Raw genomic sequence first — 66,056 nt, 5'->3', positions numbered from 1 at the left:
TCAGCTTTTGTTTGTTTTGTTCCTTCTTCTTAAAGGATCCTTGTTTTTCCCTATTGCATTTATGAGTTTCATGAAATAATCATTTACGATGTATTCTGTAATAATTGCTACATAGATTTACCATCTTCTGATAATATATACAATTTTGCTAGAGAATTAAGAGGGGTTCAGTCAACTCCTGTCAACTTTTCAATGGGTTAAACTTTAAAATGTATATTAATAAAAATAAGTTAATATACATGGATGTTTCTTCTGCTAAATATCAAAATATTTTTTTCATACTAAATAGATGTTTTTTTATATATTTTTTGAATTTTTTTTATTATAAATATGAATGTCTTTATTTCTTTAAGAATTTCATAATTTTTTTTAATTTTATATATATCTAATTATTTTTGCCAAAATATAATTGGATATTTCTTTTGTTAAGCATTAGGATGTTTTCTTTTCATATTAAATGAATGTTTTTTTATATTTCTGTAATTATTCAAAGATAATTCGTGCTCTACTACTCCTTCCTTAAACAATTTCTGGAGCTGAACCAAGTGCAAGGCAGAGACCGATTTTAAGGGTATTCATAAAACAATCAACACGATCTAGAGATAGCATGCTTCTGACGTTTATCGATGCGGTGAAGATCAGGAAATTAGATATCAGCGGCCGCGGCCTTGGCCTTTTCACAACCAAGAACATTGATGCAGGGTCGTTGATCTTGGTCACCAGGGCAATTGTAATGGAGAGGAGTATATTGGCAGGTAAAGATTTAAGCGAAGATGCGCAGTTAACAATGTGGAAGAATTCTATTCAAAAAGTTTCTGAATTTGCAAGAAAATGTTACAAAACTCGGGATTTAATTGGTATGTTGTCAATTGGGGAAGACGAAGAAGAACTTGAGATTCTTGATATAGATTTGTTTAGGCTTAAGAATGTTGGAAACATGGATTCATGTGAAATAATTGATATGGAGAAGTTGCTGGCCATTTTGGATGTGAATTCACTCACAGAGGATGTTGTTTCGGCCAATGTGTTGAGGAAGAAAAATGATTTCTATGGTGTTTTGACCTCTTCTAACATGTTATAGCATGCTTCTGCCCAGCTCACAGGGAGTAGAACCGCGCCGGAGCAATGGTGAAAACTGGAACTCCAATTTTTTGCGGTGAGGATGCGATCTGTGTGTGTGGTTATTAGAGGTGGGTAGTTTAATGTGAGAGAGAAGAGAAAGATTTTTATAAATTTTAATTAAGTTTACTTAATCTATTTTGAATTTTTTAAATTTTAAATTTAAAAAATTTAAAATTAATTATTAATATAATTATAATTAATTAAGTTATTCCATTTTTTGTTAATTAAGAGTTGGTTCATATACTTTTTCTAATATATATATATAGCATGCCTTTTTCACTTGAATTCAATCCTTTATTTTGCCACATGCATGATTTAATTAGTATTTCTTTTCTTCCTATAATTTTCTTTTGAATTCTTTCAATATGTAGCCCTTTTATCTCCTTTGATAATTGTAATTTCATTATGTCCAGTGCCTTTTGAGTTTCAACTTATTGGGGTGGCATCTACTTTAAGATATCGGATCTCCACTTTTCACTTTAATGTCATGAGATGTCTTTATTACAACATAGTTTGCTATTCTTACTACAGTTGAATAAATATGTATACATTATTCCTTAAAATTATCATCTTTTCTTCCTATTTGTTAATTTTCGTCTTTCCATATCTGTCAAGGATGTATGAGAACTACTTCAAGGCTCCTTCTTTCTTTTTAGAAATTAATCCTGATATGGATAGATATATTCTATCCTTTAGTTGATCTTAGATACTATTTTTAATTTTTAAAATAGTTGTATTTATTTTTCAGTTTTATTTTTGTATCACCATAATTCTCATTTATATATCATTTCTTTCTTTATGTCATGCTACAAGTTCAGGATATCGGAAAAATTCCTGCATTATTCTGTAGGAGCTTTAAGGACGTTATCTCTAACTCTTTATTGTTCATCGATGCTAATGGTGATGGAATCGACATAGCATTTCAAAAAGGAGATCGTACTACTATTATAATTCAAAATTATAACTTATAAGCAATTATTGGAGAGATATCATTTTGACCATAGTGATTAGCTGAAAGAGAAATACATTAGTCGTGACAAATTTTTTATTGATCAAACAATGACCACAACATGCATGTAGTTTCTAATTATATAGTCCCAATCAAGTCTTTATTGGATAAGAAGAGATTTTTTGTCGATGACATCAATGTGGACTCAACTACTCATGCATCAGGATTAATTGAGGTGCTTATCCTTCAATTAGTGTAGCACGTGTATTTTGAAAGCACTTTTCACATGATATGATTGTATTCTTAGATCAATTTTCATCTGAAAATTATCTATTGATGTCTTTGACACTGTGCAACCAAGTTCCGATCCTTTCATTGATCAGAATTATTTTTGTATCAGGCAGACTCTAGAATTTTCTAATCATCTTATAAACTTTTTTTTTGGAGATTTAGTCAATGAAGATGTACCCAAAACTTCTTCTAATGTATGTAGAAGTAGTAGATGAGAATAATATGGTATCTTTAGAAGGCATTTATGTTGCATTCGATTATTTGAAAATAACGGTTGTCAACCAGTGATGGATCCAAAAATTTTAAGTTGTAAGGACAAAATATAACACATAAAATAACAAAAAAAGTCGTATAAACATAGCAAAGCATATGAAAATAAATAACATGAAAATATTGAACATTAAATAATTTTATTTATTCATTATCAATATTGATATATTAATAAGTAATAATGTATGTAGTTATTAATTCATTTTTTTATAAATTAAATACATATAATAATAATAATAATAATAATAATAATAATAATAATAATAATAATAATAATAAAGTTGAGTAAAAAAAATCAAAGATATAAACTTCAGCTAAATAAATTCATTAATTTATAATGCTACAATAATGTTTTGTTTTATTTTTCTATTAATTTGATTTAATATATATTTTTATCTTTTACTTTTAGATATAAATTAGAGTTTAATTTTGATGTACTAACGGTGTAAAATATTTTATAAAATTGTTCAATTATATCTATTTTTTTGGATGATCATTTACATAATCAATGTAAATGGTAATTATTTTTTATGACATGATATTACATAATTAGATGCATGTAAAAATTTATTTTATACTGACAATGTATCAAAATTTAATTCTAAATATTAAAAAATATATATAAAATAAAGGAATTCACTAACTTGTACTCTGCGGGAACATGTTAAGAGTCTAATAACAAAAAGCTTTTAAATTTTTAATATATTTAATACATTGAAAATGTAAAAATAAAAATAATCTTTTAATATTTTTGTCAACCTTTTTTATGGTATTTTTAAAATATACCCATATGGTATAGATTAATGAAATTCTTGAAATATTTTGATACAAAATTTGAAATACAATTTTTTAATGGGATCAGATATATATTTGTATATATATTTTTATATATATATTTTTAAAATATTAGTGGAAATATTTGTCCCTACAAATTAATAAGTAGATTTGTCCTGTTGCCAATAATAATAATTCAAGTAACCTCTTTTTATTCATTCCATTAGATGCAATTCTTTTGGTTTATTCTATCGTTAAGGTTGTTATACCCTACTAGTCTGACTATTATGCAATGGTATGTAATTTGATGAATTTTTTATTTCAATTTTGGTCTAAAACTTTAATTTTCATGTCATCCAAGACACTTTGTTTCTTACATATTTATTTATCTTTAATTTATCAGTTATTGCTGGCTAAATTTGCAAGGAAAATTTTTTCATCTAAATTTTGATAAGATCAAGGTTAAACAAAGTAACAAATCTTTTTGCATGACGAAACTTAGATGGAATTTTGAGAGGTCTAACGAAATATTCATCATAAAAGGTTGGTCTAAATATTACAAAAGGTATAAATTGAAGTGTCAGTGTTGTTAGGTTTAGTGTATCTTCTAATGATGAGGTAATAATAGGTATTGCTATTTTGTGCTGTTAGTTAATTATGATTAAAAGTTGTCTATTACAATTTTGTAATTGAAATTATGAGATATAAAGCTTGGCTATTACAAGTTAGGATTTGGATCTTCTAAAATTTAAATTAATGATGAGAGATTATATTTTACTCTTTAAAGCGAAATTCAAACTTTAGAAGATCTAAATCCTACAAGTTAATGTCAATATATATCGTTAGTTGTGTAATGTTCCTTTTATGGGTTATTTATGTTGCTGTTATGTGTAACCTACCTTCAATGTAATTATTCAGTTTAATGTTAGATGTATGTGTTTTTGATCGGTGTTTCTCTATTTATCTCTCTCTCTCTTTTTTTAAGATTAAGATTTTACATCACTTAATTTGTTCCCTATATAATTAACATATACAGAGCCTAAATTAAATACACATGCAAAAGGAAAAATTAAGGTAAGTTATTAAAGGTATTACCTAATAAGAATTTATAATATTTAGTTACTTGAAATAATCACATTTTTTGTTATTAAAGATAATTTTAAATGCATCAAAGTTATGTTTCATATAATAAAAGTAATACGCTTAGAAAAACATTTTATATAATTTATTAATAAGTATATGAGATATTTACCATAATTTTTATTTAAAGAAAATATTATCATATTAAAGTGACATGTAAGAGTATTATTAATGTGATTTTTATTTAGAAAAAAATTATTATATAATAAATTTTATTTTGTGTTCAATGTTTATATTTTATTTTAATTTTATTCTTAATATTTAGTTTTAATTTTATTTTTAATGTTTTAATATATTTTAATTAGAGTAGTGCTAGGGAGTCAATGACCTAAGTGTACAATGGGCTAAACCTTTGGTCTATGAATAAAATGAACATCATCCACACTATCCAGAATAACCATAGGTTAATTTTGGTGTTCACCAAGGATCGAACCCTTGACCTTTCGGATCTAGAACTTTAATACCATGTCATGAACCCACTCATCCCAAAAGCGTAACCTGACAGGACAATGTAACACTAATACTCATATCTCTAATACTTCCTAAACCTCTATTGTACACATTGTACGCTTAGACCATTGGCTCCCTATACTTTTCCTTTTAATTATACTTTTAAGTTGAACAATATTAATTATAATTAAAATAATTATTAAAGTATTTAATAAATAAAAAGACAACATAATAAATGATTCATCTAATATAAAATCTTTAAAGGGAGGATGTCAGTTAGTAGAATGCTGACTTGTCTTCAAGTACAGCTCATGTGGGTTGGATTCTTTATGGTGTTCTCTATTCAACAGACCTCATTTGTACTCCCTCATTCAGACTATTCATTCCTTTCATGTTTAATTCTATTTGTCTTCTGATAAGTTTTTATTTGTGCTGTTCCTTCTGCTTAAAGGATCCTTATTGTTTCTTATTGTATTTATGACCTTCGTGTAAAGATCATTTACGATGTAATTTGTAATTATTGCTATATGGATCTACTACTTTTTGATATATAACCTGCCTTTTTCACTCGAGTCCAATCCTCTATTTTGTCACATGCATGATTTCAATTAATATTTCCTTTTTTTTCTATAATTGTTTTTGAATTCCTTCAACATGTACCCCTTTTATCTCCTTCGATAATCCTGACTCCATTATGCCTCGTGCCTTCTGAGTTTTAGCTTATTAGGTGGCATCTGCTTCAAGAAATCGGGTCTCTACTTTTCACTTTAATGTCATAAGATGTCATTATTATGGCATGGTTTGCTTATCCCTACTACAGTTAAATAAATATGCATACATTATTCCTTAAAACTGTCATCTTCTCCTCCCGTCTGTTGATTTTCGTCTTTCCATATTGTCAAGGATGTATGAGAACTATTTTCAGGCTCCTTTTTTTATGAAAATTAATCCTAATATAGTTACATACTATTTTTTAGTTGATCTCACATACTGCTTTTAATTTTTAAAATAATTGCATTTATTTTTCAATTTTTTTGTGTCATTGTGATTTTCATTTAAATATTATTTTTTTTATGTCATGTTACAAGTTCAGGACATTGGAGTGATCCCTGCATTGTTCTGTAGGAACTTTAAAGACGTTATCTCTAACTCTTTTTGAATAGGTCAGAGCCTGAAATATTGTATATATATATATATATATATTATCTAGCTATTTTTAGGATGTTCTAACTGAGATCTATACTTCGATAAAGGTTGGATAACTGGATATTGTTAATTGCTTGAGATGCACATTAGTATGGTTACTTATAATTGTTTTACCTGTTATTATTTGTGATTTGATTATGAATGTTTCTGCTTATCACCCCAAACATTTTCAAAAAAAATTACCCCGCAAAATAACTACGTTATAACAACGAATCATGCTCATATATTAAATAATAGTTAAAGTTAAGGAAAGCAAGTTAGTAACATTTAACTTCTAGTATGACCATGGCGTGCTAGAAGTTGGATTGTTACAATTTAGTAACAGAGCAGTTCGTTCTCAGTAGAGCCTGGAGAATGGACTAAACAATGCTTCATTGTATGCTCTGCTTGTGTGTCTCATGCTAATAGAATATCCCTGTGATATGTGTAGTTTAATCGTCTTTGTGTATTCATTCTGGAAATGTTCACAGTTGACTTGAAGTATTAAGACTGATCACCTTAATAATGATTGTTTGGTGTATATAGGACCACAATGAGTTCACAAAGACAAAACGCTCGGGGAGCAACTCCTAACAATAACCAGGCGAGAAATGAGGATGCCTTTATTGCCACGATGAACACCGTGGCTGAGGCTGTGCGAGAGGCAGCAGCTACTACTAGGGCCGTTGAGCATTTGGGAGTGAGAACGGGAACGAAAACAGAAAGAATAACGGTGAGATTAATAATAAAATAATATTAAATAATATTGCTCTAAATATTAAAATATTAAATAATATTATTTTATTAATAATCTTATAACATTAATAATAATATAATAATAGAAGAGCAAATGTTCTAAAAACTTTAGAAAGATAATTTTAAGTCCAAAATTTTATAATTTCCTTTATAAAATATCTAAGAAGAGGTATGAGGAGAGTATCATGATTGATTAAGATTCGAAAAGAATCAAAGAAAGAATAAATGTCCAGTGAAAACAAAGAAAGGATATGGTAAAAGTAATTGCCGAGAAAACTTTCGGGCTGAGATAATTCTTAAGTAAGCCCTTGGACTGGACCAACTTAAGCCGTTGTACAGTGCAAACGCCCACATACTAAAAACTGTTTTTTAGATATAAGGCATAATCAATATAATTAAAAGTCAACTACAACGGCTATAACGTAGGGCTTAATACAATTAAAAGTCAACTGCAACAGCTATGGCGTAGGGGTAAATACAATCTAAAGTCAACTGTAATGGTTTTGGCCATAAGGCTTATATGTAACTGTATGCATTTGGAAAGCCATATCTAGGACTCGTGCCCGAGTAATGTCGGACTGCAGGGTGTAAACCGTCACGTGAGCTCATGGCTTGCATAGGACAGACATGAATCATACTTGGTTACATATCTTCCTCTGTTATGTTTTCTTACATGAAGGTATATTTTCTCTGTTTATATTCTATTTACTGTATTCTCTATGTGCTATTGTCTTGTACTCTCTGCTATGCTCTGTTGTCTGGTAATAACAAAGGATTAATGAATTTAACTAACAACTCCGACCTTATTAAGAACTTTCAGTTCTTATCCCTTATCCTTCCTTTCAAATGGAGACAGGAAGACTCTTCCATGATCTGCTAGTGACCATTCCGCAGATCAGCCTCTATATAAACCCTGCTTATTTACGGGGTTTAATCTAGATCCTTTGTGCGAGGCCTCTATTACTTAGCTACTTGATGAAATACCAATGAGTTACCCAACAACGACGTATGATCGTGCAAATGAGTATTAGAGGACATTCCATTTTTTTAACAACATCCAGCTTGACCCGAGTTTTGAAGACCTAGAATGTACTTCTTTCGCTTTTGTAGTCCAAAGGGACTAAGTGAGTACGAGTATAGAGTCTAGACTAGTTTGGACGCCAACTTAGGGACTTCTTGAATAGGTCAGGACATGAGATGTTGTATGTATACATGTGTATATAGTTATTATCTAGCTATTTCTAGTCTCACTAAGATAAGATCTATACTATGATAAAGGGTGGATAACTGGATATTGTTAACTTCTTGAGATGCACATTAGTGTAGTTATTTATAATTGTTTTACCTATTATTATTTGTGATTTGATTATGAATGTCTTTGCTTATCCCCCTAAACGTTTTTAAAAAAAAAAAATTACCCCACAAAATAACTACGTTATAACAACGAATCAGGCTCATATATTAAATAATAGCTAAAGTTAAGGGAAGCAAGTTAGTAACACTTAATTTTTAGTATGACTATGGCGTGCTAGAAGTTGGGTCATTACAAGTTACAATTGAGTGTGTGGATTACCTTATGCGTATGAAGAAACATATTAGATTATATGTGGGTATCCCTGCTTTAGATGTCAAATCATTTGTTTCCGTTTTGATCAAGGATCCATATTTTATGAATGGTAATCTCTCTCCTTCAATTATTATAAGTAATATTTATTCTTTGTTAATTCTTATTTTTATTTTTTCTCTTTCTTTTGTGCTCTGTGTGTTTGACTGTTGTATCTTCTTTGTTGGTGTTTTGTAAACTTGAAAGCTAAGTGTTACAAACATCTACCTTCTTCAAAAAAAAAACCTAACGATTCTATTGCTATTGCTGATGTGGTCAAATATGGTAAAGTACATGATTCAAATGTCAATGTTGTAAAAAGGTCTTCTAAAAAACCACCTAAACCTTTCGTTGATATTACTCCTTTACCAGTTTCTACCGGTTCAGGGAATCCAAAGCTAAAGGTTCTTTGCTTTGTTAACTGAATAAATAAGTCAGTTTACAAATGCGCTACAAAATTAGTCCAAATTGAACAGTTGACTTGTCTTCTTTTACTTTCCTCAATAACATCCCATACAATTAAGATACGGAGCTAGTTAGGCAACGCAAAGTGCAAACTGCAAACAATCTTCAATTTAGGTCGCTCAAATTCAAAGAGAAGTTCCACCGTTTTGTCGATAAGGACCACCCATTTGTCCACTCTGAAAAGAGTGGAAGCCTAAAACGCCATGCACAAAAATCATAATCAAGGGGTCATATTGTCATAATATACTCTTTTAGTTTAGGAATGATAATTCACTGTTGGTGCTTAGACATTAAAGGGGCATTTGCAAGCTGAAATCTTTTGTGAAAACAAAGAGAAGAAAGCATAATTATCAAACCCGGCTCGATTTGGCCAATTCGACAAAAAATTTCGATCACCTGGCGGGGCTGAGCCACTCGTTGAATCAGCTGTACATCAGACTCGGTGAGACCCGATGGGTTTTCATTAAATCCGGTAACCCAGCCGGTTAATTTAACTCGGTTTGGATTGGCTGGTTGGTTGGTTGTTGTTTTTTTTTTTTCCAAATACCTGAGACCCCCACCCCAAACCCCAAATGCCCTAATCCAATCCCCTGCCCTCAAGCCTCGACGTCTCTCCTCTGGGGTTTTTCTTGCCACTCTCACCCTCAAACTCTCACCTCTCTCATGCCACTCGTCTCTGGTGTGTCACTTCTCTCGGTCTAGCACTCACCGTTTTGGAATCATGCTTGTCACACTCTATGTCCTCACCATCTCAAGCTCAATCACCGCCTTCCTGGCTCCCTTCGCGGGAGGCAGAACCAGACGGAACCATACGAAACCCAATCGTGCGCCTTCCCCTACGCTTGTCGTCGCTCAAGAAAGTGGTTTCAAGAGTAAATTGGAGTGAGAGCCCACTGCACTGTGAGCATTTTAATTTCCCCGCATTCCCTCTAAAATCTCAAGACCCTAAGGCTCAGTTTGAGAAAACAACTTAATTAAACTACTTTGGAAAAGAGAACTTAAACAATAAATGACTATATTAAAAATAACTTATAAATAAGTTATTTTGTGTTTGAATTTTTAGTTTTCAAAATGCTTATTTTATAAAAATGTGATAAAAATAGTAGTATTATGAGGAAAGTAATTTTTTTAATTTCTCTATAAGTTTTTAAATAGCTTTTTAAAAAGCTATAATTTTATTTGGAAAATTGCACCAAACATTAATACTACTACTTTTCATAAGTCAAAAACTCAAAAAAATTACTTTTGAAGCTTTACAAATGGACTCTAAATTGTTCTTAGAATCATTATCATAAAGAGCTAAGTCAATTGTTACTTGTTAGCACAAGAGCAGATATGACACATGGCCGAACAGTCCTCCTTTTGCATTCAGCTGTAAGATATGGCATTCAAGCCTGTCTGTACAATAATATTACGTGTTATGTGAACAGATGATAAACACAAAAATAATTGCTCATAGCTACAATTTTAGCGCACAAGAGACCTAGTAATCCTATTTCAGAATTGACGAATATATATATAATGTACATTTATGAACAAAACCTCATGTCTTCACCTCTCAACAACTCAAGGCACGAGAAAACTGATTCAGGGAATCTAATTACTGTCCCATCATGGTGTTTCTGAGAGTAGATAATCAACTCAGTTCTTCAACTCCATGCAAGAATTTAAAATATGCTTTAGCTATATTCCACCATGCGGTCTCACTTTTATCTCACATTATACAGAGGCTAAGTACTTGAAGGGGATGACATCAAAAACCCCGAAGGGAAGAAAATGACAAGGTCAGCAAGGAAGCAACATGGCATAACCTCAAACTTGCGATCACTGGCCAGTGCGAGCACCTGTGAAACAACAGTGGGATATTCACCAATGCTTAGGAAATTCGTACTTGCATGTCAGCAATTATATTACTCAAATACCGTGGATTATTCAAACCATATGGAATAACATTAATACACAGGCAGATACATAAAGGATGTTTCTAACGAGTGCACTACAAACCATTTTTAGGAAGCAAAAGGGGCAAATTCATTAAAACCACAAATTTTCGAAGTTTCCGAAACTGAATACATTAAAAATTTCAAGACATCAAGTGTGCTTAGTGCATTTGTTAGCTACTTAGTTGCTACTACACTTAGCAGTAGAGTATGGTCACAAAACAGCTCCTAATCTGAATTGCATCAAATTACAAGACAATAAAATGAACCTAGAGAACCAAGTACAGGATACATCTCAGGAGGATCTTTCAATTACAGCAAAATGGGCTTACAACTAGTTTCGTGGCAAATGTCTCGCAAACAATTACCAGGAAAATTCTATGATAACTTGCATTTCAAGTGTTAAGTGTGTCACCTCTGATTTTGCAAAGTTCAATTAACAAAATTTGAGTGCATATTAACAACTTATGATGGGTGACCAAAGCAGAAAGATGGTTAAGTGGACCCATAAATGGATAACTCAAATTGAACAGGTTATTTAATTGATAAAAGGTTAAATTTTAGATAGTTGCTGGAACAGATACCTGATTAATTAAGCTCATTTCTCTTTTCAGCAAAGAAAATATTTGCCAGCAGAATTACAATTTTACAATAGAAAAGACATAAAAGAAATACCATTGCAAGACAAATTTGAGCAAATATCGACAGGAATTCCTGAGAAATGCCTTCACTCAATATTTTAAATTCTAAATTCAATACTATGTTCGGCAAATGGTTTTCTTACAGTAGTTCAATTGCAAATATGCAGACAAATTGACAAGCATTGCTACAAAAGTAATGCAACAGGCATAATTTTTCCTATCCTTTCTTCCAGTGAGAATACCTTACCTACTCTGTGTTTACCCTTCTCTTTCTCATTCAAATTTGTTTTCTATCAAGAAATTAATTACCAATCCTACAGAGAAATTAGGGCTAAGTGTGCATGTTTGAAAATAGCATCCCAAGATGTCAACAATACTACTAAAATGGAACTGTTACCATTAAAAAAAATTCACCCCACCAATTTGCTTCACGGAAAACTTATACCGACCATTAGGTAACATTTGAAAGGCATGAGTAATGACTAATTTGTATCTATTTCTCCTTATACAACATGGCCAAGACAAAATTGACGGGAAGTTGTTCACCTGGGAATCTTGTATATATATGATAATAAGTGATATAAGGGGACAAATAGTTTTGTATATATATGATATAAATGACAGTGTTGTACCTGGAACAGTCATCACAGGTCAGCTCTAACTGTTAAAATTCCATACATCTTCTGCATGCTGTAGTTATCTTTCCTGTTAAGTAAGCTTTGATCTCACATTTCTGTTTTGGTTAGTTTTCCGAAGTTGAGGATTTTCTATTGAATACACAAGGAGGCTTCCATCTTTTGTGCCGGCCAAGAAGCATTCTTCTGGCGTTACTGCTAGAGATGTTATAGCCCTTCCAATTCCCTGATATTTCTTAACAATTTCGAGGGTGTCCATAGAGCGAACAACAATCTGTCCTTGATCACCTGCACCTACCAAAAACTCACCACATCTGCTCAATTGAATAGCATTCAGGCGTCCATTAGATTCCGTGGCAGCAAGATGTTTCCCATTAATTGAATACAGATGCAGACTAAGATCATCATCAGCATAAATCACAATATGACCGCGCTGAGAAACAACTAGCTTTGATATTGGACTGCCCGATGGATGCCGTAAGGATCTTACATATCTACCTTCTCGCAGAGTATGGAATATGCAAGTTCCATCTTTTGACCCACTAATTACAATATCAAGCTCATGACTAACATGTAAGCAAGTTATAATATCATCATGTCCACAAAGAATATGACATGGAGTTTCAACTATTACATAGTTTTTACGAGGCAATTCAGGCTGATTGTTACGAATCCTCTTTTCTGTGGCTTTACCACGAAAAACTTCCCAAACCATCACTGTTGTATCATAGCTTCCAGTTGCAAGGATACTTCCATCAGATGTCACTGCAGCATACCATTATCTTGTGAGGCACAAGCATACAAGAGGAGATTTAACACCATAAACAGCAAATATAAATAAATAGATAAACACCAAAAGGCTCAATAGAAATTGGGGAAGTGCCAGTTATTGAACCTACGAAAACATATTAGAATAAAGTTATCACAATGGATGGAAACTTATGGCTTGTGAGGCCGAAGTAACAACAAAAACCTTCATCGATCATGCAGTCACAAATCAGGTTTAAGTGATATATTAAAGTCACCAGGTTGTGAAGGCATTAAGCACTATGGGACACACCTGCAACACAGCTCACCACATCTTTATGCTGTCGAATGCTCTGTACCATTCTGCCATCACTTAATGATATGACCTGAAAACTATTTTCCCAATTGCCACATGATACTAAAAAGTTCTCGGAGGATGTCTGCATTGTTACAAAGCATTGTGCTCCAAGTTCAACATTTTCAGGCACGGGAATCCCGATTTTTCGTGGAGAAAGTATGTCGTATCCAACTCCAAAGAATGGATCCTGCAGTGGTTTGAGGTTGTTCCACTAGTCATGAAACCAGACATAATTTTACTAAAATGTAAAACAAATTTAAGTTACAAAACCTTGTAATTCAGTCTATAGTAAAAAACCAAAGCAAACCTGGGAACCGGAGAATGTAAAATTTCCACCAGATTGCAGCTGTGTTGTCAACCACATCTTAACAGACAAGATGAGGCCGTCATTTACAAGAACGATATTGGATTCCATAAGACCAACATACAATACAGCAGATGCCGGGTGACTAGTATTAGAAACGATGGAAGTCAAACTGATAGAATCAGGTGCAAAGCGTAAAGGGTGTGCAATCGGAATAGGTGGCCCTCTTCTTGGGTGTTTCTTCCGAAATATCTGGATGGGAGTCTGACCAAAGTTGGCTATCTGGTCTTCTATGGCTGCTCTTTGCAGATCATCTTCCATTGTTTCCAAATCAACAGCACCTTCATAAGTTAAGTAGTAGAAGATGTTTGCTGCCTATAACCCGCATGATAAAATGTTAGCTTCACTAACCTGATTCCTGAAGACTGCTAAAGTTTTAGCCAACTCTAATTTACATGAATTTTGATTGAGACATACCTCCACAGCAGGTTTTCCTCGTTGCTTGTAACCAAATACTAAATCTATCCATTGATGGAGATTTGAACTAACATATTCACTTTCAAGTGCCTCCCGGTTTCTCCTAATGAATTCTTCAGGTGAACCCTATGCAAATAATATAAAACTAAGGCCTTTTGCTCATAACTTATAATTAAATGGTGAAAGGAGATCTGGGTCGGAACAATTTCAAAATTGGAAAGATCCCATCACAAGGAAGCATGCATGAAACTAAGCATCTTGTGGTGGGAAAAGAGAATAGGATATAATCATTGGAAACTAAAGAGTAAATAATTATAGACTTCTAGCCATGACATGAATTCAAAGTCATACTTGCATGGGGGGCACAAAGGAAAAATGTCATTAAGACTGGGAATATGCTACACTTTTGATTCCCCATATTAAATCACTTCATCCTTAATTGATGTGCAAAAATTGTAGTTATCATCTGAAGTAAAACCACGCACAAGAATGCTATATCTTTAGAACATACCAACTTCCTCTATGTAACAGCCTCAAAAAACTTGTCCTCCATATTCTCATATGTTCTATATTGGTTGTAAGGTCCATAAGAATCTATTCTAGCACAATTCTATGGCTTGGATTACGTAATGCACATTGCTTTACCTTATAAATATTCAGTTAGAGAGGTCTGGTGTTTAGGATAAAGCTTAACAATAACTCTTTTCTTGGGGCACATAAGATGTGCATTCTATTAATTTGACCTCTTAGGGTAATAGGGTTTCCAGAATCATTAAATGCCTAAGTTCAAAACACCTATCTTGATTATCACAAATTTTATTGTCACGGGAATGGGATAGAACAAGGATTATTTACCTTTTATGCTTCTTCAATGAAAACTAGATTACAGTTTATGATGAAGGGTCTAGTGGTATGCTATTGTAGATCTTTAAAAAAAAGAGGAAGCTTTTGTATTTTGTGAAACTGAAACAAATCATTTTCAGATAGCTGTTCATTTTTTTGCACTGCAACAAAGACACAATCCAATAAATGTTTGATGCCAAGAAAGATGGAGATAGAAAATGGCAAGTCAGCTAGGACAGATTTGTCAGATCTCATCATATATAAACATGTCTCAGTATTGAAGAAAACTGAATGGCTACCTTTGCCCAGGGAGGGAGGCAAATATCCGCTATAGGTTCACCATCCTGTTTAACTCCTAGATGATACGAGTTTGAATTGACAAGAAACTCAGGCATGTAGAAGAACTCAGGTATTAACTCCTTCACGTCACTAGTATTTGTAAGGCAATTTCTGTATGTGCCCTCAATGCTTTGAAAAAGACGGTCAGCATGATCAAATTTACCACCCTGTGCAAAAGAACAGTAGCAATATGAATCATGATACAATGTAAGTAACGGGGAAGAACATAGCCAAAACAGAGGGGATGAGAAAATCAGTGTAAGTATTAAGAACTATAAGGAACTTAAGTATGCCAGAGAAATCTTTCAAGTATCAGAATGCATGTTTGCTCTCAATATAATTATGAAAAATAAGTGGAACGGATCGAACACATGACTACATTGGAAACAAAGGCCTCAATACCGTGTCAAAATACGAATTCCCAGTTTCCCACATAAGCTTAAGTGAATAATAGATCATGTACTGACCAAATTCGAGAATAAAACCTAAGTAAAGTCTGTATAGAATGAAGAGGGCCAGGAGGGTCACGCTTAAGCCAGTTAAGAAAATCCAAGTTGGCTAGATGGAATTGTCCTTGCTGGCACTGTCTTAACAGATCAGTAACCACTTCTGGCTTTGACACTCTTCTAGACGCTTCCCTAACTCACTCTATTAGTGACAATGTGAAAGAATATTTTTCTTTTGATCTTTCTTTTTATGTAACATTGCAATTTTTTGCATCAGTCAATTTGTCCACATACTTCCTAGCAGACTGGGATAGCAAAGAGAAAGAATGGACACCTTGTTGAGATTGCTGAAACCTTAATGTTTCATGCAAATTTCCCAGCTAAGCATTGGGTTGATAGTTAATGAAAGTCCATTTTTTGTATAGTTAATGAAAGTTCCCAGAAGTCAACAACCCACATTAAGCATCAAGACATGCAATGAAGTAGAGTAGGATACCTGTAGATTACGGTGAAGAGATGTGAAGGGTTCTAATCTAAGAAGGTAATAAAGCACTATGCCCATACTTGAGTAATGAGATCCATAGTAGAAACTGCATCCATAGACATGCACCAAAACATGTGAGCAAAATTCATGTGTGTTTATGTTAGGTTTCAGCCTACAAAAGACCATTGTAAATTCTACAGTCATGCTGGATAATTACCTGGGTATATCAGGATCACAGAAGTTACGGTATCTGTCTTCAAACACCTGAATGCAAGAAGAAGCACATGCTAAGAATGATGCTTAAAAAAGTTTTAAGAGCATTCCATCAATGCTTTAGTAAATAACCTCAAATCGTTTATTATCGAGTGCTCCAACAGGCTTTGAGAGATCCCGAAATGTAGATGACTTGTTATAATCAAGAAGCTCAGACGAGTAATCGGCCAAGACCCAAGGGAAAACAGGATACTGGGTTAAATCATTATAAGATCTTCCAGCTAGTGTGTTGAGAATCATTAATTTCCATTTCCTTTGGGAAATAAATAGTCATTTCTTGAATTAACTATCAAGTTCCCAATATCTTTTGCGTCCTTCAAAGATGCAAAATTTAGAAAAACTGGGGCAGCTGAATTGCTGAAGAAGATCTCTATGGCAGTATATCTTAGCAAATACCGAGTCCAATGAACAGCTTTTATCTAAAAAAGATTTCAGACCAAAAATTACACAAAAAAGAAAGACTATACAAACTTACAAAAAAAAAAACACTAAAGAAAATAATGTAAACCAATAAAATCAACCTTGGCCATGCTCCATCTTCGATGGCGTTTAACACATCTCATAAGTTTAGAAGAACCATTCCCATTTATAACCTCTACATTGCCAACTGTAATTCCCTTCTGGAGTTCCATATCAGAAGCAGGCCACTTCTTTTGATCAGACTTGGTCCCATCAGAACTAGTTGATGCATCAAAGTTTCTGAAAACAGATGACCCACCGGTACCTTCAACCAAGAATTGAGAAGAAAAATGCAAAACATTTTTCATGATAGCCAAATGACCAGCTAATTTCCTCTTTGGGGTCACAAGAACACATGGAACTGACACCAGCACCTGAAAATGGAAATTAGACATCACATCAGCAATGCATCTTGAGACTCCCTCAAAGTATAATAGCATCATATTCCCCTGTACCCCCACATACCTCACTAGCTTCTGTATCAGACGAAGAGGAAATGTCTTTACGATCTTGGCCAGTATCCTTTCTGTCACTGCTCTCCTTAAGTATGTCAGAGGATTGACAATCTGGATTATCAGAGAGAATCGGTGTCTTCTGTCCACCTACTTCAGTATTGGTTTCATTACCATCCAAGGACCCCTCGTCAGTTATTTTCCTTATGCCTTTCAGCAATAGTTCCTTCATTTGCTCCGATATGTTTGCCATAACACCAGGATTACTATCATTGACTGGACTAGCAACCTCGGCAGAAGTGATTGAAAGAGGATTACACAGATTTTCATCAAAATGGTAATTTTGTCGAAGTTTGGGCCTACGACGCCATGTATCTTCTGTCTTGTCCAGTTTCCAGCGTTTGACAGCATGGTTTGGAAAGGGGTTGGTAGACCAAGGGCCTCTCTCATCAATCAATGAACGAAACATGTGTATCCATTTTTCCTGTAAAAACAATCCAAGTTTTATCACAAATTTACTTAGCATTTACCAAAAAGAATTGGAGGAGGAGAAAAGCAGTGCTATTATGAATAAGTAAAAGAACAAAGAAGGATGTTATGTATACAGCTACATTCTGCTGCTCCTCCTCATAAGTAAGCTGGAATTCCGTTCTTCTGCTTTCATCCGAAGCTAGAACAGTGTTCAAGCTATTTTGTATCTCATCTTCAATAACTTTCTTGTTACTAGATTCAGCCAATGAGTTTTCATCTAATCTAGAATGGAGTTCCTGTATCTGCTGGTCGCGGTCAGTCTTTGATGTCTTCATGTATTTAGCTTCATCACTGACCTGAAACCGAAGAAATCAGTAAAATGTGAAAAATAACGATAGTTAACGTAGAGAAAAAGGAATACAGCAAAGACAATGTGTCATATAATAAAAAAAATACATTATAATAACAGTTATGTAATTATAATTACTGAAGAATCTCAGTGTAGCAGAGACTGAAATAACCAATTTGACCCATCAACTAGTGACTAGTATCTCCTATTTGTAGTCATCTTTGCTAGCTGAAATCATCTAAATATTTTGACATTATGAATTCTCTAGTACTAGCAAAAATCATTTTGACCACAAGAACAAGTGCAACATCTTTGATACTTGAAATCACCTATATCAGTTTTACCTATCTCAAAATTTCCTAAGTTTCACTGGAACCCATACCTACCACCACTATTGCAACACACACACACACACAAAACAAAAGAAATAGGGAACAAAAAAAACCAGAAGACACTATTTTGATCAATATAGCATTTTGGCCATACTGCTGCAAGAACACGATCCTTTTGAATCAAATTTTGTATGGATCCTGCATCTTTTGAGTTATGGCTTGAATCCATGGTGTCATCCCTGCTCACAATGCTAGTAGCAAGCATCGATTTTCCAATATTGACAGTCTCTCGTATCAGATGAGATAGGAGATGAATACGAGCACCATCATCCAACATTCCATACTGTGCCCTAACTGCAAGCAGTGACCTAGCAACATCCAAACCAAAGCTTAGTTTCTACAATAACTAGAAAATACAATCCATTGTGATTAAAATTAAACATTCAAGATCAGGCTGTGTATATAGAAGAAAAATCTTACCAAATAACAAGTTGAAGCCTACTCTTGCTTTGTTCATCATCAGCAGTTAAAAGGGAAGGTAAAAGTGATGTGAACTGTTGGACACACCGGGATGCCCTTTCTAAGGAAGCTCTACAAAGGTACAGGATAACAAGGCGATAAATAATTCTAGGGCACCTTTCTGCCCGTAAAACCATAGCTTTATCAACATTTTTGTTAGGTTTTACACTCAAAGCACTGCCAATTCCTCCTGATACAACAACAGCAGCCACTTCAGCAGCCGGAATGTTTAATGACTCAACTAATCCACGTGCCCTTTGACTAAGGGATGGTCCTGCAAACGATGAAGCTTTGGGTAACATGTTGCTAGGTCCTTTATTATTCATCTTGCTAATAACAACCCACAATTTGTCATATAGATTCCACCATTTCTCTGCAATCGAATCATCATTTGTCATTGGCGGCTTGAAATTCTTTGATTTTCTGAAAGATTACAAAAGACCAAACTGTAAATAATGTGATCTAAACCATAAAAAAAAACACTTTCTTTTCTCTTCACAAGTGTTGATAGTGCAAACAAGAAGGACAGCAAGATTCATCATTTCAATACCTTGATGTTTGTTCGTCAGCCTCTCCTATTAGCACTTCTTTTAAAGCGGAGTTGTACTCTTTGTGAGATTCCATTTCCAAGTTAAGGTGAAATTCAGAGTCACTTCCAAAGAACTGCAAGAAATTTTCTTTTTAAGGGGGGGAAAAAAGCAAATCTTGAACAGAAGTTCTAAAGCCATTCTCATTTATAGAATCGGAGCATGATGCAACATTTCGATATCTCTGCCAAAAAATAGACAAACACAATCTAATAAAGACTCAAAAGCCTTATAAAGTAGTATCTCTTTGAGCCATCATAAACACCATAAGTCAGTCTGGAGACATCTAGTTTCTAAAATTATTCTCAGCTTGAACATTTCAGGTAGGGTGCTTTGTTACTGTTCATCTTTGCAATTGCCCATTGTTGGAATAAAGTTGACTATTGTCAAATCATAAAGGGAAGGAAGACAAGAATTTATGTCGCAATAGAATGCTGCACTTTTGGCTTTGCATATGGCTCAGAAGAATTAAAATGGCTTGAACTCATGCTGATGACCCAAGTCTACCTAGCATCTAAGCAATCTAGTTGATGTATGGATTTTGCACACCTAAAAAACAGTTGTTTCAATGATATTGGAGTTGCAATAATGCCCAACTTAGTGGGAAACTCAGGCTACGTACAAACAAGAGTAAATTTGAGTGCATGAATTCTATGATAAAACATGTTGTTTGAAAGTTAACCAAACTAGAAAATCAGGGAATTGAATTTCGGTTACAATTGATGATTTTCAGATTTTTCGTGTAACCATTCTCCCAGTGCAACATTCCTCTCTAATTTGGATGGTTTATTCTTTATCAAACATGTTTTAACAACTTTTAAGGAAGGAGCAATTATGATCCCTAAGTAATTAATTAATGAAATTTTTTCTATAGAAATTTAACTATATACCAAACATAGCCTCATACATAAAGGATGCAGATAAACCCAATACCGGGAGTTCTTTGTCAATCTCAGATATCAGCATGTCATCAATTAGTCTCAGCAAATACAACGTATTATCTCGACAGGGTTGTGAAATGAAAATATTATCCACAGCTGACAGCTCCACCATATTCTGAATAATATCATCATACATATCTCGAAGAAAATTTGGACACGAATTGCCATCCTACAAAGAGAATATTTAAACAAGGCCATGACTTGAATAAGTATATGGCGCTGACCATAATAACCAGACTAGAATAACATACATTACTAAAATCTACAATGTCAAGGTGTAGTCAGATTCAGGCTTACTTCAGAGTGCATGATAAGGAAATTGACTGTCTCTTCCAATTGTTGCCAACCACCTTTTACAGAATGCAAATAGTGACAGAGAACTAGAGAAAACAAGTTCCTCACCAATAGCAGCTGATCCATGCTATTTTCACTTTGATCAAGTGACTGGACATTGTGATCTTTTAAAATATCAAGCTTTAGAGAACATGAAAGCCATGCATTCCACCCATATTCCTATTAACAATATTATCAATGAAACAGGTTGTCAACTGTATCAACAAATATATAAATAAACACGAACTAACAACGGTCATACCATAAAAGCTTCAATATTGGAAGGATTTGAATCAAGAAGATCAAGTAGATCTCTGATAATTTTAATTTTTGCAAGTCCATCTTCACAGCCAGACAGATATCTGAAAATCAGTGGCAACATTTGAGGAAGTAAAAAATGGGTAGTAATGCCCTTGCTTCTGACCCTCTCAAATTGGTTGTTCCTTTGTAAAACCTGTAAGCCATTAGTTCCTTCCATGATTAACAGAACATGACAACAAATAATAAATAGCCAAATTCCGTAGTTTGCAATATTACTGTACTTGAATTCATTTTTAAGTACACGACCCAAGGCTTGCAAAAGGAAGCAGTGCCATTCCACATATGATTATTGTCAGAATATACCAAATTAGAGAAAAGAAACATGAGGGGGTCTATATTCCACATTACCTGCTTGGGGCTAGCACCACCAAGAAGAACATCAAATAACGTGGCACAGAGATTATCAGTCTGTGGAAAGTAGAACAGTCTATCAGATATAGCTAGGAAAATTGGTTGCATTCTGTTTTTCCTTTGGCCTTCATTAAGAGATCTAGGTCGTCCCATTGGGAGGTTGAAAAATCTTGTTCCCTTCTTCTCAGATGGTAGCCCAACTAAAAGCCTTCCTATGAACTGTAAGCTCAGTAACCTGATGGATTCAGATTCTCTATGATAACCAAGAAAAAAATGAGAAAATATAAGAACCTGATATTTATAATGCCTACTTTTTTACAACTATATATGTAAACTCAAATCCATAAACTAGTTGACCCTTTTTTTATTATCAAAAAAGAAGATATATCAATGAGCCCAGTAATATTACCCAAAACTACCAAATGGCTGCAAATTGATAATAATACTGTTGGAAAGTGTAAAATGGTTGTTGCCTAAGAATTAGAAATTCAGACACTATCCTCCCTTTTCGTTGTTATTTTCCATACTGTTGTTACTTAAGGAGGATTACTTATCCTCCCCTCTCAGCATAAATTTTTCTGTTAGTAGTAAAACAATTTTTAATAACTCCAAACCCGGATAAAAGAGGAGGGTTGTGTTAGGCATTCGACAACCAACATAAAAACTTAGTCGAATCTTCATGACATTGATCAGAGATGTTATTCCTTTAAAGCTAGGTCGTTGCCCAGAAGCAACGCGTTGTACGGCTCGCGTACAGTGTCAATGAGCAAGAGTCGCTGCATCGGTGCCCGGGTGTAGTGTTAAATGAGCAAAGGTTCTCACGTTTTTGTGAACGGACGATGGTAAATAAGTTAGTTCACAAAGAAAAAGATAAAAGGCAAAGGTCAGAGTAACAGAAAATTGAGATTTGGGACATGGAACATAGGCACTCTAACAAAAAAATCTATGGAGGTAGTAGATACCATGATAAGAAGGAAGATTAACATCATGTGTCTACAAGAAACAAAATGGGTCGGCGCAAAGGCTAGGGAGTTGGATACCTCCAGTTTCAAATTTTGGTATACAGGAAAGGTGAAGAATAAGAATGGGGTAGGTATTATCGTGGATAAGCAATAGAAGAAGGACGTAGTGGATGCCAAGAAGGTGAGTGATCATATCATCTCTATCAAACCTGTGGCGGAAGGAGGTAGTTTTCATGTGATTAGAACCTATGCACCACAAGTAGGTTCGGATGAGCAACACAAGATAAAATTTTCTTAGGAGGAGATTTAAATGGCCATATTAGAAGAAAAGTGATGAAGTATGGAAGTATTCACAGAGGTCATGGTTTCGGGGTGGTCAATACCGAAGGTAAAACTATTTTGACTTTTCTTCGACCTTTGACCTTCTCATCGCAAATATATGTTTTAAAAAGAGAGATGAACATCTTATAACCTATAGGAGTGGCATGACAAGCTCTCAAATCAACTTCTTGTTGAGGAGAGTCGACCGAAAATTTTGCATTAATTGTAAAAGTATTTCGGGCAAGAGTTTAACAACACAACATAAAATGCTCGTCATGAATTTTCACGTTGAACAAAAGTTGAGGAAAAGACGTCATACGAAGAACTTGGCAAATAAAAGATGAGGAACAAGGAAATTTCCTTAAGACAGGCAGAAGAAGAGGCAAAGTGGGAAGGGAATAGAAGCGCGGAAGAGATGTGGAGGGAGATAATTGGGAAAAATATAAGACGGCTAAAAAAGAGACAAAAGTGGCTGTAAGTGAAGTAAGAACAAAAGTATATGAGGGTCTCTACCAGTCTTTAGGCATGAAGGAAGAAAAAAAAAGTATGTATAAAATCGCAAAGAGTCGTGAAAGAAGAACGAGAGACTTAGATCAAGTTAAGTGCATAAAAGATAAAGACGGAGAGGTTTTGGCTCAAGATGAGAAGATCAAAAAAAGGTGGAAGAGCTACTCCTATGAGTTAATTAAAGAAAAACAGAAGACTCTTCCGAGCCTTGGTCCTTGGTCGGTTATGCACGAAGAAGAAAAATCAAAATTTCGATTACTATCGAAGGATTTGAGACTTCGAGGTAAAAGAAGCTCTAAAACGGATAAAAAGTAGCAGGACAATAGGATCCGACAATATTCTGATTGAAATTTAGAAGAGCGTTGTAGAGAAAAGTATCAGTTGGTTAATCAAACTTTTCAATGAGATTTTAAGGTAAAAAAAGATGTCAGATAAGTGGAAAAAGAGCACATTGGTACTTATCCACAAAAATAAGAGGATATACAAAGTTGCAAAAACTATAAAGAAATCAAGCTCATGAGTCATACCAAAAAGTTATGGGAAAGGTGATGAAACGGAAGCTGAGACAAGACATAAGTAACAGAGAACCAATTTGGTTTTATGCCAGACAAATCCATCACTTAAGCTACATACATGTTAACAAGGATGATGGAAAAATATCATAATAATAAAACAGATCTACATATGGTATTTATTGATTTGGAAAAAACGTAGGATAGGGTGCCAAGAGAGGTCTTATGGAAAGTTTTGGAAAGGAAAAGAGTAAGGATCGCATATATTCGTGCAATTAAAGAATTAAAGACATGTATGATGGGGTTACAACTAGTGTGAAGACTCAAAGTGGTGTGACAAAGAAATTATCTATTGGAATAGAATTACACCAATGATTATTCTTAAGTCCATACATTTTCACATTAGTCTTGAAAATATTCACAAAGTAATATTCAAAAACATGTGTCATGGTGCATGCTTTTTGCCGATGATGTCGTCCTTATAGGAGAGTTAAAGAAAGACCTAAATAAGAAGTTGAATTTATGAAGAGAAGTTCTAGAAGTGTATAATATGCGCATAAGCCGTAGCAAGACAGAATATATGGAATGCAAATCCGGCCGCCGAAGGAAAAATCCTAATACAAAGGTGGAGATCGGAGATATTGAACAGAATGTAAATCATAGGATTCAAGCAGGTTGGTCAAAATAGCGGAGTGCGTCTGATTTTATGTGACAAAAAAGTGTCTTTAAAACTTAAAGATAAACTCTATCGCACTGCTATCAAACCGGCTATGCTTCATAATACAGAGTGTTGAGCAGCCAAAAGAGAGCACGAACATATTAAGTATGGCAGAGATGAAAATGTTGAGATGAATGAGTGGTCATATACAATTGAATATGATAGAGTTGCAATAGCACCTATTGTGGAAAAAATTGGTAGAATCACGTCTCAAGTGGTTTGGATGAGATGAAAGATGGACAAGGAGTAAAAGATAAAGAAAGACCTACGAAGACTATCCATGAAGTGGTCAAACAAGATTTATATATGAATGATCTCTCTGTAGACATGATACATGATAGAATTCATTGACGTCGTTTGATTTATGTAGCCAACCTCACCTAGTGGAACAACGCTTTGTTGTTGTTATGGTAGTAGAACAATTTTTTATCAACCTCTACCTTTTATTTATTTTTTTTCTTTTTTTAATCATTGGAAAGGACAAAAGACCAAAGTGCACAAAGAAAAGCCAGACTCTACCCTCCAACACAGACCAAAAATATTGATCTAAATGAAGTGATGCACATTTTTGTGCTTATATACAAAGGCAGTAACTTGTGCAGCAAGCTATCCCAGGGGTACAATAGGTATTTCAAGACTTAAGTTTGTTCCTGCTACTACAACAGGCAATTATCCTTGCTGGCAAGGGTAGTTCTAACTACCTATCCTTTGCATTATTCCTAGCTTGCTCTGTTTGGTATTAAATCCCCAAGAAAAACCCTACAGTTCTGATGTGGAATGCGCTCAAGCCACAACAACCAAAGCAATTTCCACTCCATCAAATCATAAATCCATGACCTAGATTAAAATCCCAATTACTTGCTTCCAGCCAAAAACATATTCATTCAACAACAAACAACAACAACAACTACAAAGCCTTATCCCACTAGGTGTGATCGTCCATCTCAACATCCTCATCTTTGCCACATTTAACTTATGTTCATGCTCATCTTTTGCTGCCCAACACTCTGTTCCATATAACATAGCCCGTCTAGTGGCAGTGTGATAAAACACAAATACACAGTGGAAGAAAAATCATCAGAGTCATGACATATAACGATAATTATAGTATTGGTGTGCATCAATGGAAGAGAGAGAAAGCTCAAGGCACAAGAGAGAAAAGTGAGGTAGATTACAATGTGTGTGTGTGTGATAGAGAGAGATAGGAAGTGAGAAAGTTAGGAGATAAGACAAAGAAAAGGAAAAAAAAAAAAAAGAAGTAACCATTATATTAACTGGGCAAAACTTACCTTTAGAATTGGGGGAAATTTGACTCTCTAATACAAACCAAAAAAATTTTTTCTGAAAATTTATCCTAGAACAATTTACTGCCTTTTTAACACTGACAGTGATGTATAATGTAATTTGATTCATGAAAGTTCACAATCTATTAGGAATTTCATGGAAAAAATTGTAAGTGTGACATACCGCTGGAGAAGATTGACAAAAACCTGACTACCACCAATGATATTAACTTGCTCGAGAAAAGAAGCAAGCAATGGTTTCTGGGAAACAGCACGAATAACCATGTGCAAGACATCTTCAATACAAGTCATATCTTGACTTGTCTCAAAAAAAGCTATAAGAGCTTTTATGTCGCCTGCAGCAATGTTCTGCCTGCATATATCAAGAAAATGAAATTTATAATTATAAATCAAGGAATAAGTGGAATTAATAAACTATGGTGAATTATTATAGAGGAGAAAGATGAGAGCAAATTAAAAGGTATAAATATGAAAATTAATCAATCAAAAGAAACTATACCTGAGACTCATTTCACCAAGACTTAACAAAAGAAGACGGATCTTATGTATTTCTTCTACACCAGGTCTCTGCTCAGTATTTCCTTTGCTAGGATGTTGATCAGGGTTACTTCCAGGAAGGAATCGAGACTTGACATTATCACAATAGAATTGGTGAATTATGTCAAGAACACGTGGAAGCCGGCACAAACTCCTCAGTAATCGAGGATCGCTATCAAATTGTTGAATCAGAAACATGTATAGTTCTCGTTGCACCTTGTAAATTGCGTAGACCCAGATAAGAGGATTAAGAAATATGCTAGAAATAGCCTCCTTCACAAGCAATTCTGCTAATCATGAGAAGAATCAGAAAGGAGCATAGACCAAAGTTGTGTGCCGACAGAAAATATTACCAAAGTTGGATGTAACATAAGTTTAAAAAGATAACATACCAGAGTTAGAAACAACATTAAAAAGATGCTTCAATGCAGAAAGAGTCTCCATATTAAGTTCTCGTGGAGGAACTGATTGTAACAAGAATCCCAGGACAGAAAATCCAGACACAAGATACATCTGTTGTTGATTTGCTAGGTTCTCATCTATAAGAGAAGCAATCAGCTCAATAACCTCGGTCATCATATATTCCCTCATTGTCTGTGCTACTAATGTCTTTTCATATTCTCCCACCTTTTCAATTTCAAATTTACTACACTGTGTCTGGGCGATAAGCGGGAAAAGCACAGATACGCCACCGACACAATATATTATTTGCTGCAGCAAGCGTCGTGAACATAACTGAGTTCCACCAATTACAGCCGCCTCAAAGGAATTCTTCTCCAATGCCTGACTCATTATTGGTGAAACATTAAACAGCATTTTGCCAACACTTGCCTGAAAAAATTAATAAAGACATTCAGAGACTCAACTTTAGAACAAATATGGCTTAAACATACTCTTTCGATTCAAAAAATAAATAAATAAATAAAATAAATACAAAGAGAACAAAATCATATACATGTACAGATAATCAGGTGACTTGAAAGGTGAGCTATGAATCTAGAAGAAGCAGAATCTGTTATACAGTTAGAGTAGGTGCCAGCTTGTATAGATCTTACAACTAACTTAAGTATGAGAAGTTTCTTCTACCCCTTTGTACTAGCTTACTGAATAAGCTACTCAGCTATGTATACAAGCAGTGAACTGAGCTCAGACTCAGTAATGAAATAACATAATAAATATTCACTCTCAACTCCTTCTTCTCTCTTATAACTCTTCTCTCCTCTCCCTTTCTCAAACTCTATCAACAGGCAATGTATAGAAGGAAAAAAAATTACAAAAAAAATTAAGGACCTGAGCATTGAGTCCAAAGATGATTTTTGATGCAAGACCATCTTTTACATCAAGAATCCCACTGGGTAACTTATCACCACAAAGTGGTAAAGCTTCATTATCAAGGAATGAATACATATAACTGGGTCCCAGAGAGTAGATACTCTGAACTTGTTCAGCAGAAAGGGCGTCGTTAAACAAATAAATGGGGCCAATTTGGCCAAAAAAAGGGCCCGAATCTCGGATTGATTCAAAGATGAGTGCATTGTCTTCATAGTGAGGCATCTTAATTTTTGAACCAACCGTACAACTTGTTAATGATTCACTCACTTTAGCATACCTGAATAAACAAAGCATGTAACTCAAGTCATAGCGACACAAAGGTCAATTCGTCAAACAGTATAAATTTTTAATTGATTGCTATGAGTTATGCAAAGAAAATGCCATCTACTCCTAACTAGATTAACATTCAGGTCCACACGCTGTTTCTTTAGGTTAATTGACTGCAACATAGAAAAAGAGGGGTGGGGGAGACGGATAAAGAGGGAAAAAAAAATATCAATGTTAAAATAATGTTAGCAAAACCCAAAATAGAATGAATGGAAGATCAGACCAACTAAACCAACACAAATAAATGCATAATCAGAACCCAATCTTAGAAAATGAAGAAGCTTATCTTAAGATTTGTTTTCCTACCTCATAAGTTAGCTTCTCCCTTGCAAGCACAGCCAAGGTTCCTTTTCCACTTTCCGTAAGAAAACTGAAAAGACCCATTGTTCCATTTTTAGGGAAGTTCTCAATCCTGAGCCAGCAGGAAAAAGAAAAACCCTTATACATAGGCCACTGCAGAGGTGTTTTAAGAATGATACCCTACAAGGATTTGAAAACAATGAGATAAAGGTCCCATAGCAATAAGAACGATACAAAATTACATTTTACATTAGCACATACAAAAGTAATTCTGCAAAAGAAAAACGCATGCAGTTGAAACATCCATTTGAAAAAAGCAAATACTTCACAAATAGCATACAGCATCAATTAACAGCCAACAAAACAGTACGTCTTAATTCCGTAAATGTCAGAATCAAAACTGAAGCTCAAAAAGAACCTTCTGTATAATTATTTTGAGTACACGTCTTCTAGTAAGATTCACAAACAACAGTAAGTCAAAGTAATTCAAAGCTACAACAAAAATGTGAATGATATAGGGTGAGTTTGGTCAAGTCTGTACCTTTCAAAAGTTGTCTATGTTTCTTGGCTTTTCAAATATTAGCAAAAGTTATAACAGTTATGTTCTGTAAAACAAAATATAAATGGCTTTCCATAAACAATACAAGAGTTTGGTGAAATAGCTTTTAAAAAATTAAAATGACTTTAATAGATATTAACGTAATAAGAAATAAGAACAAAAGAAGACAGTTATTAATATATAAAATTATAATAGATTTTTTTTAATTTTGAAAAACACAAGGTAATTGTGAAAACTATCTTCATAATCATAGATGCTTTCAAAAATATTCATAGCTTTTAAAAGCTAAAAGTACAGGCACATAATATTTTTTAATTAACCAAACACAAAATGACATGCTTTTGCTTTTGAAAATCACAAATATCTCTCCAGTAAGCTTACCAAACCCACCGATATTTAAGTGAGATTACTCTCAGAAGCTCATTCAGATTTCATATCCCTGGTTCTATTTGTATTTGTCATAAACCTTCACAAAAGAGAATAGCTTGAGTACTTACGGAATCACTTCCATCAAGATCAAAGAATGCAGTTGGCCCCTTCTCATGTAGCATTGACAAGAGACTTGTCAACAAAACAGAGCAGTATTGTCTCCTCTTCCCAACTTTCTCACTTCGCAGTAGAGCAAAGATTTTGCGGATGTCCTTGCCGGATATACTATGCCCACTGTTGGAGATGGAATCTCTTAGCAGTTGCTGAAACATGTCTAGTCCATAATGCTGCAAAGACTCACTGCTCTGCCCAATCACAAGACAGCAAGAAATAAAACAGATGGTATTATTTTCTCAAAATGAGATTAATCAAAGGAAAACTCTAGGGGGCCAGCAGTTTTATTGAATTTTGCAGCAGAGAAAGGTGAGCTATTGGATGAAATCTCACACCATCAAATTATCATTGATGGCTAGTTGATGGCTAACAATCACAAAAATTGCTGGCCCCCTAGCATTGCTCTTAATCAAATACTCAAAAAGTTATCAAGAAAATTAACAATTGACGAAGAGAAGGCAACGGAAAATGAATTCCAAACCTTTTGCAGTACAGATAGATATAATATTATTACATCTTCATTCTGAAATCAAAAATGCAAAAACAGAACAATAAGTAAAATACTATCATAAAATTTCAATAAATTACAATAGTTCTAAATACATAACATGCTGCATTTTGTGCAACAAATGCCACTTTTGGAAGCCATGCTCTAGGAATAGGAATCAAAAACGAAAACAATGCACATTCACCAAACAGTTTTTGGAAGCCATGCTATAGCATATCACCTTAATCTTTGGACTAGTATTGATGTCAAATTTTCCGTCAAAAAGCATATCAAGCAATTCATCTAGAAAGCTTTCACTTGAATGCCAATGGCAAAAATCTAACAGAAGACTCTGCATTGTCTGGTAACCCTTTCCAGCAAGTGCTCTAAATGCAGCCTGGAAGCAATTAAAAAATACGAAGTGAATTTCTAAGGGAGATACAATGATATAATTCAAGTGAAGGGTGAGGTGAAAAGAAAAATAAATATATAAATCCAACCTGGTTAAAATGAAAAAAGGATTAGACCTGACTTAAACAAATGATGCTTATTGATATTTGAATCATCAAATTGGCAATCAGCGCAAATATTGGAAACCAAATTTTCATTATTCATCATTCATTCAATTTGAACAAAGAATATTTTATTTTAGTTTGAAAAAGATTAAGCAATTAAAACAGCAAATATGATCACATTACAGTAAAGGAAAACAAAAGAATTCACTTTTGGATTAAGAAACAGCAATTTGAATTTTGATGCCACTTGTGCTTGTGTCAAATAAAACAATAAAGAGAAAGACATTGATGCCAATAACTAAGGAAACGAAACACAAATTAAAAAGAAAATCAGTACCTTTGAAGCATCATTACTTGCAAGCAGACAAGTGAGTGTTTGGAGGACATTCAAAACTAATTTCTCCCTATTTGGCTCATCAAGGTTGCTGTTAAGCAGCGATACAACATGCAAGAAGCATTCCCCGTCACGAAATAGAGCTTGATAGTACTGAAACAATACAAATCCCACCCACCCCCAAACAAACAAACAAAAAAGAAAATCAGTTAAATTGCCAGATGCATGTGAAGACGTTAGCAAAATATAGTTGGGACAAAAATTAATGCTGGAACATACTGCTTGGTTAGCCTGTAGCAAATCTCTCATCCCACCCAACAAATCAATAGACAGATCAACAAAGCTTTTTTCCCGTTCTTTTATTTGAGTGAACACTTCTAAATACTTAGAGCATAACTGTAACATTGCTTTTTTATCTTCCTCAGAGTGTGGTACAATCTGTAAAAAGAGCAGTGTTAAACATAATATAATACGAAAAATTTACATAACAGTTATGGCATGCACTATGATTCCAAAGTTGCATCCTAACACAAAAAAATCACGACATATGGATACATAAAACACAATACCTTCATTAGATCAAGTATGTGTCTAAGCACATCCTGTCTCAAACCTTCTACCCAAAACAAATCAAACAAGCAATCAACGCATGAAAAATTATGCAAGATCAAACTCCTAGTGTCTTCAACAGCTTCTGAGAACTTGGAAAAGAACTCCAGGCATAATTTCATACAATTAAACCAACTTTTTACACTCTCAGACAAATTGGATTTATATTGGTCATGCACCAGTGATAATAATTCCATGCTACTATTCTCATTGGAGGGGTTCATGATACCAGATCTTCTAGACTCTTGTCCTTGAACACAAGCAACCTTTAGAACCCGGGAAATTGCATTCAATGTATTAAAGGAAGCAATTGTTTTTTCTGGAGAGAGCTGCAAAATGCGAACCAAACTCCTCAAAAGAACACTAGCAATTTCAGGATTATAAGCAGAATGTTCAAGTGCATCCAGCATAGCAGACATTTCAGCCTGTCATTGAACCAAATGTAGAAATGCATTAGAAAATTCCCACATACAATTTCTGATACAGAAGAGTTAGATTGAAACAATGAGAAAGAGAGAAAGAATTACACATCACAAAGAACAAAAATGCAAGCACCATAAGACTATACATCTTTACTCAAATCAAGATAATCAATAGATAGAAATCATCAAGAAAGGCACACAAGATAACAGAGTTAGAGGTTAGTTAGAATAATGGTATCGAAATAACTGATTTCACTTTCGGAATCCCTCTCCCACAAAAGAAAGAAAAAAGCCAGCATAGTTTAGCAAAATAAAAATGGGCAGAGTCAAATAACAACATTGCTAGTGTTAAGTTAATGCAAATATGTGGTACAGGTGATTAAATATAACAATTAGTTTCGACAATGCAGCTGAGACTACATTGCCAGTGTATATCTTTCACAAATCACTACACCTCTTTGCTAAAATGGTGTCATTTCCAATCTACTGATCTATATAAACCACATGAAACTTCCAGTGATCCAGTTCATGTCACAAAAGCTCTGGACACAAGCATATATTACAAAGGTGAATCTAAGAAAAGGTGATTTGAAGCTTCTACCAAACCTCATTTTCAAATGATGGAAGTAATTATTAACAGAAAGAATCTAGGAGGGGCAAATGAGAGAACCCACCATGTTGTGTGCATTTCCACTTGAAGTGGCAGCAAACTCCACAAATGAAATTATTTCTAACTGTAGATTATTGACACCACTAACTTCTGCCATGTTGCTTACACTACTTGGAGCAGACAGTATTTCAGAATCCTCATCGTTATCAAGTATCTGTCTAGCAGATTCATCAGAAACTGATTCGAAGAAAAAGAAATTTTCTGAAAAGACAAGATTCCATATTCCCTCTTCACGGAAAATTTCAAGTAAGAGAGGAGAAGAAGAGAGAATGTCTCTGAATGCATTAAGAACTGTGTTCTGTAGAATTGTGACAAAAACCCTGCAGTAAATATGAGAAAAACAATACCACATAATTAGTTCAATACATGAAAGCACCAATTCCACGACCATAATAACAGAAATAGTTCCCAAATTACTGCTTTTACAGACTGGAACTTTAAGCAGATGTAGAAAGAAATTAACGGCCAATTAGTGAAATCAACCTTGAATAACTTGGCGACCCATTCTGACTTAAGCAAGCTTTGATGCAAGGAAATACTGCAAATAGAACTCTTATGACCCATTTGATTGACAGTTCACAATAGGCCGAAGAAATAGGCAATGACAATCGACTAGAACATACTTGGACCGTAAGAGATTTTGAGCCTTCAGGTACTAGAAGAAATGAACAAAGACCCCTGCTCAACCTTATAACATAATCATTCCAAAACTCAAAAAAGGAAACATGGGTTGGATGGCTAGCTGATGACGCAGCGGGATTGGGTTTAACACCATTCTCTTCCTTTTTAGTGTCAAGATCAAGCAAACCAACAGCCTGATGCAGAGGATGACCCTTCTCTTGCCCCAAATCTTGAAGCACAAAAGCTGGTGAACAAAAGCTATTTGCAAATTTATGCACCCTACCAATTTCACAAAGAAATTGCAAGTTGTTTGTATTTCCATAGCTGTTTAAATGTCAAGGTCTCAAGGTCACATAAAATTTGAGCAAGAGAATCAAGCACCAGGCAGTCTTCTTTAAGGAAAAAATAGGGCAACAACTACCCCATAAATTTGAACACATGCACGACGGATAATCATCCTAGCTGCCACAGAATAAAAACTAAGAAAACCATGAATGAATATTAAACAGAGAAATACAGCTCAGATTAATATGCATGTAACTTCTTGGAACTTTCATATGTAATGGTGTGGATGCAATTTTCTGCTACTTAGATTATAGATTTTAAGTAGTATAGGGATGTTTACATAAAAGGACTCATCAAAACAACTGTGCTTGCAAATTAGTAGAGCCTCAGAAATTAACATATGCGAACAAAGGATACACAGCTTCCCTCAAAACTTCCAGAGCAAGAATATGAAGCTGGAAAGTTCTCTGCAGTGGTTTATCATCCCTGCAAAACCATGACACCCATCATCAATTAATAATCCATAAAGACTCAACCTTCAAGAGGTGCAGAAGAACTGTGCAGATCATGTTCTGGCAACTGGCATATTTGGCTGGAAAGGAATGTGTGAGTACCTAAGGAAAAAGAGGGTTATGGGGAAAGAACCACTCATCAAATCCAACACCAAGCACACTTTGGACATCCCACATAATCCTAGATTTTTTGAAGGAAACTTCCTCATCTTTTGACAGTAATTGGAGTGGGGTTACCTTCCTAGCTTCTTTCAGGAAAAAGTTCTGCAAATGACCTTTTCAGATGTGGTTTCTTTGGTAGACAAGCAAAGACCTCCCCCAAAAAAAAACTACTAAACCAAAAAATAAATAAACAAACCCACTGAAGTTACATTACCTCAATCCGTCAGCCAAAACAAATTTACTGTAAACTCTAGCATAATTCGATGGAAATCCAAGACCATCCAAAAGCACTTCCAGCCCTCCAATACTTTTAAAATGATTTTGACCCCGGGGATTTAAAGCCAAGGCCAAGGATAGGATTTTCAAGCTCAAGTACTGAAGTGAATCATCCATCCACAGCTCTTTCAAGCTGAATCTTCTGATGACACGTAATAGCTCTGTGACAAATCAAGTCTGATGAATACAAATATGGACACTCATAAAAAGAAGATATAAAATAAGTCTAGATATCTAGGAGAGGTCTGTGAACATCCCATCAAATACAATCAACACGGAGCAATTAAATATCAAATTGACTTTCTCAAACTTCAAGTTGGAATAAATAGCAAATAGGTCTGTCTAACTTCTATTTTTACTCGAGAAGACTCCACCTAGACTTTTGTATGCTTACACAATAAGAGGACACAGGTGCACAAAGGCACACGTGCCCTGTCCTAATCCTCATCTCTGATTTCTGATATTACAGCAGAATCAGGGACCGAATCCATTAAAATTTATATTTTTCGTTTTTACCCACCCGCCCCCCGCGGGGGGTTTTTTCTGTTTCAGGCAACAAGATTTTAATTCCTTAATCCCACTTTTTTTTTCCACAAACTAGAAACCAAACAAGCCTAAGGTTTTTTCCTAGGTGGAGGGGGGAGCCATTAACATCAAGTTAAATTACCTTAACCATTGAGTCCTACAATTTCACCAAATTTCCAAATACTTTGTTATAAGTTAACTCCGTAACTATATAAATCTTTAATAGGTCCTTACATATAAATTTAAACTTTGGGACAAAAAAAATTATTATAGGACACCACTTACAAAACTATACAATCAACATTCCTAAAACCTATAACAACAAACAATGACCTTTGGATAATAGTTGCCAGTCACAGCCTGTTGTGAATCTATGTAAAAGTAAAATAGAAAAAATTGAAATAGACCTTCTAATGTGTGTGAAAAATCCAGTGACCTATGTATTTAACCAACTTTAAAGAATTTATTTGTACCCTCATTCATGTATAATTATTTGGAGCACATATTTTTTCCAAGTAACAAAACAATAGATTCCTACCTTACCTACTAACCAATTTAGACCACCAGCCTCCATCACAGAAACAACTGCTTTCTGTCGCCAATGTAGCCTTGCTTCAGTAGATAAATCCCTTGAACTGTTTGAAGAGCTGATTGGAGCATCAGCATGAAAAGTAATGCCTACAGGATGGCAGAACAACTCATCTTGTTTGTCTATATTATATCCTAAATCAATGAAAATATAAATGATTGACACAACATATGTCAGAATTTGTTGGAGAAGCTTGATTTTATCTGCCACAAAGACAGACAAACTTTCATCAGCAGAAAGGGCACCACTTATGGTTTTAAGTTGTACGACAGCCCCTGTAACAATTAACAAAATGAAACTAGAGTAAAAATCGACTTCAATTGTTTTTAAAATGCATATTACGATCCATTGTAACAACGAAAGTTAACTTTTGAAATGCAAGTGTGTAGAGTGGGAAGTAAGATAGATTTTAGAAAGTGAATCCTATTAAATATCAGAAATTGAGTTCATATATATACTTCTAATGGAAGTAAATCTAATTTTCGGAACCATGCCAGCTCAAAAATGCATGGCAATACAACATCCAAAGTGCAAAATAAAATACAAAATACAAACAGACAACATCATGGACTATAAAGAAACAATATGCAAAACCCAAAAATCACAAGTGGAAATATAGAAATATTTTGACATAATATCATAGAAAAGAGTTACCAAAACCATAAATTATAAGAAAAACCCTTAGACATGTAAGATGGATCATACCTTTCATTAGTGCTGTAAGTTTCTGAACCCCACCATAGTATCCAAAGACACGACAATTATATAATGAACGGGTTATAATTTTTAGTGCATCCAAAATAAAATATCCTTCAGATGTAATAAATGACTTGGTAGTGGCCCCAGATAACTCTTCTGGGGATTGCACCACGCTGGTGCTCACTGAAAAGAACAAGAGAGAACTAAAATTATTGTAAATTACTGTTAGCAGTTACGATATCAGTAACCAAAATTACAATTTTTAAGAATTCAATATCATCATGAAATCAAGTAAATGAAATGGGACTCGATTCTGACTTGGCAAATTAAAATAAGATAGTTGTTCCCAATAGGAGAAATGGGAAATAACTATAAAGCTTGTTTTCTCATTTCCATTTACTTTACATACAGACAATAAAGGCCTGATGCTTATTATTGATTATAAAATGCACTAAAGTTTAAACCCAGCCAGACTACATCTTAATCGATGTTAGTAGTAGAATTCTCAGGGTCTGACTCAATCCAAGCTAACTTAATGGGGAATGATTCCCAAACTGACTTAATACCCACACCCTGTGCCCACAACTAGACATCTAGATTGTAGCATAAACAGGACTAGACATGTATAAGTGGCAAAAAAATAATCTGTAGAATAAGCTCTAATATTACAGTGTATAGAGTGGATCTCCTCAACTCCACCTAAAGCAAGCCTGAGGACGAGCATTATCCAAGTTATTCAGAAGGCACTTCACTTTGGCCATATTTCTAGCAGATATAGACTTAAAAAGGAGGATGGAGAAGGTGATGGAGAAGAAAAAGAAGAAGAGGATGATGATGACAACGATGATGACACAATGATTTGCAACTTACACTCAGTGACCAATGAGCTTAGCTGAGTAATCTCATCAATTAATACTCGAATAACTTCAACGGGATGTCCAGCTGAGCAGCCAACAACCACATCATCAGCAGATTGTAAGTTCTCAACAGATGCAGACTCTAACAATATACCGGAATTTACAGGTTGCCAGTCCTTGTAGGCAACTACAAATTGCTTGATGAAAACGTGAAGCAACCTCTTTTTCTCCACCTAAAACATTCAGAAAATTATGTTATACGGCCAAGTTGCTAAATAAATAACTACTGTTGTATAGAGTAAGATAGAAACCATCATTATCAAGAAATACAGCAACCCACAACTGAGAAAGCACATATGCCTCATCTTCCTTTATTTAAAGGGATTACAAAATAAAATGAGTAGTCTCAGAGATTAATCCTTAATAAATTTGGAATTCGGCAAATTGGTCCTCAAAGAAATAAAATTGACAAATTAGTCCTTAATATTTTAAAATATCGTACATATTAGTCCATAATAAAAAAGGACAGTGCCGTGCACAAGCATCTCTGCCATCTCATGCAGGGTCCAAAAAAGGGCCACACACAAAGGGTGTAACGTAGACCGCCTAACCTGATAATTGCATCAGTGGTGTAATGCACGAACTTTCAGTGGCAGATTTCTGACAAGCATATTTTACAGAGTAAGATTCGATGTTTAGCATCTATTTGGTGTAAAGCTCACATTCTTTGTAGGGGACTTTCCCTCTCAGAGATGTTGAGAGATTGAAAGCTATGCTTTATAGATAAATATTTTGTTTTGTTTTTCTTTTGTATAGGGGAACCCTTATCCCCAATTTGTATCATCCTTCTTATCATCTTAATGAATCTCTAGTTTTCTATAGAAATAAATATGATAGAAAGATTAAACTGACTAGAAATTGAAAAGATAAGGGACTAACTTGTCTTTATATTTTGTTAGTGACTAACTTGCCTAATATTTAAAAAGATCAAGAACTAAATTGTCAATTCCTTTCTGTTAGGGACTAATTTATCAAAACTAAAAATTGATGGGGATTAATTTGGGTGTTCACGCAAACAAAATTATTAGAAGTGGTGAGACAACAAGATTACAAAAGAAGACAGAGAATGCACAGACAAAAAACATTTTTGAGATGAAGAGAATCGACATAGAGAATCTATCATCTGTACAAGACCAAGAAATCATAGAAAATTTAAAAGAATAACCTGGATACCATACATGACTTAAATGCAAATATATATATATATATATATATATAGCTCATGAAAAGGTTGTCAAGCTTCAGAAATTTAATGTACAATAATTATAAAACTAATTAGCATAACTCCAAGCATACCTTATCATCAACTTTCTCATATCGCTCCCATAGAGTATTTACAATTGCCTCATCACCAACATCACTGGGAAAAAGTATAAAATTAAATAGAACTCAAATGAAAGCAAAATGGATGGTAACAAGATTACTAAGATATACGCATGCTAACATATATGCATGCTAATTAAGGTCGCAACTACGGATTATGGAAAAAAACTTTTGTTTGCAGATCCTAATTAGATTAATGCTAGTGACAAGCTCTTGATGTGTAGGCTACTCCTTACTTTGTTGCCCAATATGTGTAGAATCTGCGGTTTAGATTCTGAATGGAGGTCCATCTCGTTCTATGTTGCCCTGTGTTGAATTTGCTTTGGTTCAGTATTTTGGGTATCTTTGGAGATCCATTTTGGATTGTACATGAACTTACATTAGTCTCAACTTCACTAAGTTCAGAGGTATTAGAAGTCTTACATTGTTTGAGAATATAGCAATGATAGCATTTATAAGTGCTAGGCAACCCTTAGCCCTTAAGCTAGCTTTCGGGGATGGGTTAGGCCACTCAATTCTAATAAAAGGTTTTGGCTTGTGTAAAGAAGCGAAAATTATATGGAAACCCTCATTTTTTTTCTAATGCTTTCATGTCCTTGATTGGAAGCGAATTCTAGTATCTTTGAAGATTCCTTTTCCACTATTGATTTTGTTTGGAAAAGAATTACCTATTTAGCATCCGTTAAGTGCACAGTTGATGTTCTATTTAAGGTTTTCTCTTTAGGGTTTAACATTCAAAGGGACTCCCCAGTATCGTTACACGGTCTATCCCTTTAGGTTAGCTATATGTGCTATATCTATATCCACTTTTGTAAATCTCTTCTCTTCTCATCTGTTGTTGTTGTGATTGCTAAGTTATGTAAAGTCATTCATTTGCCTATATCAACAGCTGAATCTCTTGCAAAAGATAATTCTTGATATTGTATTGCTACTTCTAGAACATTGTTCGAAAGTTCAGTATAGTTTGCCAAGACTGCAAGAATAAATAGGAGAAAATTGCTTGGCAACATGTTACTTATTATTTGGTTCATACTTCATACAGTTCAAGCAGAGTGCAAACATCTTTCAGGGTCTTGTTTCACCCATAAACATGCTTTGAGATAGGTTTATGCTGTTAGTATCACTAGCGCTCTGTTCAGGGTCATTCTACGGAGTAGCTATTGTTTAAATCCAAATGGATTTGAGCAGCTTATCCTAGTTCCTTTTGTAACTTCTACTTTGTTTTCTATCGAAACCTGAGTCATGTCCTCACCACTTGGACACCCATGGCTGCTCGTCACACTCCATATTACTAATATGATATTATATTATTACTAGCCGCCAGACGGTTTCTAACACAATTCAGCCTCTATGAACAGATCACTCCACTCAAAGTTACATAAAACTCCATTTCCAACACTTCTAGCTAATTATGAAAGAAAGCAACCTAGACCATTAGTTAAATACTTCAAGCACAACGATAGACATAACTTATGGAAAGCTACCAAACTTGAGTTTGTTGCATCTACAGATGAATGGCATGCATTGTACATCAGCATAATTTCTATATAGAAATGTTTCATTGTTAACTAATTATTATTTAGTTATATAGTGTTGTTACCTGAAGCGAATCTTTGGTCCAGGAGGAGAAAATTTTTGAGCTTGGTAACCTGAAGGTTCACCAATTTGGCCCGACGAAGTTCTTCGGATAAGGTCAGCAACACCCTTAACGATGTTCATCCTCCCTCACGGAGATCCCACTTGGCATCAAGACTTCGTGATACAATTACAAGTTTCAACGACCATTCCCGAGTGACTAAGTTTCTAGCTCAAATAATCAAGTTGAGTTGCAAGATAACAAAAAATATACAGATGCTTAAAAACCACCAACGCCACCAGGCCCACCACTGATTAAAAATGATAAAACCGCCACCCAAACCTGCTGACAAGGTAAGAAAAGTAAAGCTTCAGGAAATTAACACGGGCCAATAATGTCAAATATAAAAAATCTACTTGGTCGTAGTCACCATGCCATGATCCTTCCTTCAACTTGTGTTCTAAGGAGAAACAAACTAAACACAACATGTAATATTAACTACGAACTAACTTGAGAAAATGAGTAAATGACCAAGCAATATTCTCATACTCACTTCAACACATCCCTTTCTCAGCTGAACGAAGCACTTCCTTCACTCATTAAACAGCTCTAACATCAATATTCCTCGAGATTCTCGAAAGTTCAAAAAAAAAACTCTGAAGAGCGAGTAAATTCAAAATAGCAGATACATCTGTATCCGAATTCGACACATTTTAATTTCAATAATCCAAAATTGTGCTATTTTCGAACAACAAAAAATCACTTAATTGATAATGATCAAGATCAATAATCGATTTGAAGTGTACCTGAAAAGACGAGATGATGAAGTTCTAGGGTTTGCGATGGAGATCGGAGATAGCGATTTTTCTTTTCTTTTTTAATATATTTTTAAGATAATTCTATGAGCTTCTTTAATAGCGTCGGTAATGGAATTAGGAGAATTGTTTATCTTTATTTATTATTTATTTAGTTTTCAATATTATTCCAAGAATCAGAACTCGGACGAAATGAAGAATCCGTGTAAGAGAGGAAACTAGGAAAGTGTTGAAAAGCGAACCTTGGAAAATGGTTTAATTCCATTTTTTTCCCCTAGTGGGGTTGGTTTCCGTCAAAACGATTTTTACCAGGCTAAGAGAGCAAATATGCTAAGTAGATTTTTTTTTACCAAAAATAAGGAGACTCGACATTTGATCTCTAAATTGATAATGGTTATTCTTTTTTAATTATATTCTTTTATATTTCTTATTAGTTATATTAATATTTTCTATTTTGTATGTCTATAAGAATTGCGAATAATTTTAGAAAAAGGATAAAAAAGCATAATTAAAAGAAAGTGGCATTATCAATTTGAGAATAATATTATTATAATATCACTCAGAATTATTTTATTATTTTTATAACTAATTATTTTATTGGAAAAATTGCACAACAACATATATAAATATAACAAAAATACTATTTCGAGAGTTATCTGAAACGGATGGATTTTGATCTGAACGTAATGTTCAGATTCTTATTAGAAATTAGTCTGACATTTCTTTCGACTAAGTTCTTTGTAAGCAAAGGCAGGGTGATACCTGTAAGGGACTCCGATACTTAAGTTAGCAAGAATTGTAGACAAGTTTTTAGTAGATTGGAGTTCAAAGAATATACTTTAAGTTAGCAAGAATTGTAGGCAAGTTTTTAATAGATTAGAGTTCAAAAAATACCTGAGAGTATCAAGGTATTTATAAATGTAGAGTTAATAACCACCTTTTAAGTAGTTTCACCTTTGCGAGTAGGTTGGTTACTCCCTTTTGTTAGGAAGATTATTGACATCTCCTTTTTAGATGAGTCGGAGAGATTGTAGGAATTATAAGTAGAGTTAGACCCATGTCATCGTATCCAACCTCTATGAGGTCCAGTAGATGGTAGTGTACATCAGTACATTATCAGTAGAGTATTAATTGGGTTTTATTCATTTTGGACCAAGCTAAATTTTGAGTCAGGGCACTGATTGAGGTCGAGCTTATTTAGGTCAGCCCTAAGCATTTCTAAGTCGGTCTTGATCTCTTGTAGTTTTTATTCAGTCAAGTCAGGTTTTATGGTCTTTCATGGAGGACAAGTCGAATTCTCGACGTGTTTTTTAATCTGCATGTTACGTCTTTTCGTAACCGTTCGAACGTCTTTTTGGTTTCATTGGCAACCGTGCGTCTCATTAAATGGGGGATAAAATTACTGTTTTGTCCCTAGCGATTATATAAACAGAATCATTTTTCTCTTTCTCCTTTTTCGTTTCAACTTATGAGAATTTACTTCATTTCTCTCAAGGCCTTTCTTCTTATTCAATGTGACTCCATTTCTATTGATCTTTTCCAAGATTTATCTATCTTTGAAATTCTTCTTCAAATCTTCATCTGTGATGCTCAAGACGTTTGGGATTGTTCGTTTGCATTGATATTGCACGTATTCTCCTTACTTTTTATTTGTCTTGAAGGCTGATTTTCTCTTTCTCTTTAATGTTGTTACCGCCATGGTTGAATGATGCTTCTTGGTGGGAGATGTTTTTATGTTTTATCTTTGAAAATATGGCTTCTCATTGTTATTTGTAGAGAATTTCTTGAAAATGCACTTGCTGTCATTGTTGTAATGTTTTTCCAGTTGTTATGTAGTAGTAGCTTCCTTTGTTTATCTTTTCTGGAGACCATCCATTCGTTGCGAACTTTGTTGCTACAAGAGTTTGTAGAATTTGTAGGTTCTAAGTTTTATTATATTGAATTCTAACTCTTCTTTATCCCGAAATGTTACCATTTTTGTCTTTAATAATGGTGTTATTTCGTATTCTGGGAAAGTGGGCTAATTTTTTATCATTGTTGTGATTGATGCCGGAGGATTTGGGCCCGTACCCGATCTCATGACTTTGAGTTTATCTGAGTATTGTGTTGTTGTATCCAACTTGTAGCTCGGGAGTTATTTGTATTGACATAGCTTGATTTTGCTGTTTTGTAGGTATAACTCTTTATGTCTCGTTCGATAGTACCTTCTAACTTAAATTGGGTAGATATTACTGTTCTTTTTGTCATCCCCGTAGTTGACAACGAGTATGTAGAGAAATTTTGCTTATAGTACATGATTTATAGAACCCAAGAGGACAGGAAAAAGTATGAATTAGTAGCTCCTAACTCTAAGGATAGAATTTGCTTTCCCCAACTTAGTAACTCGAAAAATCATTTCCTATTTCTATACGAATGTTTGTTTACTAGGCTGGGAATCACACTTCCATTTACCAATTTTAAAACTGAAATTCGTATTGGTAGAGTTTCTCCTTCTCAGCTCCACCCAAACTCATGGAGCTTTATGAAGGTTTATCAATTAATAAGTCGGGAGCTCGATCTTCCCCATTTTTCAAGATTTTCTTTTACCTCTTTTAACTTTCCAAACCCTTTAGCTCTAAAAAATAACCTTGGATTTTCTTTCGAGTTGTTTAGGACAAGAAAGTTTTTTTTTCATTTTTGATGATTCTTTTCATGACTTCAAGAACTATTTTTTTAATGTCCGACCTATAGAGGGTGTTTGACCTTCTTTCTTCAATAAGAGAGATGAACATGTTTTTTGTTTGTACTGGGAGGAGGTCTCCAATATCATTAAAATACAACTTCGATGGTCTAGATGAGGTGGAGGAGTGTATAATAGTCTTGTTTCAGGAGTGTTGGGGCCCATCTCCTCACCTCGACACTAAGAAATTCTTTATAGGCAAGCCAAGCTATGTTCGTACCGAATTAGGTAGTTTATTTTTTTGCCTTTCATAGATATTCCTCTTTATTTGTTGGATTTTGTAACCTTGGTCTCTTTGTTTGCTTTGTTTTTGTAGCAACGATGACTAACAGGTTGGGCGCTTTGCAAAGACTTCGTCAAGAAAAAATGTAGCAGTTCAGATGGTATAGCTAAAACCAAGAAGTCAAGAGACCTCTCCTCTCCTTCTAAGTCGGACTCATCTTCATCTCAATTGGCTAAAGCTATACCTCTTTCTCCCCCAATTACACAGCCTCCACTTGGGATCGTTCCCTCTATGCCTCCTTTTAGTGAGTCGGGTTTCCAGAAAACATAAGACTCTATCTTCCGAATTTGGTAGTGCTTACGACCCGGGCTTCGACGCCATTGCTTTCTATAAGGATTACATTCTTCCTCATAGTGACATAGCATGGATGACATTTCTTTGAAGAGACGCTTAGAGGTGCTGGCCTGAGGTGGAATTTGGACAACGGGGTGTGTGCAGCCTTTCTAAAGCAACTTAATGAAAACTCCTCTTGATGCTACCCAAAAAGAATTTACCGGACTTTGCTTTGAGGTGGATTCTCTGAGGAAGACCAAGTCAGAGCTAGAGGCCGAGAAGGAGTTCTTTCCTCTAATCTTTCCAAAATGTGTGAAAGGGTGAAAGGGAGAATTTAAAAGCTCAATTTCGAGTTCTTGCCCCCGAGGTGGACCTCATTCTTAATGATCATGACAAAATCGTGATTGATGGAAAAATTGATTTTCCTGAGGCTGAAACCATCCCGGCTGAGAAACCCAAAGACCTCTAGTGTCCGAGCTAGTGAGACTCTCCCAGACTCCCCCGTCTGAATTGCTAAGAAACTCCCTACCTCCCCAATCTGAGTAAATGAGGTAGCCGACGTGGTTATTGAAGAGCAAGATCCTCCTCCTTCTTAGTTTTACCTTGAACTCTTTGTTTTTATATTTGGTGGCCTGTTTTGTGGGTCTTTGAACACTTTATTTTTGTAATAGTTGTAGTTGGATACTATTTGTCCGGGTTTGGGGCTTTTCAAATGCTGTAGTTTCTTACTTTTGACACGTATTTTTGTGGTTTATAAGTGTTTATAGTTTTGATTTGCACTGAGTAATGGTAATTTTGTTTGCTTTTCTGGGATTTTAAGTATCACTTGGTGTTTATAAATCTAAATGTTTGTTGCCTTTGCAAGACATTTTCCTTGTAGCTTCAGTCGTTCCGAGCTATTCTAAAGGTCAGGAGGTCTTGTTTTGGTTTCGTAGTTATTTGTTCCAACCATAGGAAGTTGGTACTTTATTTTGTCATGAAAATTTTTACAAGTTATTTTGGACTCTCTTTTCAACTCGTTTGGCTGAGTTGTTCTATGAGGCCAGAAAACCTGTTTTTGTTGTGGGTGTTTGCTATGTCGGCCTAGTGAGATCGGAAACTTTTTTGTCAGCTTGATGAGGTGAAATTGGCATCCTTCGTTAATCCATTTCAAACAAATTGTTGTGAGGCCAGGTTTGACTTGTTTTTGTATTCTCTATATTATGAGAACTATGTCTATGCCATCCTTAAAAGATCGGTCATGGTTTGGTTTGTTTTGTCAAGTTACTTTTGCGATTCATTTTAGGTTTGCCTCTTTTGCCAACATGTTTTTGTACGAGTGGCTTGATGAGGTCGAACCACGATCTGCTTATATAACTTCTTACACTAATTTGGATATCGTCGCTTTATCTCGCCGACCATTAACGTCAGACAATAATTTTCACGCTTTGCTGAGCTTTAATTAGTGGGCATAGTAGAATAAACAACATAAAAAAATAAATATCATTAATAGAAATTATTACAGTTGCTATTTGCTACTAAGAGTTTTCCTATTTTGACTCATAACCCTTGCTATGATGCTTCGTTAAAACCCCCTTCAAGAAAACTCTTTTCGGAAAAAATAAAAACTATTAAGTCGAAAAAAAGAGTACACTAGAGAGTAAGGTTTGCTTTCTAGCTGTAGTACATCTTCATGTTGCATGCATGCCATAACCTAGGAAGCTGATTCCCTTGTATGTCAGATACTTTGTAGTAACCTTTTTTCTAAAATTTCAATGATCTTGTAAAGTCCTTCCAATTCACAATCAACTCTCTCTTGTTCGATCTCTATACTTCGATATCATTCCTAATCAGAATAAGATCGTTTGTGGCGAAGTTTCTTCTGATGACCTTCTTATTATATCTTGTAGACATCCTTTGTTTCAATGCTTTCTCCCTTATCCGAGCTTGTTCCTAGACTTTTGGAAGGAGGTTAAGCTCTTCCTTTTGAGCTTGAATATTTTTCACTTCATTGTGGAATTTCACTCATGGACTTTCTCCATTGATTTCTATGGGGATCATGGCTTCTGTGTCATAAGCAAGTCGAAACGGATATTCTCTAGTTGTAGAATGAGGAGTTATCCGATATGCCCATAGAACTTGGGGGAGTTCTTCTGCCCATGTTTCTTTCACACATTGTAACCTTCTTTTGAGCCCTACCAGTATGATTTTGTTTGTAGCTTTTGCTTGTCCATTGGCTTGAGGGTGTTCTACTGGCGTGAATTGATGTTTGATCTTAAGGCTTGCCATCAAGCTTTTGAAGATCGAGTCAGTAAACTGAGTACTATTGTCTGTAGTGATGCAGTATGGGACTCTAAATCGGGTGATAATATTTTTGTAGAGAAATTTCTGACTTCTTTGAGATGTGATGGATGCCAAAAGTTCTGTCTCAATCCACTTAGTGGAGTAGTCAATCCCTATTAAGTTGGCGTGCATCTGACAGAGTGGGAACTTCTTGACGAAGTTGGCCGCTTCCTTCTACAAGGTCGCTAATAAAAACCAACTTGTAGCACCTTCTTAGCTAGTGACCTTACTCTTAAATAATTTTCACAGATGCCACTATGGATTTCTTCTAAGATCTCTTCCATTTTAGAGGTAAAGACACACTTTAGTAAGAGTGTAGACACTCCTTTTTTATAAAAGACATTTTAAACTAGAGTATAGTTTGCGCTTCCCTTATTAGTCTCCTTGCCTCCTTTTCTTCTTTAGGGATGACATCAAATTTGATATTCGATAATGGGGTTCATCCAACCCAAGTTTAAATTGGAGATCATTACTGATGGTGTGCGGAGAGTTTCCTGGACCATACTTCTGTTATTTTCCTTAGCTTGGTGCTGGCCAGTTTGGAGAGGGAATCAGCTCGTCAGTTGAGCTCCCAAGTTATATGTTTAACCTCCAGTTCTTGGAATTGGGCTAACCATTCTAGTGTTTTCTCAAAGTACCTCTTCATGTTAGGATCTTTGGCTTGATAATTCCCATTTATCTTTGAAGTTATCACTTGGGAGTCACTAAACACTGTGATTTTTGATGCTCCGACCTCTTTGACTATCTTCAAGCCCGCGATCATAGTTTTGTATTCAACTTGGTTGTTAAAAGATAGAAACTCACATTTTAGTGAAAGCTCTACTTGAGTTCCTTCTTAATTCTTAAGAATGATTCCTTCCCTACTACTACCTTTTGTTTGATGAGCCATCCACATATAGGTTTCAAGTTGTACAGCTCCCTTGTAGCTCTCTTGTATATTTAGCAAGGAAGTTGGCCAAATATTGCGACTTGATATATGTCCAAGTTTCGTACTTTAGATCGAACTCGGACAATTCCACATTCCATTGTAACATTCATTCTGCAATATTCATTTTTTGAAGGATATGCTTCATAGATTGGTTAGTTTGGACTTTGATGGTGTGGGTTTGGAAATAAGGTCGCAGTCTTCTAGAGGCTAAAACGAGGGCATATATGAATTTTTCTATTCTTTGATAGTTCAATTATGTCCTTTGTAATGCTTTGCTCATGAAATAAACATGTCGCTGCCCCTCCTTATCTTTTCGGATGAAGACTGAGGCTAATGCTTTGTCTGCAACTGCTAAGTATAACACGAGCTCTTTTGCTTCTTCGGGTTGGGTAAGAATAAGTGGTTGGCACAAGAAGTTTTTGAAATCTTGAAAGGCTTGTTCACATTCTTGGGTCCACTGAAATTAATGCCCTTTCTTAAGGATTGCGAACAAGGGTAGGGATTTCAAGGCTAATCCAGCCAAGAATCTAGACAAAGTTGCCAGCCTACCGTTTAGTTGTTGGACTTATTTTAAGTAGGTCGGGATTTTCATCTCCATGATAGTCCTATATTTGTTTGGGTTAGCTTCAATGCCTCTTTGAGTGAGCACGAATGCCATAAATTTTCTTGCCTATACTACAAATGTGCGCTTTATGGGATTTAACCTCATCCAATGCTGCCTTATCATGTTAAACACTTTTGCAAGGTCGGACAGTAGGCTGGCTTCCTCCTTAGTCTTCACAAGCATGTCGTCTACGTAGACCTCCATTAATTTCCCAAAGTGAGGTAAGAACACCTTGTTCATTCACCGTTGATACATTGCCCCAACATTTTTCAACTCGAATGGCATTACTACGTAGCAATAATTTGCCCTAGGAGTGATGAATGTTAAGATTGGTATAGTCAATGCAATTCTCTAATTTCCGTTCTGTTTCTTCACGAGTACAGCACTAGCGAGCCATAATGGGTACATTACGTCCCTTATGAACCCAACTTCTAGTCGCGCCTGAACTTTCTCTTCTACTACTTTGGCTCTTTTATGGCTAAGTTTTCGTCGCCTTTGTTATACAGGTCATGAGTCTGGATAAACGGCCAGCTTGTGCCTCATGAGGTCGGGATGAATTCTAGGCATGTCTGAGGCTTTCCAAATGAAGAGGTTGGAGTTTTTTCATAGGAGCTTAATAAGTTCTTATTTCAGTTGTTCTTCTAGGTTAGCCCCCCACATTTATTGTCTTTCCGACTTCATCCCCGATTTGAACCTCTTCAATCTTTCCTTCAAGTTTGGGTCTCAATTCTTCTCTAACTCAGACACCTTCGAGCTCTATGGTATTTACTTCTTTTCCTGTCGCACATCTCCGTAGGTTCAAACTTTTGTTATAACACCTCCTTGATAGTTTCTAATCTCACCTCACAGTTGCTATTCCCTTAGGAGTAGGGAATTCATACAGAAATGAGGAATTAAAACTACTGCCACAAGTTAGTTTAATGTTGCTCAACCTATAAGGCTTTGTATGCAGACGCCACATCTACCACAATATAGACTATGCTTAAGGTTCTTGCTTTTGCCAAAGGTTATGTAAAGAGAGATGAACCCAATAGGTCGGATAAGAGTATCTCCCAGACTGAAAAGGGTATATAGGTATTCTCTCAAATCCTTTTTCTCTAGGCTTAGCTTCTCAAAAGCTGTTTTAAATAGGATATTTGTCGAACTCCCTTGATTTATCAAGGTTATGTGAAGATTTGCATTAGCGAGTATCATTGTGATTACTAACAGGTTGTCGTGCCTAGGCATCACTCATCGTGTGTCTTCTTTGGTGAAGATGATTGTAGGTAGGTCGGGTATTTCAACATCTTTGCTAACCTGGTACACTTCTTTTAGATGTTTTTTCCGGGAGGATTTTGTTATCCCCCTCCTGCGAACCCTCCAACAATTATGTGGACGTGCCTTTCAGGAGTTCATTAAGGTCAGCCTCGCCTGTCCTGGTCTTCATCTCTTTTCTTTTTGTTGTGATCATTCGACCTCTCAGCAAGATATCTATCTAACCGACCTTCTATGGCCAATTGTTCAATGACATTCCTTAAACCATAGCATTTGCTGGTGGAATGGCCATATATCTTGTGGTATTCACAATATTCTAACCAATTTCTACCATTCTTGCTTTTAATGTGTCTAGGAGGAAGTATATTTTCAATGTGGCAAATTTTTTTGTACACGTTGACAAGGAAGACTCGTAGCAGGGTATAAGAATGGTATCTTTGAAGTCTTTTCGAGTTGTAATCTCCTTTTTTCTTTGTCTCTTTTCCCTTACCTCAGACTTGATACTAGCTGTTCTATCCTAATATAAGTTCCCTTAGTCTTGTTATTTCTTCTATATTGATATATTTCTCCGCCTATTTGCACCTCATATAAAGATATTGGATGTTTCTTTGATATGAATTACGAGAACGGGCCTTCTTTGAGGCTATTGACTAACCCCATAATGACTGCTTCGATATGTAGGTTATGAATCTCCAAGCATGCTTTGTTGAACCTTTACATATAGATTCACAGAGATTCTCTGACCTCTTGTTTTACTCCCACGAGACTCAAAACATGCTTGATCTTTTCTTTCTGAATGGAGAATCGGGTAAGAAAACTTATCACCAAATCGTCGAAGCAGGTGATCGATCTGGGTGGTAAACTATCAAACCACTTTATTACTGCCTTGGATAACATAGTCGAAAAAGCTTTACAGCGAGTTGCATCCGATGCGTCTGCCAAATACATGCAACTTTTGAAATTATTAAGATGGTGTCTTGGATCAATCATTTCATCAGAGAGGTCCATGCCTAGGCTTTTAAAGTTTCTGGAAACTTTAGCCCACATGATTTCTTCTATAAATGGTTCTTCACATCCTAAAGGCGTTTCTTCTCAATCAGCTCAGCCTCTCCTATCCTTGAGGTCGGATTCCAACTTTTCGAGTTTTTCTTCCAATTTTCTTCATCGTCGAACCTCCCTTCATAAAGCTCATTCTGATTCACGTTGTCGTTCTAGCTCATTCTCAAGCTGCTCTAACCGATTTTGATGTCCATGAACCAATCCCATGAGCTCAGTATGATCGCTTTCTCCCGATCCTCCCGATTGATGGACTTCTGAGCTTATTCTTCATCCTCCTTGATTTAAAAGATGCATATCTCCAGCAACACCCTTCCCCTTGTCGGGTCAGAGAGGTATGACAAGTGCGCGATCGTCGTTGTGTTGCTCTTCTTTATGGGCTTCTAAGTTAGAAGTTGTGTGTCTGTCTTATAGGATGTTGTCCGCCATTGTGCAATGTTGATTATCATGTCCCTAATAACGGTGCTAATGTTCTAAAGGTTACCTGAAACGGATGGATTTGGGCCTGAAAATGAGGTCTAGATTCCTATGAGGGATTGGTTCGAAGTCTTCTTCGATGAGGTGAAGTTGCCCGAGTTCTTTGTAAGCAAAGGCGGTGGGTGGTACTTGCAAGGGACTCCGATGTTTAAATTAGCAAAGGTTTTAGGCAGGTTTTTAGTAGATTAGAGTTTGAAGAATATCTGAGAATGTCAGGGTATTTATAAGTGTAAAGATGGAGTTAATAACCATCTTTTAAGTAGTTCTAACTTTGCGGGTAGGTTAGTTACTCCCTTTTATGGAGGTTGTTGGGATCTCCTTTTTAGATGAGTTGGAAGGATTGTAGGAATTAGTTACTTATTTAAATAAGCAACGTATCAAACCTCTACGAGATCGGATAGATGGTAGAATAAATCTGTACATTATCTATAAAGTATTAATTAGACTTTATTTATTTTGGGTTTGACTAAATTTTAGACCAAAGTATAAACAACATTATATTTACAATTTTAATGTATATTCTATATATGTGTTTGTTTTTGTGTAACATAAAGGACGTTTGATTAAATATATTTCTAATATTATTGTACTTGATAATTATAAAAGTTTGTTTTCTTTTTAATATTTGTAGGGAATTGTTTTATTACAACTACTTGTTTTAATATAAATATTTTTGAGAATATGTTTTTAATTTTGAAAATATTATAATAAAATGATAGCTGTTTAACAATAAATATAATGATGGATAAATAAATATAATAATCATTTTACTATGTGCTAATGAGTAATGACAAATGAGGGATTGGCGGCTGCCTATGGTAGGAGGTGGTGTACAATAAGCACGTCGCCCATTAAACTGCCATGGATAACTTGAAGAGCTGTTACTGGTTTCGCATTGTTTGGTTGTTGTGACTTGTTGGAGTTATGGTGGATTTTTTTTTTGAAACGGGCTTGGAGTTGTTGGCCTGTGTAGATTGAAGTTTGAAGGGCTGACCTGAATGTTTTTTTCGTTGAGAAAAATAAGGTTATTTTATCCAAAAATAAAAGTGGATTGATGTTTTGGGTTCCAGACCAAAAAAGAAATGTTTAGGGTGGCAAAATCGTTATAGTTGTTCTACCAAAAACTAAAATCGATATAGTGTAATAGAGGCGTATACGTATATATGGGTTTAGGCCCATTCTGTTAACCAATATATATATATAATATTAAGCAAGTTAGGTTGGTCTAATGGTTAACTCATTAGTCCGCCTAAACAAGTGTCACGAATTTAAATTTTGTCTTGTGCATACAGCAACCTATTAGCCAGTGACAAACCTTAAATAGAGCTCAGTACACAGCGGATTAGTTTTTGACCTGTCGGACTAGAAGATATAATGGAAAATAATACTACGTGTTTACTACTAAAGTTAGTCACCAGTATAAAATATGTGTTAAAAATATATTAAACCACACATATATTTATATACAAATATATTGGTAACTGATTTCAGTATATAAATAATATTATTAATATACATATATAATTATATATGGGAAAAAAGAAGGATTTACTTGTGGACCAAAAAATTATTGTATATTAATGCTTTAGGGGAAAATAAAATAAAATCTAGATACATTGGTTGAAGTTGAGGAAGGTCCTTTTTTTAACAATGCAATGTAGTATACTTTAAGAAAAATATGATGTGTTTAGTATTTTTTTTCTTTATATTTGAAGTAATATTAATTCATTTTTATTTTTTTCTACTAAAAATTTTACCTTCTAACATTTTCATATTCTTATAGTTTTTCAAAAATTTATTCAAAATAAAGTAAATTTGCTAAAAACTATCAATTTCTAATATTAACATGGACTTTTTAATTTAAATAAATATCCAGTTTTTTTAATAATTGAGGACATTTTTATAAGAAGTGAAGCCAAACTGATTTTTTTTTTTTGTATCCACGAAATGAAATTATTAAAGCTGTGTCTATTTTTAGTTCTCAGAATAGAATAAGACAATACAACAAAATTTATCAAATATAATTTTATATTTTTATATTTTTGTTTCAATGTCCTGTATCTATAAATAAATGTGGCCTAATTTAACAACTTATTTATATTTATGAGGTTAAGAAGAAATAAATAAATAAATAATAGAATAAAAGAAAACAACGCATAATCCCCATTAAGTTTTCAAACTAATTTTTCAATTTGGATGTTGCGATATGTAATAAGGGCATCTATATATTGAGTTTTTTTGAGGTAGAAGATAAGAAATGGTTGAATATGATGAAAACAAAGAAGAGTAAATTTGCTAGAGAATAACATAATTGGATTTCTTAATAAGTGTATGAAAGATATATTGCATGGCTTCGCGTACTCTATATGAGAACAAATTTTTGGGTAACAAAATTTATTATTTTTTATTAATATTTTTAGTTATTAGTTCAATTTTCTTAAATTAATAATTTAATAATATATTTTTAATTTATATCTTTTGTATAAAATGTGGTTGGTACAGATTGTGAGACAAATCGAAGACTCGTTAGACTTAGATGATGACAAAGTTGGATCTTCTCGGAATGATGGAGGTGGTACCTATAAAGACATTTTAATTTTTAATTTAGAATAGATCTAAAAGGTATAAAAGAGGGTTAGAAATGTGTTACGTATCTAAGAAAGTCCTTGACCCCTCTATATAGTTTAGAATTATTATTTTATCTTATCTTATTAGCTAAGATAAAATGAGTGTTAGAATTCGAATATTGGTTAGGGATTTATAGTTGTCGGGCCAGTTTGGGCCGTGGTGGTGGCTCGGACCCGAGCAACCAGGTTGCACTTGCTCCGATGGGGGACCTGGGGATCGAGTCCGGAATAATTGCCCCACAGCAAGAGAGTATGCTTGCTTACTCTCATCGTTGGAGAGGTTTGCTTTGCCATGTGGTCGTGAGTCTGGCATGAGGAATGAAGTGCTGGGATCGGAAATCTGTGGAGTGCTTGGTCATCTCACCACTTGTTCGTCGTCTTTCCCGATAAAATTTTTTTGTTATATGTGATTTTTGTCAATTGCGGTTCCCTATGCATCACAACAACATTTAATGCGAAGGAAAGTTTGGGTTCTCTTTTCTTTTTTACCCTTCAGTCCATTTATTTTTGAGACGTTTGGGTTTTTTTTAGTTTTTATTTCTTCTTGCCTCTTCGCTACAACCGCTCATTTCCCTTTTTTTCTGTATTTCTCCTCGCCTGTAACTGCTCCCTCTTCCTTGCTTGAGAGTTTGCCATATCCCTTTTTGGATTTGTTTTCAGTTGTGTTTGTTGGTGTTTTGGTGCATTTGCTGGTGCTGCATTCCATTTCTTGTGCTTCCTTCATTCATTTCTCTTGGAAAAATCAGGTTGGTGTTGCCATTTCTTATTTTCCTATGTATTATGCCTTGTGCTTTCTAAGTAGGGATAGTAGGAAATTAGGGGGTGCCACTATTATAGCACAGTTTTTCATGATTGTGGTAATGGTAGAGAAATGGGGAGTGTGCCCCTGCTTTTAAGTGTTTTTAGGTGCATTAGTATGGAATTTGTATGGTTTTCTTGTTCTGGGAGTGGGCTGACGGTGGTGCCGCTTTTAATTTTTAGGTATGGTTTGTTGGAAAATTGAGGGCGCTAGGGCTCTTATTGTTCCGACTGGTGGCCTTCCCAATGTTTACTACTGAGTGACCTCTGACATGTGAGGGATGCCCTCTTGGGTTACGAAGGAGGATCTCCAGAAGTTGCGCAATGATGGCGCAATTTGTGGAGGTGGCGAGGTGGAGCGACAATATGAGCTTTCGCTTCTCGGGGTGGACGAGAATATTTGCTATATAAACCCTGACTCTCCTCGAGTCGCTGATTGGTTGTGGGTTTATGAGTCTATGTTCACACGGCTAAGGGTGCGACTTTCCTTCTCCCCATTTGTTCAGGCCTTGCTAAATCGGTGTTCGGTGGCACCGTCTCAATTGCATCCAAATAGTTGGGCGGTCGTCCGAACTTTCAAATTAGTTTGCGATTATTTGGAGCTCCGGGCTCATGTGGAGGTCTTTTTATACTTCTTTCTATGCACCCTTCCGACCAAGGAGGGGAAGCTTAAGAAATATTATGTGTCTTTTCGGGACTAGCCGAATCGGCGGTATCTTCAGGTTGTTTGAAGACTCCTTTCACGATTTTAAGGAGGAATACTTCAAGGTCCGACTTGTTCGGGGTCACCATCCCTTCTGGCTGACTCTCGAGGAGGAGCACCGTTTTGCTATGTACCGGAACTTTGGTGCCAGTGGATCGTACCTAATGCAGATTACATACGAAGGTTTGTTCCCCGAGAACAAAGATATTGCTGACATTCTGTTGGCAATTTTCGAGGACAGACCATTGAACCCGTGGGATGTTATGGGTGATCCGTTGGCGTGCCGGACTTATGTTAGTGGGTCTTTTGAGTTTGTCTTTCTTTTTATTTCTGCTTCTTTGTTACCGAATTTGTGACTTAGTAAAACTTTCTTCTTCGTTTTCAGTTGACATGGCTGGAGGTTTGACTACACTTGCAAGGTTGAAGGCTGCCATGACCCGAGATGCCAGGAGTGAGGGTGGTCAGACATCTCTGTCGATGCCATAGTCCGTGACTCAGCCAGGCTCACAAACGATTTTTCAGAGGGTGGCCTCGAGGTTGAGGTCGTGTTTCCTGGCCCGGGTAAGAAGTGGAAGAGAGCGACCTAGGGTAATTTGGGGGGAGAATTTGGAAGAGGAGGGGCCTCTGCCTTCAGTGATAGATTCGAGTTTCGATGCTTCGGCCTTCATCGACCAGCACCTCCTACCAGGTATTGAAGAGTTTTTCTATGACTGCGATGTTGCAGGGCAGGTGAAGTCCGTGTACAATGCTCTTCTCCGTTCAGCTGTTATTATGCAAAAGGCGGAGCCGATGTTGACTTTGGTGGCTCTTCTGGATGGCAAGCTTTGTCAGTCGCAGGCGAGGTCCAGTAAGCAGAAGGAGCAGCTTGAAGTGGCTGAGGCTGCTCGTTTAAAGGCTGTGAAGACAGCTGAGGACGCTGGCTCAGAGATCCTCTACCTTTCTGAGCTAGAAACTTCGCTCCTCTTTCAGCTGTCTCGAGAGTAGAAATGGGCAGCCGATACCGAATAGAGGGCCGCTACTGCGCTTGCCATCGTGGAGACGCTAAAGACTGAGATTGCTAAGTTGAGCAAGGAGAAAGAGAGCCTGCTTATAAACACTAAGGATGCAATCTTAGCGACGGTAGAGACATTGAAGGCTCAGGTTCAAGTGTTGACCCCTGAAGTCGATGTGTTGGTTATGGGGACATTCCAAATTGTGAGGGATGGAGACTGGAGAGATCGTGGACTTGGAGTGATCTGTTTTATTTTTTAGCAAAAGAATTCCAAATTTATAAACCATTTTGGTATAACAATTAAAATTATAAAACATTAATTAAAATATTACTTATTGAATCTTTGATAATTTAAATTGGTTGAATTAAGCAAAACAATTGCATAATTTTTTATTCAATCATGTTACATATATATAAAAAATCAGTCACTAAATTAGTCATCCATATAAAATACATACATATCAGAATATAAAATACATATTAAAAATAAATTTAATAACACATTTATTTATTTATAAATACATGACAACTAATTATTTGTGTCCTCATAGTATTTTTGTTTTTCATTTTACTTTTACCATAATGATTACTTTCACTCTTGCTTACATTATTTTATATTTTTATTGATATATATATATATATTATTCTTTTTGGTTAGGTGTGACAAAATTTTTCAAGGCACGAGAATTACCGTAAGAACTGTTTAAAATAGAGATCTAAAGACGAAGACTTTTTTTTGCAAAGACAGAAATGGAAAATGAAATTTTTTAGAAACAATTGTAGATCTATGTGAGAATCTCTGTCCTGTTTCTCATGATTATCGAATTAGATAAATTTATTTAATTATCTTTAAAATTTTAGGGCTACTATATATTATTATAATTTCACCTCTCATATATTTTAGTAATCTATCGTGTGTTAATTATTTTTTTTTTGAACATAATATTAAATTTTTCTAAATTCATAATTTTGGACAAGATGTATTTGTAAGTTGTTCTAATGTTTTATAATTTTTTTATTTTTTAAAAAAAATTCTACAGAAATTATTAAAAAAAATAGATATTAGAGTATTACGAGTACAATGAAAAATACAAGAGAATGAAAACGAGGGTAATATTTTTTCATGGCAGAAATTAAGGACGAAGAGCTTGGACCCCACTCTATTGATATTTGACTCAACTTTTGATATAAAATTTATGGTTACTTTAGTTTTTCTTTTGTTGCAAAGTATGTTGTCATTTTACTCTAACTAAAAATTCTACACACATGAAAGAATTGTTAATATGTTAATTTGTCCTACTTGAATTCACCACCTCATATTATTTTATAGGTTGAAATAATAAATAATACTAATGTATTTTACTTAAAAGAAAAATCTATTTATTTTAGAGTACATATATTGATAATTTTTTAATTTACTTAATAATTAATTTTTTTAAATTATAAAATTCGTTTGATAAATTAAAAGTTTAAAGTAAAATATAAAAGATCTAATTTTAATAAATGTGTAGATAAATATTAAAATTAAATTTTAATTTAAAATAATTAAATACATTTATAATCTTTATTATGAAAAAATTAAATATAAAAAATATTTTTTCAAAGATTAAAAAAAAACAATTTGTTTAAAACAATGAGTTATACGGACTTATTCATTATACTGTAAATATGAAAGCTAAATCAAAATAGAGTATTTCTATGTAACTCAAAATGTTAGTAGCTAAACTTTTAATAATTTTGGGGAATTAAATTAAGTCAACTCGTAAATAGAAATGACAAAAAAATTACTAAAATAAATATTGCGAAATTACAAAGATAACCTACTTTAATAATTGTATAAATAATTTATAATAATACTTAATAATATTTATAATTTAAATTAAATTTATTTTTTTGTGTGCAAGACATGGAAAAATAAACAACGTTTGGACAAATTTTAATTTAGTCTCTAACATTTTAAACGTTTTACTTTTATTATAAAAAATTTCAAATAGATTTTACGTGGTTCTATCATTAAATTTGACAAGAATAGTGAACGGAATGAATAACGTGGTGGACGTTAATAACGTTATTAAATCATATCTTCTTCTATGTGTTAGAAAGACATAACCAAAACTTTTTTCATCTCAATTTTTTTTACAAAATTCCAAATCCTAATAATCAATCATCAACGCTTTAAAACCAAAGAAAAAATTTTTATATTAATAATTATTGGTGGATCGATTTTACTTGCATACTGAAATTAATTGCTATTGACTCTTCAACATGTAAATTATTTGTGTCAAATTTAATATTAAGATAATACTGAATCCGCTTAAAATTTTTTTAGACTAAAATATGACGTTTGAAAATTTTTAAAACTGAAATAAGACGTTTAAAATATTAGAGACCAAATTAAAATTCAACCCAAATATTAAAAGCTAAAATAATACTTTACCTTATAATTAAAAACCACATTTTGTCCATCCCCTTGCTAATGGTAATAGTGTAAGCTTAATTACTTACTACTTAGTGTTTCTTTCTCAAAAGAATATACAGTTATATTATGTCTCCAAATTTATAGTAATTGTTTATTTGATTTGTATGTTAAAATTTTATGTGAGAAATTTCTATTGATTGTGTTTTTGTCTTCATCAAAACAAATTGAATATTTAACTATAATAAAGTAGTTAATTGATGTATTTTAAGTTTTGAATTCACTATGTGTTATTAGATCATAAAGTTTGGTTAGTGTTTTTGTCTAATAATTTGAGTCAAGGTATAATTTTTTTTAGTGTTGAAGTATAATAACTCTTTTTTCTGTTGATATGGAATTTTCTGTCCTAAAAGCATAAATACCGAACTATACTTCAGTTGTCGAAGAACATCGAAGGAAGTTGGAACCTGTAAAGACACTCCAACGCTCAAGTAAGAAAAAATATAAGATAAGGTATATGATATTCAAAGTGAATAACGTTCTTCTAAAGAAAAAATAAAAGAGAAAGTTCTCTGTGTACTTATCCTGCTATGTTTACTTGGTTCTGTTTATATAAGATTTATATCTGATTTGATTGTGGCATGTTCTCCTCATTCCGAGATATGAGGCATGGATACGGTCCTAGAATCTCGCAGGAAATCGTTTGGTGACTTCTTTGAAGAGATATTTTTAGGGTTATTAGTAAGTAACCGTTCTCTTTTTTGAATTTGCTGCACATGGCCGAGTTATAGCACACGTGGCCGAATTATACGGATGGATTACGAACTACTCTGTTTTGAATTTGCAAGTGGCTGAGCTATAGCTTACGTGGCTGACTTATAAGGACATATCAGACCTAATCTCCGAATTATAACTTGTATCTGCCGAGTTATAATGACCATATCACAGCCCCCAAGCTTGGTCTGTTTATTTTTAAGAGAAGCAGGTTGAGCTTTTATGAAAATTGAGTTATAACTCGATAGGATATAGAAGAGATGCGGTTGTGTTATAATTTCGAGATATGAGGATTAACCTTCAAGATCAACTTGATAATCTTGAAAATAAAATTGGACAAGCTTGTCATCGGGAAATGGGTTACTTATTTCAATATATTTTTGAACGAGCTTATAGGTTATTGTTTTTGGACTGACGCCGACTTATAGGTGTCGATTTGCTTTGATTGATTCAAACTTATAATTATCAGTTTATTTAAAGTGATTCCGACTTATACGTGTCGGTTTGTTTGGATTGATTCCGACTTATGAGTGTCAATTTGTTGCATTGATTCCAACTTATGGTTGCCGGTTTGTTAGATTGGTTTCGACTTATAATTGTCGGCTTGTTTTTGTATGCCTACTTTAATATTAGTTTGCCATAATATGTGTAGAGCATAAAAAAAATAGTAGCCGAACTGAAGGGATGGATAAAACTAAAGAATGAAAAAATAATATACTCTTTATTAAGGATTATCCTTTTAACATCGAAGGTATAAGATGAAGTACCTCATTAAAACCTCTTCAAGCAAAATTCGGTGTAGGAAAAAAATTTGTCAATGAAAAAAAGAGTACATCTTCGAGTTATAGTTCTTTGCCTAGTAGTGCTTGAAGGGTATAAGTCCCCTGCCGATCAATTTGTTGATTAAAAAAGGTCCTCCTGGTCATCTTCTTTTGATTGAGTTGGTTTATTGATCCGTCGAACTTGTTTAAGCTCTTTTATTTCCATTTGTCCAACTGCTTTTTCTATGAATTCTGCTAATGTCTTTGGCTTAGTCACGAGTATAGTCTCCTGTAACTTTCTAGGACGGAGACCACTTTTGAGAGCGTGTAAGTGGACCTCTGGGCTTAAATCTGGGATTGTCATGGTCGCCTTGGCAAACCGCGACATATAGTCTTTTAGATTCTCATGTTGCCCTTGTTTGATGGTGCTTAGGTATTCTGATTCGTGTACACATATCCTTGAAGCGTAAAAATAGTCGATGAAAGATTGGGTCAGCTCTTTAAAATAGGACATTGAACCTATAGGCAACTTAGAAAACCAAAGTAATGCAGCACCATCTAGAAAAGTGGGAAAAGCTCGACAAAGTATAGGTTCAGAGGCACCATTAAAGAACATCATGGATTGTGTTCTTGCTGAGGTTGATCGGTGTATAGCTCGTCTGCCGGTGAATACTTGTAAGCTTTCCGTCAGGATGATGTATACATCGGCAAAGAGAGAACAAGAGGGTGGGTACCTGCAAAAGACACTCCGACGTTCAAGTCAGTAAGTGTTTAAGAGCTATAAGAATTCTATGATTATAGAATGTTAAACATGAAATAGAACTTATCATGTGTATGTGTTTATAATAATTCTATGAAATAGAATATAAGACATGAAATAGAACTTATCATGTGTTGTCTCTATAATAATTCTATAAATATAGAATGTAAGACATGAAATAGAATTTATCATGTATTTTGTTTATAATAATTCTATGAATATAGAATGTAAGACATGAAAATAGAACTTATCATGTGTTGTGTGTTGAGATATAGAAATTGGTGCATTTTATAGGTATAGAGTTAATGAATGATATTCATATTATGACCGTTTGGTCATTAAGATGGAAATGATGATCATTAAGTCAGTAATAAAGGTGTCGGTTACAAGCAAAGAATGAATGATAATTAAGGCCGAATTATAACTCATAATGCACAATAAAAACCGAGTTATAAGGTGATAGATTAGATTGAAATTTCTTCATGTGAACACGGGGATCACCAAATCCCTCGTACGACTTAAGAGTAGTTAGCAGCACAAAATTCTTCGGCATTCGAAACTTAATAATGTCCACCGAAAAAGGACTGTGTATTGTTAGCTTTTCTTTTGGCGGGCTGATATCTTGAGGTTCTGCTTTTCGTGATTGTGTATTTTTCAGGTTTGAGCTATGAGGATCTCTATCACTATGCTTTCTGTTTTGACTTTTGGATGATAATTCGGCTATCCTTCGACATCAGCCTGAAGTTCCGCAATCTGAGCTAGAAGCTCGGCTTGCGTGGGTTGTTGTACCCCATTATCGGCCATGCATGAGGATTAGCAACCCTGCAAAAAGAAAGTGTGAATCTAAAAGAGAGTTGAATTTAATGGGGTTTTTTTTTATTTCGGGTCCTACGATGGGCGCTAAATGTTCTTGTCGAGTAATCTGAACCGAGGTATAACTCCTTCTAGTGTTGAGGTATAACTCCTTCCTCTATTGATATGGAGTTTTTTTATCTTAAAAGCACAAACGTCAAGCTATACTTCAGTCGTCGAGGAACACTGGAGGAGGTTGGGACCTGCAAAGAGATTCTAACGCTCAAGTAAGAAAAAATATAAGATGAGGTATATGCTATTCAGCGTGAATAGAGTTCTTTTAAAGAGAAAATAAAAGAGAGAGTTCTCTGTGTACTTATCTTACTATGTTTACTTGGTTTTGTTTATATAAAATTTGTATCTGATTTGATTGTAACATGTTCTTTTCATTTAGAGATATGAAATACGGATACGGTTCAAGAATTTTGTAAAAAAATATTTGGTGGCTTCTTTAAAAAAGTCTTTTTAGAGTTATCAGTAAGTAACTGTTTTCTTTTTTGAATTTATTGCATATTCATAAAGACAGATCAAACCTAATTTTTGAATTATAGTTTGTATTCGCTAAATTATAATGTTCAGATCAATTAGTATATATAGTAACGTAAAATAATAATATTCTAGAATTACTTGTGATAAAATTTTATATTATCATCTAATACCGATATTCATACATATGTGTAGTTTTAAAAGAGATGCATTGTTGTTAATCTATCTTACTATTATATTAGCTAATATTCTAATTTTTGATATAGATCTGACAGAATCTAACATGCTTGACGCACGACATATTCGCAAATAATTAACATCTCAACCATGATAAAATATTTGCTGCTTCGACTACATTCCCTAACGTTCTGTAACAATAATTAATTATTATGCTGTCGTCCATGACTGAAAATAATAAATATTTATTTAAGTCGTTGATTTCCAAGAAAGAGAGCCACTGCACCTTGATTAGTTTATAGTTTATACTACTTTACATTTTCAAGAAAGTGAGTGCGACTGGAACAAATTCATACCAAGGTATACTTCTAGATCATCATCATCATCATATATATATTTTTTTCTCTAATAAAAAAATGCTTAATTCTAGTGCATGCATCATCCTCGACCTTTTTCATTTAAATAAAAATTTTATTATTTACATATTCAAATTGAAATATAAAAATTTATCAATTTATGTATTTAAGTGTATTTTTACAATTACAAAAATAAAAAAATAAATTGTTGTATAAACATTTTAGTATGCAAAAACAAATAAAATATATAATTTTTAGATTTTGAGATTACAAAAATAAAGTATAAAATAATCACTCATTTTTTGTCTAAAGACAGCTGAAAATTCGAATATAACATTATTCCATTTAATATAATTAACTACATTTTTGTGGCCTATAAAAGCAAAATAATTATTTTTTTGGTTCATTTTTATTGTTTTTGTCTGCAAAAATAATAAAAAATCTATTTTATTTTTACTGTTATTAAAAGCCTTACAAATTTTATTTTTTCAGTTTCTGACTGTAAATAAAAATAAGACTAATTGTATAATTTGATAAATTTTTATATTCTTATTTAAATGTATAGTTAATGAAATGTTTATTTAAATAAATAATTTAAAAAAAAACCAATCATCCTCCTGTCTCCAAAAGATCCTATCAAATTGTATAATTTGATAAATTTCTATATTCTTATTTAAACGTATAATTAATGAAATGTTTATTTAAATAAATAATTTAAAAAAAGAGCCCATCTTCCTCCTGTCTCCAAATTATCATGTGCAAGTTGGTATATTTTATATGAACTTGGGAATAAACAGTCCCCACATGCCAGTCTTCATGGGTGTACACGTGCCAAGTTACTAAAGCTGGATTTGCCAATATTATATATTTTTTACGAAAAATTATGTTTATAACTATCTTTTCAGTGTATTTTATGTATTTTTTTATCTTTGTTATTCATTTTTAACATATATAATTTAACTAAATTTTTATTTAATAATTTTAATTATTAATTTTACATAAAATTAATTTAATATTATACCTCAATTTTCACGTATATTATTCTTTCAGATTTCAATGACTGAGCATCCTTATCGCTAATAAAGTCAAAGACTATATATGATGTATTGTGAATGTGAAGCAAACCTGATATATTATCTTACCTGATGAAATGGGTTGCAGGTAGTTACTAACTATGTTAGAATAATAATAATTATTATTTTGAAATTAATACAATATTTTTTTTTAGCATTAGGGTCTTGGGGGCCTCATTATCTCTCCCTTTTTAGTTTTATGCTAGTATACTAACGAAAGGTATACTCAAAATAGTATATGGTGCATTGAATCAAGCACATAAGGTTAAGGTCATAAGCCGTCCAATTAATATTAGCTTGCTTGACCAGAAAGAACAGCTACCTTGTTGCATATTTTCTCTAAAGCAAAGTTGCATTAAAGTAATGGCCAATTCTCTCGTGCTATTTTGTATCGAATTTTATCTAACTTTCTATTTAAGGTAAATTTTTAACCGTTTAAAATTATTTGTTTTTATACTATTAAATAAATATTGATTTTTGTTTTTTAATAAATTAGACATTAAAATTTAGACATCATAACAATACCAACATAATTACATAAATACACAGTTAGTCACATTAGAGATTTTAAAAAATACATCTCGAATACTGAGATTCTAATTTGTGTAAAAAAATTAAATAAGATCTCATTATTCGAGGTACATACAAAAATAGAATATGACCTTAATACTTGAGATATACACAATGTGCAAATCGGATGAAAAAAATTAAAATAGATGATTATATCTTAAATAACGAGTCACCAATTCACGCATCATGCATATTTCGGATATTGAGTTCCTATTCTATTTTTTTATGTATCTCGGATACCCTAATATGCTCTAAGAAGAAGCAATGAATTACTAGAGTGAAAAATTTTAATTGAATTAAAAAGATACTAAAAGATTTAAGTTTTTGTGTGAGCATACTGACAGCGAGACGTGAGATTCGTAATTATAAAAGCAATGGTATAGTTTGTAGAATAATTCAATTATATATATAGTTGTCACGGGTACATATATCCACTAGTAGTTGTAGGTGCTTTTAGAGTTTATTTTATATTTTATACTCAGAATAACTTTTAAGATTGTGGGTTTATTGTATTAAATAATTTTGAAGCTAAATAATACTTATATTATATACATTTGAAAAAAAAAAATACTTAACATTTCCCAGCAAGACTTTTAAGATCAAAGTTTTCTTAAAAGTACCTTAGTAATTTTATTTTTGGTTTCTTTTAGTTATTAAAATCTCAAGCTCAAAAAAGTTATTAAAAAACTCTTCTGCGTTTTTTTTAAAGAAATTTGATATTATTGGCTTTTAAAAAAAAAGGTAAATATGTTTTTCAATCACAAATATTTTTTTAAATAAAAGCTAAACCAAACACCTTTAAAAATTCAAAGAAGTACTTAAGGAAATCTCTCTAAAAGCCAATATAAATGCACTTTTAATTTTCTATTGCATACAATCTTAGATTGTTCCAATATTAAATATTTGATATAAAAATAAATATAATTTTATTTCTCAACAGTATTGACTAGCTAATTATTTTTTAAAGAATTGTTAATTTACTATCAGATAATAGATAGATTATTTCATACTAAAAATTCGTTAAGAAAAAAAAAAAACTATCTATTACATGTGTTGGTTGTGAAATAGTTTATACCTTTACACTATAAAACCAGTTAAATTATATTAAATTCCCTAAGCCACTTATAATTAGTCTTTATTTATGTTGAGGTGGTGTTTAGATACTAAGATTTTTTGTCCCCACTATTTTATTAGTAGGAATTTAGAATAATATCTTGTTATTATCTAGGTAGTAGTGAGTGTATGCACGATGAATGGTTGAGTACTCCATCTTTCTCTTCTACTAGGTACCTATTGAGCTATTGGCTATTGCTTCCCGCTTGTGCACACAGCACTACGATACTGGGAGTGGATCGAGATGGATTCTCTCCATTGTTAAAAAAATTTTAAAGTATAATTTTTAATTTTTATTATTATTTTTTATATTTATTTTTTATTTTACTTATAAAATTAATAGTAAAAAATTATATTTTATTTTTTCAATTATTAACAAAAATTAAGAAAATTCTCCCTTATTAAATTAGTTTTTTAAAAGTTATCTATTTTTTAAATTAATTATTAAAATTTTGTTAATTAAATTTATTTTTTGAAAATTTTAAATTAACTATATTAATCTTTCTATATTTTTTAATAGAATCAAACTTTAATAATATAACACATTAAATAACACTATAGTACATATCTAAAAATCTTAATAACAAAATTAATATAACTAATTTAAATTTTTAAAAACAAATTTAATTAAAAATTAACTTAAAAAATAAATATTTTTTTAAAATTAATTTGACCGTCTACTCTTTTCTCAGCCTTCTGTTTGAAGTTTGAACTGGGTGGGTGTAAACACATTTACACCTGTGAGGCATGAGTCTTTAGCATATCGTTTATGCACGTAACAAAACATATAGAGGTGTCACAGGTGTGGATTGGTTTG

General features: G+C 34.0%; 1 protein-coding gene across 1 annotated transcript; it reads right to left on the bottom strand.

The window, feature by feature from the left end:
• Positions 1 to 10,339: 10,339 nt before the first annotated feature.
• LOC107461023 (BEACH domain-containing protein B) lies at positions 10,340 to 41,017 on the bottom strand. The gene is given in 42 exon segments (XM_021128868.2): positions 10,340 to 10,849; positions 12,219 to 12,986; positions 13,282 to 13,513; positions 13,634 to 14,005; positions 14,108 to 14,233; positions 15,250 to 15,456; positions 16,232 to 16,325; positions 16,437 to 16,483; positions 16,565 to 16,746; positions 16,749 to 16,911; positions 17,014 to 17,325; positions 17,417 to 17,887; positions 18,009 to 18,230; positions 18,710 to 18,923; positions 19,036 to 19,497; positions 19,625 to 19,737; positions 20,595 to 20,771; positions 20,900 to 21,115; positions 21,198 to 21,389; positions 21,605 to 21,860; positions 26,095 to 26,283; positions 26,431 to 26,755; positions 26,861 to 27,299; positions 27,759 to 28,156; positions 28,159 to 28,240; positions 28,434 to 28,607; positions 29,484 to 29,720; positions 30,011 to 30,052; positions 30,258 to 30,413; positions 30,869 to 31,018; positions 31,145 to 31,303; positions 31,435 to 31,899; positions 32,571 to 32,886; positions 33,050 to 33,511; positions 33,890 to 33,958; positions 34,361 to 34,583; positions 35,491 to 35,811; positions 36,242 to 36,418; positions 37,106 to 37,325; positions 38,449 to 38,512; positions 40,076 to 40,393; positions 40,858 to 41,017. Coding segments are annotated over 40 exon segments (9,537 nt in total). The 5' UTR covers positions 40,195 to 40,393; positions 40,858 to 41,017; the 3' UTR covers positions 10,340 to 10,849; positions 12,219 to 12,294.
• Between the last annotated feature and the right edge of the window lie 25,039 nt (positions 41,018 to 66,056).

The sequence above is a fragment of the Arachis duranensis genome, chromosome 8 (genome assembly GCF_000817695.3).
Source record: "Arachis duranensis cultivar V14167 chromosome 8, aradu.V14167.gnm2.J7QH, whole genome shotgun sequence".
NCBI classification, from domain to species: Eukaryota; Viridiplantae; Streptophyta; class Magnoliopsida; order Fabales; family Fabaceae; genus Arachis; species Arachis duranensis.
This window is presented reverse-complemented; position numbering and strand designations above follow the sequence as displayed.